This window comes from Centruroides vittatus, unplaced genomic scaffold (assembly GCF_030686945.1).
Source record: "Centruroides vittatus isolate TY-2023 unplaced genomic scaffold, ASM3068694v2 contig_975, whole genome shotgun sequence".
NCBI classification, from domain to species: Eukaryota; Metazoa; Arthropoda; class Arachnida; order Scorpiones; family Buthidae; genus Centruroides; species Centruroides vittatus.
Genome location: NW_027122648.1, coordinates 1762705 through 1830402, shown reverse-complemented (window position 1 = coordinate 1830402; position 67698 = coordinate 1762705). Strand labels below are relative to the sequence as shown.

The 67698-nt window shown below is 27.7% G+C and overlaps 2 protein-coding genes and 1 non-coding gene across 3 annotated transcripts; 2 read left to right on the top strand and 1 right to left on the bottom strand.

The window, feature by feature from the left end:
• The first annotated feature begins 14667 nt into the window (after positions 1-14667).
• On the top strand, positions 14668-32145 carry LOC136985675 (protein tolkin-like). Its single transcript, XM_067282998.1, has 19 exons — positions 14668-14896; positions 16067-16384; positions 19873-20062; positions 20139-20248; positions 20598-20718; positions 20800-20978; positions 21050-21283; positions 21352-21573; positions 24575-24697; positions 24784-24929; positions 25009-25204; positions 26618-26740; positions 26814-26974; positions 27055-27241; positions 27886-28011; positions 28972-29099; positions 29349-29562; positions 31147-31397; positions 31515-32145. Exons 2-19 carry the CDS (start codon positions 16219-16221, stop codon positions 31653-31655), a joined length of 3018 nt encoding a protein of 1005 aa, XP_067139099.1. The 5' UTR covers positions 14668-14896; positions 16067-16218; the 3' UTR covers positions 31656-32145.
• Positions 27682-27769, bottom strand: TRNAY-GUA (transfer RNA tyrosine (anticodon GUA)). The gene is given in 2 exon segments: positions 27682-27717; positions 27733-27769. It is a non-coding gene; the product is annotated as a tRNA-Tyr (tRNA).
• Positions 32146-34371: 2226 nt separating the features above from the next.
• On the top strand, positions 34372-61644 carry LOC136985673 (cadherin-86C-like). The gene is given in 25 exon segments (XM_067282997.1): positions 34372-34555; positions 53544-53614; positions 53704-53772; positions 53860-54005; positions 54086-54130; positions 54245-54337; positions 54434-54514; positions 54593-54730; positions 54799-54939; positions 55009-55087; positions 55164-55282; positions 55349-55394; positions 55397-55548; positions 55624-55782; positions 55852-56016; positions 56090-56160; positions 56246-56495; positions 56571-56819; positions 56900-56979; positions 57042-57113; positions 57212-57286; positions 57361-57403; positions 57487-57602; positions 57684-57788; positions 60006-61644. Coding segments are annotated over 24 exon segments (3756 nt in total). The 5' UTR covers positions 34372-34555; positions 53544-53562; the 3' UTR covers positions 61216-61644.
• The last annotated feature ends 6054 nt before the right edge of the window (positions 61645-67698 follow it).

Sequence of the window (67698 nt, the reverse complement as noted above, 5' to 3'; positions counted from 1 at the left end):
TCTCTGAAGATCAACTACATGAAGATCATGGAAGAACTGGTGCACTAGAATCAGGCTTCACGTCAATTATTTTCCCAGACGAGAGAGAAAGTCAGAGGTCATTGCAAAAATAATCCTTCTATCTGTCAGCAAATGTACAAGCACTTTGTGTATCAGTACAGCTGTCGCAGAATACTGCACAAAGTTAGTAGGCAATTCTATAATAAGGCTTTCCTTGAGGACTAATTTGTGCTTCCGACTACCTCTGAAGGATACATGTAGTATGTGGCAAGCAGCTGCACCCTGTATGAATATTACTTTTTTCAAACTTGCAGTTATTGGTTAGAAGCATTGCCAAAGAACAGCTTGAACAGTAATGAAAGAACATTCATACTTCTAAGCAGCCAAATAGCTAGACAGTAGCTCTCTCATTTGATATGTAACAGGTTATAAGTCTTCCTGGTACCATGGTTCTCAATCTTTTTGAAGTCTGGGAACCTTAAACTGTAACATTTTTTTCCTGCGGAACACTTACAATACAAGTGGCAAACCTTTTCCCTTTTTGAAATCAAGAGCGCAGTCGGTCTAGTATATGACATCATTGGCATTTGCTGATTACATTCCCATACAAAAATTATTTTACATTGTATTGATTTTTATCTTGCAACAATTTTTAATTATATACAGTATTTTGATTTTTTCGCAAAACAAAGTGGATTCAAGGAGTACCTGTGTTCCGTGGACCTCGGATTGAGAACCGTAGGCCCAGGATAACACACAGAGATGTATTACAGACACCAGCTGTCTTGTTATAATTTAGATATTCATACATTTCATGACAATGTGGGATATATATTTCTGTGGACAGGCGTAGATGGTGGCCACTCGAGCGTCGAGGTCTCGAGTTCTTTTGTTTAAAGTTATGACAGAAACTGCAGAAATCTAGCGTTACGGTCTGACAACTACAGGCTAGAACAAAAATAAAATGCTGAGTATGATGTTTTTATTTATTTCCAGTGGCGGACTTACAAGCAACCCATAAATTTCTACTTAAAAACTACTCTTTTATGCTATCTGACTCAGATTTTGGTCTCATTGAAAAGTACTGGTAGAATATGGTATTGTTAATGTTCAGGCAATTGCAGAACCTTGTCCATCACAACTGTTTGTGATTAATGTAATGGATCACTTCCAAGAATGGAAGACTAAGTCATAGATAGCTCACCAGTGTCCAAGTGGATAAAACCATGAACACATTTCACTTGGTGGGGGTTCATGCCTTGCCAATGGGCAGGCTACATAGAGATTTCTACATTTCTCACGTTTGTAACACCTAAATAGGTCAAGTTTCCTGTAAAAGTCTCCCGGATGGTATATCGCCCATGTGTCGCGTTGCCGTAAACAAACAAACTAACAAGGAGTACTATACCCATGTCCTCCTCCGATTTTGATAAATTTTGGCATCAAGGTAGTGTTTGATATGACACCGTAATCCAAACCATTTCATTTTATGGACCATGATGAGCGAATTATGACTAATTGAATGTGGTACTACTACTAGTGGCAGACGAGTGATACAGTAGATCGGTCATGCGGGTTCTGATCTACTTGAGAAGAGGTGCAGCGAAAGGTCTATAGCGTGTTTGTTATCCATGCCATGATATTGTATCATTCATTAATACCGACACAATTGTTATTTAGAGAGAGTACTTTAATATTAACCGTGATTAAAGTTTTAAGTACAGCCTAACGAATAGTTTTCACATTAGTTACATTATATTAAAAATGATTAATACAGTAGTCTCGTTATATCGCGCTTGTAGAGAGACAAAGAAAAAGCGTGATATAACCGAGTGCTAAAAATTCTGGGCTTATACTAACCAAATTATATATGCTATGAAATGTCTATCCTCTCTTCTATCAGCAAGTGTTTCTGATATAAAAATAAGCTTAGTTTTGCAATACTGAATTTTATTCGTATCAAAACTTCTAAAATTAGAGTAAAAAATAAAGAAATCTTTTCCTTGCACATTACGCCCTGAATTCGAAATTCCACACCATTATGTAAATTGACAGTATTGCGTCAATTCTCCCAAAGGTGCGAAATTTCGAATTCACAAACTTAAGTTAGGGGCAGTACTTAAAACCAATAAACAACTTTTAATATCAAAAGGAAACATATTTAATAATTGATCAAATTTTTTGCTTATTTAGATCTTGAATTTATTGTTTCATCTTCAGTGGTAATTTCAAGGACAGTGATAGGAATAAAATACCGTATTTCGTTACAAGAAGAAATTCAATGGCAATTGATATTTTAAAATTTAGGGACAAAAAGATAGCGCGATATAACGAGAGGCCTTAGAAACACATCAATATTTTAATGAAACTTATAAACAGTTGTATTAATACTTTAATAAAACTTAAGAAATGAAGTCTTGCCAGTAAATCAAAACTAATTTCATGCGGTGAGCTTATTAAACTCAATCATGGTAGTAGTATCTAATAGATTCTCAATAGTAATTATTTTTGATGATTTCATTAATATTGATATTCTTTAATCAGGAAAGGGGAGGCGATGCAGAAATAATAATGACTTCCAATCCCTAACTGGTAGCGGCCGGATGGCCGAGTGGTCAAAGTTAGCAGCCTGCCGCCCTGGGGGACCCGGAATCGAATCCGGATGGGTCGAAAAGTCCCCAGGAATTTTTCGGGGGTGGTCCGTCCAGATATGTCGGGCCCCGTCCCTCACCACCCGGTCGCCCCATTGTGGGCCTGGCCGAACCCATAATGGACCTACTAAAAGAGGCCCTCTTAGTGCCCACAGGGCGGAAAGAGTTTAAAAAAAAAAAAAAAGCAATTTAGGTACTTTTTGGACTTCTGCTCTATAGACAGTAAGAGGGCTTTTTATCAAGCCTCATCGTGGATTCGGCCAGGCCAATATGAAGTCCAGATGCTGAGAGATAGAACCCGACGGATCATTTCCGATAAATTCCTAAAGTTTTCGGTCAATCCTGATTCGTTCCCAGATACTCCAAAGCAGCAGGCTTATACCTTAACGGTATAATTAACCTATCGATAATCCCGCTCTCAAAAATAATAGGCTAATGTTAGATCCGAGCTGCTAGGCCACTCAGAACTATGTACTCCACAACGGCTAAATGGTCAGCACGTGGTCGCTGTTCTAAATTTTACATTTTAAACAAATTCATTGTGTTCCTCATTTGTAAAACGCAAGTATACATTAGTGTCATAAAAAAGAACATGAACATAACTGATGTATAGTTGTTTTGATGCAGCCCTGCAGTGAATATGATTTACATAAAATGTTAGAACATGATGTTAGAACATCGCGGTCAAGTAATTTCATGTTTTATCTTAGTCTAGTTATTTGAAATGAACTTTAGAAAGCAGTTCGACCTTTTCAACAAGACGGACGTAAAAAGTATAAGTTTGCATGTAACATTAGAGAGGTTGGGCCGAAGTTCAAACGTTAAATTTGTAAAGCAAGCAGAAGTAGACGTTTGACGTTTGAATTCCAAGTAAAATTCCCCTAATAATAGTACCAATTCCCCTAATTGACATTCGTAGTCAATCATGTTGTGAACGTGCGCCGCACGTTTAAAACAATAGAGGTTGAGGCGCACGTACTCAGCCCAAAACGTGGACGTCGGACGTTCGAGCATTTGGCAATTCTAGAAGATTGATAATGGCAAGATGAGTTTAAACTTCTTAATTTTTTGTGTTTGGGGTTAAAATTATGACGTAGTTTTTAAAATAATGATTATTTAAGCATTTATGAATAATATCGTAAAGAAACAGAGGATTTTAATCCCCGATTTTATCATCGCCCAATATTGGTCTAGATAAATTTACACCACAGATAATGGTTAGAATTTTGTCAATGTGTGGTAGTAAAGTCCAGTCTAATTTTTGTTTTAAAACAGCAAATAGTTTTATTCTCTGTCAACATGTACCCGGACCCTTTGATATTTCTGGTTTCCAGTGCATCGTGATCGCTTAACTGATTTTGCATTCTTACAAATGGGCATACTGAACCAACAGCTCTAGCAAAACAAGCATCTTCTATATGAAAACCTTTATCCGTCATTACTTGATCTGCATAAGGATCAAGTAAATTTAACAAATTTTATTCCTCAGATATGGCTTTGTCAGATTCTCTACCTCTGTATGCTTTACTTAAATGGGTGATAAGACCAGATGGGGCAATTCCAACTAATACTTTAACAGTCTGCTTACCGTAGTAATGAGAGTAAGTTAATATTCTGCAACTAATACACTTTGATTTTTCAACCAAACCTCCAGTGAGTCTAAAACCACACGAACTTTTCTGTATTTTTGAAAGCACAAGAGTAAGTTTTTCATTATCTCTTCTTTGGAAGGCCACACAATTGTAGCACCTAATACGTGGCTCAGATAAGCAACAATACTGAAAAATATTCTTCTATATGGAGTCATGGAAATTTGAAATAAAACTGAAACACAAGCGAAAGACAAGGCCAGTTTTAATTTCATCATAACAAGAACAATTTTGATTTTAATATACATTGTAGTAGACTTACAAGCAGTATTGTTAGACTGCAACTCACTAACACAGGCAGAGATAGTATCAGCATTTTAAAACTGTTTAAACCTGTGAGAATATTCAATTCATTGTGTGATTTTATTAAGTCAAACACAGTAAATTTTAAGGTTGAATCTAAAAGTGTGTTCACTTGAATTCCTTTTTCCATTAAAATATCACTCTCCTCTTGATTGTTGGATTTTTCACTTTGATTTAGACCGGATGTACTGGGCTGTGACAAGTCCAAAATATTAGTATCATTATTAGGTTGATATGTAGATTTTTCCTTGACAGAAGTTTTCTTATTAGCCGGTTGCAAACCTAAAAATTTATTGATTTCAATCATTATAAGATCTTGTTTTGGCATAGCGTTATTAAAGAAATGCATCTGACAAATTATAAGGCTTTTATTACTTCTGGTGACTGCTTCAGTTGAAATATGAAAATTAAGAAACAAACCTTTATTCCGTATTTCTTGTCTTCTTTGGGCACGAATGGACTTTTGTTCAGCAATGTGTTTTGAGGTGGTTGTATCAAACTTCCTTATCGGTGTTTTTTAGTTGGATACGAATTAAGTTTTAAATAATGACGAGCAGTGGCGATATTCTAAATATTTAACAAAGGGTTCGCTAACAGAAAATTTTTTCTTAATTTTTTTGCTCAAATGATGCATTAGCAACATTAGCGCAAAAACTGACCTTAAGATACCCATATAAATAAAAAAGATGCGTTCGCAAAATTAAGTCAGTTAAAATTTAACATTGTTTATGCCAGAACTATATTTTTTTATAAATAATAAAAAAGAGTGTTCAAAATGGTTTATTTTGTACTGTACATATTTTAATATTGCGCCATGACTAGCACACGTCTAACAACTAACTGGCTCCCCCCCCGGAACCGGCTCATGCACCGAGCAGTTTTCCCGGAAACTATGAACGGTCCAAGGCTCTAGTTTAGTAGTGTTACAGAGTATAATACGTATATTTTAATATATTTTTTAAAAGAAACAAAACCACTGAGAAATGTTACGTGTGTTTAACAAGGTTCGGAAAACTTTGAAAATTTTAACAACGGGTTCGGCCGAACCTGTGCGAACCCGCTGAATATCACCACTGATGACGAGCACATGGTAAACCTATGGAATCTCAGTAATTTATCTTTTGGGAATGTACTGAGTTTGAGGCACCTTTAGACTTACATCCAAATACACAGCAATGCTTATTATTCGCCATTGTAGGTTGAACACTTTCTAATTCTTACTGACCACAGACTACAGCCATAGCAGCCGCCATTATGTAGTTCGCGCTAATACCGCTAGGTGTCAGATCGATCGTTGGCACAAGCGAATAGTTTATGTAGATTTGAAATTGATAAAATAATAAGTAATTTAAAGGATGTTACAGTTTGTCGATGATTATTTTATTATTTAAGATAACACCAACTAATCCAAAGAATATACTTGGCTATACTAATTCTGTAAGTTCGCCGACCTTTAGGAGGGGGATCGTTACATCCCGCGACAGGAAGTTGAATACACTAAACGTCCTTTCTGGACATTACAATTTGTAGGAGTAACTATGGTTAATTAGTTCAAAATTATTCTTAAATTTTGTAAATTTAATAAGTTTTTCTTATTATAAACGTATTTTTGAAAATTACAATATATTTTAAAACCATATAAAATTGTTTTTAGCAGCACGATATCTAAAGATAAAAGAAACTATTAATTCCACAAATGCATCCTCAGATAAAATATATATATATATACTTTTAGAAAATACTGTTATATATAGATTTAATTGTAATTGTGATCCAGTGTACATTTTACAGGTGAAACTGGTAGACAATTAAGCAGTTTCAGCAATTCCAGCAATTTGAGATTTTTCCCGGTCTCGACTGAGGGAACTGTGTCTCCCTCAATCTTCGACAATCCTGAACAGGTTCAATCTTGTGCTCCAGTTCCAGAATGTTCCAGAGTAATGCCACTATCACAAACTGCTAGCGAGATATTCCAGAAAGTTCCAGAATATTTTGATTGGAGAAAATTGTGATAAATTCCCCCCTTATTAGAGTTAGTGAAAGGTCCCATCTAGTGGGGATGAGACTACTACTGCCACAACAGCCGCTGTAACAGCGAGAGCAAGTGCAGCACGTGAGAGCAGTCCAGATAGGACCTGAACCTGGTTCCATTTTTTTCGAACGCAGATAACTTTTCAGTAGTTTAACCAAACGCGGTAAAAATATGAAACAGCTCTCTTGCTTTATATTCCAAAAAACAGCACCCAAAAATGTCAAAATACTTTTTTGTAATTAAGCGTCAAAGAGGCAAAAGTCGACAATTTCATTTTATAATTATATCTTATTTCAGAGTTAATTATATTTTCCAAAAGTTATTTTATGCACATGCCATTATTGCACTGAGCATTATGACACCAAAATCATCAAAATCTAACGTGGAAATGTGTTTTCAAAACTCCGAAACGAAACTGCAAAAGTTATCCCAGAAGCCTGAGTTCGCTTACTGCTCGCCCAGGCAATTATTTTCCTCTTCTAATTAATGTTTTCCTTTAGCAGGAACAACAGCCATACAAAATTGCTTGAATGTATTTAATAAAAAAAATTCAAGTAAAATTTAGTACATATTTTATAATTATTATTGCTTTTATAACTTCATATTTTGATACAAATAATGCTATTTGCTGCATATACTGTCTTTTAGTGTGAACGTGTTGCATTTTCAGAAGTAACAGTTTTAGAGAAATTGGAAAATACAGTATCAGGTTACTAAAAGAGATTTCTTTTAAATATTTTATGTTGTTAGATGAAACAAAAATCCAGTATATAAATTGTTTAATATTTAACACTTATTCTAAAATTTTTGCAGCATGCATCATTAAAGTAGTTTTAATTAATCCTGTTTAAATTACAACATTAAGACATGGTCCTTAGATCAGTAATAGTCTATAGAATGTTTGTGATAAAGTTAATATTTCATAATAATTGAGAGTAATGTAACGTACTACAAATTGCATATTCTAATGAATAATTATGCTGTTTAATAATCATTTTATAAAATAAACAATAAATAAAGCTTAAGTCGGCATTTCTATTTGTTAGTATTTTCTACTGTTTAATAATTTTTTTTACAAAAAATACTTACAAATACCATTTACAAAAATTTATTAAATTCTTCTATAAAAATAATTAAATTTAGTTTATATGCATAATTTCCCTCATTTAGGAACCTTCTTGCATACACTTTTGAAGGTTTACTTCACATAATATATAAGGTTTGTGAGAATGGTTTTCTTTTTTCTTGATCTAATTTTAATTTATAAAAATGGTTGCTCTGAGCTCCCGTTTGCACTTTGTGTAATGCAAAAGTGCGTGTGAATATAGAAAACTAAATATATTCTTATTTTAACAAATATTTCCCAATTTCTTCTGTAATTTTGCATTTCAAAAGTAAATAAATTTGTTCTCGTACTGTGAACCATTATACGAACCATTGACATAGGGGTAACTGCACCTTTCCATAATACCTCACCAACCAATCAAAATTAAGCTGATCCAATTGATTTATAACATTGATTTATAACATTTAAACTGGTTTTGACATGGCTGCTTTTGTGGTTACAACAGGGGTTTGAAAAATCTGGATAATTTGGTCTTGCATTTGATTTTATTTAGATTTTCCTAGCTATTACAGTGAAAGGTGCACTTACCACGACTAGGAGATAAGTGTACCCTCCAGAGTTAGTTTTAAACACATATTTTTGCTCAACAAATAACGTTTGTAAACTTGAGACCTGTGATATTTACGACCTGTGGCTATAGGACTAAGTAAGTTATTCCAGCAATTGGGTTTTGAAATCAGATAATCTATCTCGCCCCACTGGCTGAAAGTTTCAAATTTCAGAATTGAAGGTGCACTTACATCACCAATCTTGTTATTCGTGACACAATTTAAAACCAGGGCATATACTTAACATAAAACACAATCACAATTTTTACATTTTTAGTTAGTTATGTTAAAATATTACAAATTTAAATTTGTCTATTATAATGGGTCAGTTTTAAATAACGATTTCAATGAACTGTGAACATACCAGAGATAAGCTAAAAATATCCAACTAATTAATTAGACAAATATTCACAAATGTGACAAATTGTATATACTTTTATTTTTAAAAATACTTAAATTTGTTAAAGTCAAGACGAAAAATTGATAGATATCAATTATTAATATAACTGCAAGGGCATTAATGATTAACATAATATAAATTTCTCTAGATTTCGAAACTAGATTATATAACCAATTTATTAAATATACTCTAATTTCATGCTTTAAACTACTTGCATATTTGTTCACTCGATTAATCATAATCACTTAAAAATATTGGACATAAATAATTCTTGTAATCATCTATTATTAACGTATAACATTCACTTAATTGTTCTTTCCGTTCAGAAAGAGTGAGACTCAACTAGACTCATAACTTTTTTAGGTTCTTAAAATAGATTTATTTATATTTCTAAATTTATAAATTAAGTTTATTGTGGTCCTAAGAGTGCTTAGAGATAGTCATTTAGTAAATAAATTATGAAGAACTTCTAAGAGGTAAGTTTCGTGTCTTAAGTTGTAAACTCCTAAAGACATAGTCGATCACGATCGACCTGTTAAGATGATGATAACAGATCATCTATGAGCGTGATCATTTAGAGAAGAATTTAAATATAAATATTATATTTTAGTTCAATAGTAGAAACATTCTTTTTCTTATTTATTAAATTAATTACATTATCGCTTTTTTTAGTTCTCCTTTGTCTTTTTTGGTTAACATTGTTATTTTTAAAAGTTATTCTTGAAAAAGCTAATGAAAACTGTAATTATATTCATATCTTTCTTTTATTTTGTTATTTAATATATTTATTAATATTTAATTTAAGAAAAGAAATAAATTTCTACTTTTTGAATATAAAATTATTTATTTATTTATTTATTTCCCTGAAAAATTTTTAATAAAATTTTAAAAAATACAAAATTATTTTTCTATATTTTGGAATTAAAAAAATGTTAAGGGTAATATTTATAGTATTTTAATTATAAATAAATATAAACTTTTACATAATTAAAAAATGATAATTATAAAAGTTTTACTTCATTATCATTTTCAAAAATAAATCTTAAACTATAAATAATTTTAAAGTAATAAAAGTTATATCATATTTTAATATCTTAATGAGATTTGTCATTAAGTGAGTAATCTAATCACTATCAAAATAATTACAATTAAAAATAATTATTTAGACGCTTTAGAGAATATCGCCATTAATTAATTTTTATGTTAAAGAATATAAATGAAATCATGATGATTATATGCATAAAATTTCAAGTAATATGATTCAGAAATTTTTGAATCTATTAAATTATATATCTGCAAAATTCCTTTTTATTATAATGACTAATAATTATTAAAAATAATTATATTTATGCCAGTATAGATGTGAGATAATAGGGATGTTCGTGAACGTAAGTTCATGAGAAACTGTTCAAAGAAATGTTTTCACAGTTGGCATTTAAAAAGAAGGGCGGAAAATTATTTATAAAAATTAGTTGTAAATATCATCGCTAAATGAAAAACTGGCGCTGTAGTTCTTAGAATTTTCAAAAATTGCTAGAGAAACTATTCATTACAGAGCTTATAAATATTCTTAAAATAAGTTGGCCCAAACTGGGTGAAATGATTTGATATTTAATGAGAACTGCATTATGTATTTTACCTATCGGAGAATTTCGAATTAGTTTTTCTACGTAAGTATTTCTCTACAATTAATTTGCAAAAATGTATGAATTATGATGGTTTTGGTTATTCCAGATGTGTTAAATTGGTGAACTCAGGTTTTCCTGTAATTTGTAGTAAACAATAATGTATATAGTATATGGTTCGAGTGATCTATTGCTTCGATGAAGCATGTTTATCACATGTCGTCAAAGTTTAAGTGATTGCATGACACATAAGTGATCGTCGAAAAACTCTCGAAAATTCTTTAAATTAGTCAATTTAACAAATATAAACTAATGAGAGGGGGTGCTAAATGTGTTAACAGAACAGCAGCAGACTACGTCAATGATGTCCAAACTATCATGGGCCAAATGATAGAAATAGATCTACTTTTTGTATATATGGAATATACAAAATATTTGTGACCCGTCTACCTGCGCAATTTGCCCCACTAATCGAAAAGTTTCGGTACCACTGGACTATGCCATTGGCTTGCTTACAAGTTTGTTGCTTGCTACCTATTGATGATCTGCTTCATATGAAACGGACTCTGTCATTGACTTGTTTACCTAGATGCTTGCTATCCGTAGTCCATCCCGTTTAAATCACGCTTTAGCATAAAAATAAATAAATTTTAAAAATAATAAAAGTAATAATAAATTATTTAAATTTTGAAAATTAAAAAAAAACAAGAATAATTGATCTAAATATTATTTTATATAATTTAAATTTTTCGTAAGAACATCTAATAATGATTTAATGAATAATTAAGAATCTGCGTGTATAATTATGTTAATTAAAGGCAATTATTAAATTAGAGAATTAAATTTGTTATAGTTGATGATTAATTTAAAAATGGTTTCATTGATATTTCGAAATATTTAGTCATCTTAATATATATTACCCTTTATTATCTGGTGAGTAATGTTAAAAAGAATAATTGTTGCATTAATAAATTAATGTTATTTTTTAAACATTAAGAGAAAATTTCTTAAATTGATATTTTCAGAAAGTAATTTGTTCTCATTATTTCCTATATTTTCTTATTTTCCTTAGCCTCTTTATACTTTTTACTCTTTTTTATTTAACATCATCCTCATTATCATCATAAATACTGTTTAAAAATTAAATTAATTTATAAAAATAATATAACTTGTATGATGATGTTAATAATGAGTATTTAAAAAAAAAAAATTATAGTTTGATGAGAATTTTAAGCTAAGGATATACAAAACAATAAATAAATAAACTAATTTGAATTTCCATAAAAGTAATTATTTATTAATTTATAAAATTTAATTTTTTGAATGAATTAATTATTATATACTGTAGAAGTATTATAAAAAAAACAAAAACTATTTCTAAAATTATTTTTATTTAAATTTTTTGTATTATTATTTATTAAGTGATTTAATAAAATTATTTAAAAAATTAAAATTATTTTATTAAATTATATTAATATAATTTGTTAAATTATTTATTTTTAACCAAGAATTTTAAACAATTAAACTTTAATAAAAAGTTTAATAAATTAGATCTAAAATAATTTAATGAAAAAGAATTTATATAGTTTAACATTTCTTATAAAATAATGATATGATTTTGAAATTTAAAAATAATATTTTAAAAATATAAAATAAAATAAAAGTTAGAAATAAATTTGAAAGAAAATTAAAAAGTAGAAATTTAAAATCAAATCATGCACAAATATAAAGAAAACAAAATTATAAAAGTAAATATATTGCTACGAAAAGACCTTTTGAATAAATATTTTTTATATTATTATTGTTATTATTAATGACATCCTAATTTCAAAATTCAATTACGAAATAAGCAGCATAAATTTATTAAATAATAGACCAAATTATATATTAAATTGGATAATTGCAATTAATAACAATATTATTCTCTTTTGTCTTTTCTTCTTGATCGCAGACATCAAACAATATGCAAAATAAAACGATGGAGAAATGAAATTATGACACAGAAAATCTCCTCACACAAATTTTTATCAAAAATTTCAATATCATATTCTCTTTTTCCTTATCGGAATCGTTGAAACTATTGGTTCTCTAGGAGGGGGAAAAAAGAAAAGAGAAAAAGCAGATGTTAGAAAAGTCCACTTCTCCTCTTACTTCACCATTGATAAGCCAAGAAAATGACCCTCTTCAATTCCTCCTTTCTTACCATTAATGCCTACATTTGTCTTCTACAATCATTATTATCAGCCGAGTTTTCACAATGTGAATCCCAACAAACGGTCTTAGAACTGATGACATATATACACTATCAGATATCACTATACTGCCTTTTCCAGTTATCCTTTAATGGTTATAAAATGGTCAATTGAGGATATTAATCTTGACTTCAACAAGTTATCACTTGTAATTTTTAAAATATAAACTTAAATATACTTCGGAATAGATACATTTATTACAAAGCGTGTTCATGAATCATTCAAATGTCCTATATCCGAGTAATCAATGAAGCACACCACACACACATGCACACACGACAGCATGACAAACTGGATCCTAATTTGTCGAAATGTCCCTCCTTCTGTTGATGACTCATTGCCAACCAGAACCGATCATTTACCCTTTTTCTTGTTTATTAAATTAGTTGACTTAATTTGAATAATTTATATACTTTTTTCCATTCCTCTTGAAAAATTTTCAAAATTAGTGATAAAATTTCGCAAGAGATGGCGCAATGTGAAACTGATATGTAAATAAATCAATTAATTAGTTTTGCCTTTTTGTGCAGTAAAATCGGAATTTAGTACAAACTTTAGTCAATTTTAATGGAAATACTTGCGTTTTTAATTTAAATTTTCTTAAAAATCTAAATTAAAAAAATGTAATGCACTTCCTATCCAATAACCAGAATTTAATACATATTTTAGTTATTTTAATGGCTATTTTATGTGATTAACATTAAAAACCACTTATTTAAAGAAAATTTATTGAAATTCATACATTTTCTTAATTAAAATTGCTTTTTATAAAATTTAAATTAAAAAAAAATTTATATTTTAATTTATTTCCGTACACAAAAATTGTAATTTAATGCATATTTTAGCTATTTAAATGGCAATTTCCTTCTTAATTAGCCTTTAAAAATTAAAACTTTTAACGAAATTTTAATAATGTCTGTAAATTTTTTCAAAACTTGAATTAATAAATTATTAATTTACTTAAAAAATTTCATTTTATTTGATGTTCCTTAAAACATATCAACAGTTAAAATAGTAAAAATAGCCATCTTAATGGTTTTGAATACTTCTGAATTATCTAAAAACATTTTCTAAATTCTTCTAAAGATAATGAATGAATGCTGATTAGAACTTGACTTAAAATCAATTTTTTTAAAGCTAAATTCCAATAAAATTTCATACAATAATGTCAGTCGAAATATATAATTGAATATAAAACTTTATACATTAATTATTTATTTAATTTTATTAAATTATAATAAATTATATTTGTTAGATATACAAATAATAATAATAATATGAAAATGTGTGAATAATGTTAAAAATAATTAAATAAAATATAATATAAAAACTTTTATATTTTTATTGAGAAAATTAATTTATTATTAAGTATAATTAATTTTTATTATATATATCTGGTTTGTTTCATATCAGTAAATGAATATTTATAACCGTAAATAAATGATTATAAATTTTTAAATGCTTATTTTAAATTTCGTTTTATATAAAACAAATAAATAAAAAAAGGTATTTACAAAAATATTATAAAAATTCTTTTAAATCTTAATTCAATTTAAATTGATCATTTTCAAAATTTAAATAATAAAATAAAAAATTAAAATAAAATATTTTTAAGGATTTAAATCTATTTAGACACTTTATGTGTTGGAAAGAAATAAAGAACTTTTTGTTTTTAATATTTTAATGGATTTAAAACGAAATTGAAGCCATAGACGTCGTTTGATATGTCTGAATGTGACGTCACGTTTTGACGTAAGCGTGAAGTAGCCCAGTCGAAAAATTTTGCAAAGACAAAAATATGACGTATAACTCTCGATTCTATCAAGACCTGTTATTTAGCTTGAATTTTAGACGTCAAAGAAAGAAAATTGATCTTTCAGAATAGAAAAGATAGAGCAATGGATTGAGAAGTTTGTAAACTTTTCGATTATCCTCTTCTCTGTCTGTAAAATTTTTTTCTTTATTTTTATTTTATTCTATTTACAGAATTAACTTATCACGAAATTTATTCTGTATATTATTATCGCCGACTGTAATGTTCTAATGCCTTTTTTCTTTTTCTTCTTTTTTTGTATTTGTGTGCTTTGACAAGACAGTTGTAGGTTCTTAGATTAATGCTTTTCAATCGTTCTGGAGGCAGGAGACAAAAACATGTCCACCTGTTTTGTCAGCCCGAGGAATACATTCCAAAATCACGTGATTAAATAGGCATGCGTGATACCGAGAACAGATGAGTGAGTAGAGATGCTTGAATTTGACAGCTGACTAAAAGCAATATAGAAACTAGAGAGAGAAAAGTTGCAAAGAAAGGTACAAAAAAAATTATTTTTTAAATAAATAACAATAATAATAATTTCTTAATTTTTACTATAGTAATAAATATAAAGTTTTACTTAGAATAAAATTAAATATGCTTAATTTAAGTGTCAATTTTAGTCAATGGGAAAGCAATAGAGAAGCTTCGGTTAATGTGTAGAATATATTAATTTTATTTAAATATATTTGCAAAAATTTTATGTTTTTATATTTTACTTGAAGAATTTAAAGCAAGAAATTTTTAAGTTGTAAATTTTTATTAACCCTGACCTGAATACCCTTATATAAAAATCTATCACCTGTTCTTGGAAATCATCTTAATATTATGTATCTATCACCAGATGTATTAAGAATTCGATCTTGATAAACATAAAAGTAAAAATTATCATCATCGTCTTTATCATATTTCATAAATAACGACATTTAATACATAATTCTGTAAACGATTTATTATTTTAAAATTTGAAAAAACGGTCGCGATGATGTCAAAGAAACCGAAACGTCTGATTGGCGGAATAAAATTTAAAATAGTTTAAATTGAAAGTTTAAAAAGAGGCGAAATCTTTCGGAACCATTGATCATATATTATAGGCTAATTGATCGACTCTCATTATTTAAACTAGAAAATATTTAATTTTATGAAAACCGCCGTTCCTTTAAATATAAAGTTCTTGGGGATAATCTAAATTGATAAATCACATACAAGATGAGTCACTCATTGCCAAGGTTGGGGTATCTAATTGCATTTAATGACATCGAAGATGAGTAACATTTATTGGTTACTATGTTACTTTGCATTGACCAAAAGTAATAGTTACACCAATTACGAGTAACTAACTACAGAATTGTTAAATTACGTACAGCTCATCGTTAAATAATGCTATTATTAGGATATTATGCAAAATTATTCAGTGTGCACGTTAAATATCGTTAGTTAATATAATAAAATAATATAAATTAATATTATTATCGAATATGAAAGTATATATTATTTATTTTACAGATTATATTGCAGATAGATAGCCTTAAAAGTTATCTATATCTATATATATATATATTTTTAATGCATAGATATTATTAAATAAATCTTAAAATATATACTTTTCTTATGTAAATGATTATGTAAATATTATAAAAAAATTTTTTTAATAAATTTATTCGTAGAGTACGGGATCGAATTTCGGTCTCAACTACCAGTTATTCTGGAAAGTATTCGCTTAGGCACCACATTACCGCTATCGGGATACCAAGTGTGTGTGTGTGTGCCATTTGACTGTCTAACAATATAGCAGATCGTGTGTGCGTGTGTGTGTGGGATGAGGCAGAGAGGAGGGATGCAGCTCACAATCTGCTTCACTATTTATACTTTTGCTTTATTAGAATCAGTTTTTTGTGGAAAAACTTTTACAATACAGGAGCTCTTAACTACCAAATTTTCGCGTAAAGTTTCTGATGACTTATATTTGGATCCATGTAAATCAGGTGAGGAAAAAAATATTTTTTTCTTATTAAAATTCTACATTAAATAATTAATTCGCGCCTTTAATTAATGTGTATAAAACTTGTTTATTAATTAATAAATTGTATACTTATATTTTTTATTTATTTATTTGATGATATATCACAAAATTAATAAATTATAATAATTTTACTTAAAAATATGCAAAAGTTTTTAAATTTAATCGATATTTTTCTGTTTTTTCCCCTGTTAAATCATACGTAAAGTTTTGAGATAGAGCAGCAAAAATTTATGAATGATTCTCTTAACTTTTCCTTGTTTTTTTTAAGATTCAATATATATTAATGGTTTCTTCAAATAAAAAATTAATTTTTCCAATTTTATAAATGACTATTGATTTGAATTTTTAACATGTATAAAAATAGATATAAATTGAAAAGGATTTTTTGGAGGAAAAAACTTGAAGCAAGAGAGGAAGAAGAGAGATAGAAGCAAAATGGGTGCAAAATGACATTTTTTTAAGTGTATAAAATGGGCGTTATACGCTAAAAAGTGTGGTTAAAGATATATTTAAAAATATATAAAAATAAATAGGACTGTAAGCTATTGAAAAAGCATTATTTAAACATATTGATTCAAGTCAAATTTGCTGTTGAAGCATTTCTGAAAGTGTCCACTTCTTCAGTGTGATTAATGAACAAAAGTAATGCTTTAAATTATTAGAAATACCTTATAAATTAATTAATATTATATTAAATCTTATATTTATCATCTAAAATTTATGCGTAATATCATCTTTATCTCTTCAAATTGAATTGTTTATCTTGTACATTTTACTTTTTCAATTCTTTTTAAATTAGATTTAAATGTTAAAAAATTTACAAATTCTGCAGTTTGAACTTTATATAATTAAATTAATTTATAATGTTTATTAATTTTTCCACTAAATCTTCCATTCCTATCTAATATTGAAGCATAGCATTACTCTCATTGTTTGACTTAAATTGTTTATCTTATAGATGTTAATACTACTACTTTGCTTCTTTAATTTTTTAGAATTAAAATCTGCTTTCTAGCTTAAATTTTTATAAATTTATTTTGCCACACTTTAAATTTTATCACACACAATTCTATAAGGTATTATTCTTATGAATAGGATGTTATCTATTGTTTAGAAAGGAATAGTTTAAGTCTAAATTCTTAAAATACTTCTTACTTGTTGTTAATTTATAAATTTATTTGGGAATTCTTTAAAATATATTAGATATCCTATCTTACCCTAAGTTCTTAAGTTGTTTTTAACAAAACATCAAAAAATGGGAGGATAAATGAAGGTCAGGAGTGCAAGTTAGGTGAGATATATAAGTTGCTAGGTAGTTAGAGGTCAAAAAAGGTCATAAAACTAATAATTAACTTACATCAACTATGAAAATTGATATGATAAAGTTTTTTATGTTAAATTTTTAAATATATTTTTAATGTAGAAAATTTTTTAACATTCAAGATGTTACTTTATAGGAGAACATTGATAATATGGAGCAAAGGTGTAAAGAGATGTAAATACTTTATAAAAAGAAATTTTTTAAAGATGAATAAAGTATTAATTCTTTAAAAAAAGACTGTTTTTAATCATTTAAAAAATCATTTTTTTTAGTGGCTATCCAGTCAAGGTGTCAAAATGTGGGTTGGAAACATCACTCTCTATAGGTCAAGGTTAATGGTATTTTAGGTATTCTAAGATACAGGCATACTACAGCACTTTTTAGAAGTTGGATATGATTAAATGATGCATATAAGATATTTCCCATTTAATGATGCTTCAAGTGCATTTTTTTTTTTTGAATATTATTAATTCTTTGATAGAAAAACTTCAATTATAAAGTATTATTTTATGCAATCAGGTTATTATTACGTAAGAAAATTAATGCAATCTTGTATAATAATAGTTTTAATAGTAATTAAAAGCATAAATTAATAATTTAATGTAGTAAAGAACATTAAAATTATTTAAATATATGAAAAATAATAATTTTATGGTATAAATGAGTGTAAAACTTATCGATATTTATAAAAAATACAATATTTTTTCGGTTATTTTTACGTAAAGTAATGCTTTTACTATATACGCGAGCGCAAAAATTACTGGTATTTATATAAATATTAATCATTTTGACACTAATTTATGCAAAATGTATGATTTTTTTTTTTGAATAAACGAGCCTAAAAATTAGTCTTATTTATATAAAAAAAAGTAGTCATTTTCATGCTCATCTATGCATAAAATGAATTTTTTTTGTATTTATGTGCGTAAAAAATATAAATATTAAAAAAATTACTTATTATTTAAATAATTGTAAGAATTATTGATATTTATATAAATATTAATCATTTTGACAGTAATTTATGTAAACTTAATAAAGATTTTTTTGTGTAAGCGATGTAAAAATTATTTTACTTCCACTTTTACTTTCATTTATATATGAAATAATGCGCTTTTTTACACCTACAGAAGTGCAAAATTGATTAATATTTACAAAAAATAATAATAAATTTTATATAAATTTTCGTGGCTATGAGAAAAATGTTTTTTCGAGAGGGAAAAAAATCGAGAGCTATGACAAAAATAATTTGTCTCTCTTGATTTTTATGACTCTTCTCGGTGAAATAATATTCTGAAAGAAGGATTCTGATTGGTTATCGATGCGCTTAATTCTAAGTTTTATGTATCCTGCTGTGGTTTGAAGATAAGAGTCATTACGTCATTGGATGGTGATTGATACGATCTTAAAACGATATATATCCTGTTTTTATGATCAGAACGTTTTACTAGTATCTTTGTAACTAAATCTTTTATTTTAAAGCGATTTTAATGAGTTATTTTTATTTTTTAAATTAAGAAAGAATACACCTTATATAGTTCCTCATACGTATTCGTTCCAAGAATGGTAACCGTATCAGGTCTTATGTAACCTGTTAATCTTAGAAGACTTCTTTCACTTTAAACCATGTTTTTATATGGAAGAAGGTTACATTTGGTAACGATTTATACGAAATTTATAAAGAAAAACTGTTATGTTTTATAGGAAATAATTCATTAGTTATAAATAGTTTATGGATATTTAAGAAAAATGGTAAAAATTCCAGTTAGTTGAAAGAGAAAATCATCTCTCACTCCCTGTCTTCCTTCATGTACGTATCTCACTGTTTTTTCCTCCTGACTGTAGTAATTAAGCCATGCTGAGATAAGAGTTGTGCGGTTACCTTTAACACCCTATACAAGGGGGAGGGTTAGTGCTATCGGAAATGCACAGTTCCCCTATAATTACTTGGTAAGCATAGCCGATAAATGTCTCATTAATAATATGTATTTTGTTCAACTTGGCAGTTGAGGTGGATGAATTTTAGAATATTAAAGTCAATTTTGAATGGTGAATAAATGGATTTTTTGAAAAAAAAAGTTTATTCTCATTCCCCTTTTTTTATTGTTATTATTGTTTATTATGTTACATAGAGAAATTTTATGGAGATATCGCATTGACACGAAGCGATTACTTAGCATTACCATTACGAAAAAATCATATTACATCATCCTCTTTATCATCATCATCATCATCATCATCCGATGTACAAGAAGCTAAGATGATAGAGAAAAACGTTAAGAGAAAAACAAAACGTGGAAGAAAAAGGAAATTACGACGAAGGTAAGCGATGAAATTTGTTGTGTTTCTGTTAATATAATGTTTGATTATGCTAAATTTTATTATTTCTTCATTCTAGGCATAAACATTTACATGGTAAGAGAAGAAAACCCCGTGCAGCAACAGCTAAAGCTGAAAGATTGTGGGATAATGCTATTATACCTTACGAAATCGATGCGAATTTCAGTGGTAAATTGAAAGAATATCTTAAAAATTTTGTCATGTCTACGAAAATTTATAGCTTAAATTTTATTTCTTAAATGTAATTTGCATAAATTCTCTAAATATTTAACCAAAGAAATAAACACAGTTGAAAACCGAACCTAAGCCTTTGTAAGACGTGGGTTCGTTTCCGTCTCGACTAATATGCAGTTTGTAAAGACATGGGTTTGGTTCCTAACTAAAACTGAGAATATTCTCATCAGTTTAAGTCATAATATCTTTCTTTAAAAGTCTATGGGATTGTATTAATTGGGACTTTAGTGGGACTGAAGATCACTTATAAATAAAATTAATTTTCGTGAAATAACATTTACAGGTGAACATCGTGCATTATTTAGACAAGCAATGAGACATTGGGAGAATTACACGTGTGTAAAGTTCATAGAAAGAACATCTGAACACACAAATTTCATCGTATTTACAGAAAGGCCTTGCGGGTAATTCATTAATTATAATTTTAAAAGGTAAAGGTAATATTGTTATAAACATCTAAAATAATGTATTTTTATGGCTTTTAGATGCTGTTCTTACGTTGGAAAAAGAGGCGATGGTGCTCAAGCTATCTCAATAGGAAAAAATTGCGACAAATTTGGTATTGTGGTACATGAACTTGGTCACGTTGTCGGTTTCTGGCACGAACACACGAGACCAGACAGAGACGATCACGTCAAAATCGTCACAGAAAACATTATGAAAGGTATATTATCCTTTAAATTCGAACAAAAAAATCATTAGTAGTGTACTAAAAGGTATTCATTTCTCAAACAGGACAGACATATAACTTCGACAAACTAACAGGAGATGATGTGAATTCGCTAGATTTACCATACGATTACGATAGTATCATGCATTATGCACGTAACACGTTCTCGAAAAGTACTTATTTAGATACAATCTTACCACAAGGTGATCCTACAATAAGCAAATTACCAGAAATTGGGCAAAGAGTTCGACTTAGCAAAGGTGACATCGCACAAACCAATAAACTTTACAACTGTCCAGGTCTGTAACTTAAATACATTTATACTTCTAGTGATAAATTTCAATTAAAAATTAATGTGTTTTTATAGTTTGCGGTCGAACGATACAAGAACCTAGTGGTACCATTTCTTCATCCGATTATCCATTTCACCAATTCTCTGAAGAACAGCTGTGCGAGTGGAGGATTTCTGGTACTCACGGTGAAAGAATTGCTGTAGATATCACAGAATTAGATATACATGATTCTGATGACTGCGAAACGGATTATTTAGAAATTAAAGATGGCTACATGCAAAAATCACAAATTTTAGGTATGTTCCTATCTTAATTTGTGGATTAATTAGGTGCGGTTTGGGTCGAATTTCGGATCAATTTTGCATTATCTGAGAGTCATCAGAAGTTTTCTAATCGATTAATAAACGATTAAAACAGAAGAATGAATGATGCTTTTATCAGAAAATCACTGTTTATGACACTTTCATCTAATTTTTCTTAACTTTAACTGAATTTAGGTCAAGGCTAATGGTTTGTTTCAAATCAGCATGTGTTAATCTAAAATAAATTTTATGCAAGAGTTTAGTTTGTCAGGGTTACTGTAAAAGTCATCTTATTTTATATTTAATTATATTTATATATTTAAAAATATAGCGATATATTTTATAAAAATAAACTTTTAAATGAATTTTCTGTTATAACTAATATATATATATATATATTATGGTGGAAACAACTATCATTACAAAAGTCAGAACCTATATTTTTTCACTTTTTTGCACTCCTACAGTTTCGAATGTTATAAAATGCTCTTGCTGATGGTTAAACCCTATAGGATATACTTGTATAGTGGGCGTAGTGTTATTAACAAAGGGGAGATGATGATAATGACATCTTACCCCCAGTAATTTCGGGGAACCTATTATTTTCATTAACAATCGGAGGTCAAAGTTAAGTAGTCGAAGTGAGGTCGAAGGTGAGGACTATTCTTCTCACAAAATTCTCAGTATTTTAATGGTTATTAAACCGATGATCGTCGATAAGTAGGGTTTTGATAGGGAAAAAACTACGATTTATCACTCAAACTGTCCAAATTCTTCCATTTAGAAAAGCCCCTTCAGCGATTTTTGAATATTCTTTTTTAACAAAAACAGCGGCTCTAATACACTCTTAAGTAGGCCTATAGGCCCTATTCTTGTTGAAATATTTATGATAGTATATTATTTTAGAATTTTATTTTATGCACGGAATAAGCACGTATATTTATAAAAGATGCTCGTATAATTGTGAGATAGTGTGATATTTCATGAATATATTGAGATCTTTTGAATTGTGCTGCTGTATTCGTGAACGATGGCAGTATATTCATAAATTATGCTACTATGTTTCTGAGGGATTTTAAAGTATTTATTATGCTGGTATTATATACAAGAGAAGTTATTATATCCACGACAGATGTCTCTATTTTTCTGAAAACTGCTACTGTATTCACAGATGCCACTGAATTTATCAGGCTGCTATATGCATCAGGAATATTTGAACTCTCGTGAAGTATCACGTTCATGTTGTTATTATATACAAGAGAGATGCTTATACTTTTACCAGGGGTACTATTCGTGAGAGATTCGCAGCGTAAGTTAATATATTTAAGAAGAATAACAACATAAGAATGCTAGTAAATATGTCAGGGATACCGCATACAAGATAATTAGACATTCATAAAGGTTGCTTTAATGTTCACCAGATGGTATAGTTTAGTATATTTAAGAAAAGATACTGGCATATCATAGATATTAGCATATATACTGGATTGATGCTAGTGAAGTACTTTGATATATCGTACTACGTATAATGTGGTATAGAATTGCGTAGAGGAGTAATGAACTTTTTTAGAGATGCGTGCCAAAGCAAGGTGAAATAACATCTACCAAACAATTGCGTGCCAACTCGAAAAATTTTGTCACAAGTTCATACCGTTAACACTCATCGCAATTTACTTTTACTTTAGATAAAAGCCGACGTCCTCTTTACAGGACGTTGGCTCGAAAAAGAACAAAAAAATTTACTTTAAAATCTAATTTAAAACATAGTCAAGTAAATTAATTACACCTCTTTTTAATTTTATAGAATTTTAATCATACGTTGAATCAAGCAAGTTTTTAGCACTTCTTTTTTAATAAATTTATTGGAAATTTTAAAAATTGTATTCTTATTTTGATACTGTTTTATTGTTAAAATATGGTAATAAACTTTTAAAAAATAAGATTTAATTAATAAACTTTTTATTTCAAAAGCTCGAATGTGCTTAAGTTTTTGGATATATATATTTTTTTCAATAATTATTTATGTAGATTTAATCATAAAAATTAAATCTTTTTATAATTTTTTACAAGGGGGACACTTTATTAACTTTTTTATTAATTTTCTTTTAAACTTGCAACATTATTTTATATAAAAACTAAAAATCAAGAGAATTACGTTTTAATCAAACAACACCAAAAAATTTTTAGAATTAATATTATTTGATAAATTAATTTAAAAACGCAGGAACTTTTTTTAAACTTTGATATGTGACACTATTTTATTAATTATTTTTTAGTTTAAAAAAATGTAAAACAAATTTAATATAGCATTAAAATGCATAAAATATTTAAATTATATTAATTTTTAGGCTCGTTTTGCTTAATTAATCTAAAATCTAAAAAATAGAAAAAAATTTTTTTGGAATTTTTTTGAAGAAAGCGTTTTCAACCTTTAAGAGAGACCATCAATTAATAAAAAAGTAAAAAAAAACGACCCATTTCTATAAAAATTCACGCAACATTCTACAACCTCTTAAATTATATTTTTATATTGAAAATTACGAGGCAATTGTTTTAAATCTACATCAAAAAATCCTATAAACGTCAAAAGAATTTTTTAAAGGAAAGTTATCGATTTCCCCCTTTAAATTTACAAAAAAAAAGAATTATTATATTAATATTCGCTCTTGTATAATATATTTTAATAGCCCATTTTTATATCTAAGTGCGGGTTATTAACAAATTAATTGTTGCTATAACTATTACAAAAAAGGGGAAAAAATCCACTTTTTTCGAGATAACTTCTAAAAATGCTCGTTGCAAATAAAGAACTTATCTTGTTATGGGTTAGTCTATGGTGTTTTTTTTCAATGGCCATAACTTCTTACACTACTGGATCGATCGTTTTAAATCATTTTTATTACCGGATCGATTTAAATTTTATTATTATTGTTATTTTACTATTTTTTTCTTCCTTAAAAAATTTGCATATCTTTCTTACTATATTTTGTTTCAGGTCGTTTCTGTGGAAGCGGTAAAGTGCCAGAAAAAATTATCACTTCCGGACATAGAATGATTATCACCTACAAAGTAACTACAAATCAATTGAATCATAAAGGATTCAAAGCGAAATTTGAAGGTATGATATGTTACAATAATAAATCATTATATGAATTTTTAAAAATGAAAATATAGCCTATATATATATATTTCTTTGAATGAAAGCGTTATGCGGTGGTGAAGTGGTACGTGAAGAAGGTGTTTTGCAAAGTCCGAATTACCCTGAAGATTATCATCCTGGTAAAGAATGTATTTGGAAGATTACTGTCCCTCCTAATTATCAAGTTTCTCTTCGTTTTCAATCGTTTCAGGTGAATTAATTTGCATATTTTGCATTCTACTTTGAATTTCATTTAATAGTTAATTGTATGCAATTTTTTTCCCTTGTAGATCGAGAATCACGACAATTGTGTTTATGATTATTTAGAAATTAGAGATGGACACGATTCGAGTAGTTCCTTATTAGGGAAATTTTGTGGGCATAAAACACCGGATGAAATTCGTTCCACTTCTAACAAATTGTATGTGAAATTTGTATCCGACACTTCGGTGCAGAAACCGGGATTTTCTGCTGTTTTTGTAAAAGGTAACTAAATTTTTTATTTTATTTATTAGTTAATTAATCTGCATGATGTGCAATGGAATGATAATGGGCACGTTTTAAGTAACTCGAGGTTCTAGTAGCGATAGCATTCGAAAAACGAGGCTTACGGTAACTGTAATCAGAAAATTTAGGATTATGATAGAAATAAGTTCGAAAAAATCAGTGTTACAATAAGAATGGGATCAAAAATGTACGTTTTCTTATGTAGAATTTGTATTTAAAAACGTAACTGATGATATATCGAGCGTCATCAGTTAGGAATGATCCGAAACGTCATCAATTACAAGCGTGAAACATGGCGGTGCATCGGAAAAACAAGCAGGATTTAACAGTAGCGATGTTAAATAAAGTCGACCTTGACAGAAAAATTTAAATGCAGTTAATTTAAATAGATTAACAAGGTGAAAAAAAGGATACGGCTTAATAATTTGTTAGTGGCAACAGTTGTTGACAATTAACTGGGCAACATATAATCAGTTGCGTCATTCACAAACTTAATCTGTTCGGAAGGGTTGAAAATTAACGTCAAAACACGAAACATCCCGAAACCAATGCGGTTTTGCGCATGGTTTACGAAACGACTTTAAAAAAGACACGAAAAATGCATTAAAGTGCAATGTCGATCGTAAAAAATTCTGTAAATTTTTTTACAGAAATTTCAGAAAATTAGGAAAATTTTTGTAGGTTTCTTTTAGTATACCGTTTTTTCGATAAAATAGCCCTGTGACTTCTGCTACTTTTTGTTATACTACTTGCTGTTTTTGATAGATTATACTGTTTTCTAATTTCTGATAGATTTGACTTCTTTTATGAAGCTAAGCGATGTTTACTTTTACAATTTAATTGTATTATAAAACAGGCTAAACTAAGTTATACTGTTAACTATTTGAATAAATATCAAACGTACTGGTTTAGAATATACTAACATTGATAAGGTGATAAGATAGGTTCTTTATGAAAATAAAGATAGATTATACTTGGTTTCTTTTTATGGGGATGGATTACTGTCTTCTGTTTTTGATATTGGCAAGTCATAATTTGGATGTATTAGTTTCTAGGCATTATTTACACTTCAATCTTTCGATAGGGGTAAATATACTAATTTTTATATTAATAAGCTATATTTTCTACTGTTTTTAGTAGGATAAGCAAGTACTTTCTACTGATTTTAATACAGTGGGAACGTGCTTTCTTTAGTTTTTTTATTAGGGTAGGCAATACTATTAGTTTTTCTTCAATAAGTATTGTTTCCTAATTACATTTTGTATACGAGTATTGTTTGTTTATTATTAAGTTTTACTGCTTAACAGAATATTACACTGTTTACTGTTTTCAGCTCGATAATTATTTAAAAATTTCATTAATTTACCCTACCCTTCGTGGCACTTTTTATAGAGTATGACGAATGCAAAGGAACCGATCACGGATGCGAACAACAGTGCGTTAACACAGTGGGAGGTTACAGGTGTAACTGCGACATCGGTTTCGAGTTACACTCCGACGGAAAGACTTGCGAAGGTATTTTTAAAAGATCATGACGTAACCGAATTTTTCGAACACAAAAATTGATGGCAATTTTCTTTTCTTTTAGATGCATGTGGAGGGGTCATCGCTGCCGTTAATGGTACTATAATCAGCCCTTCCTTCCCAGAACTGTACCCACCGAATAAGAATTGTGTCTGGGAGATAATAGCACCGCCTCAATACAGAATAACCATGAATTTCACCCATTTTGATCTGGAAGGAAATAATGTACTTTTGAATCCTTAATCGCCATGTTTTAAATTTACTGTTAAGACTTTTTTTTTAATTTTTTTTATGATGGCCTCTAGCACGACTGCGAATACGATAGCGTGGACGTAAGAAGCAAACTTGGTGACATCGAAGTGAGGAAACACGGGGTGTTCTGCGGTGCCCATCTACCACCTGTCATTACTTCGGACGGTAATAGCTTGAGAGTCGAATTTAACTCTGATAATTCGGTTCAAAAAAGTGGTTTCGCTGCCGTATTTTTTACAGGTAATCTACTTTTATGCGTTATTTTTATAAAACCATTATGACGTACGAAAATCTAGCCGTGAAAATAATCTTTGGAGTTTAGTGTTAAATTTACTCGACAGATGGCAGCATTTTTGATATATTTAAACTTTTGAAATGTATTGAATAAAAAAAACACACAATCGAAGTTTTACTAAATTAATATCTTATAAAGAACAAACTAATTAATTATTATTTCATCCGTATAATTAAAAAAATTATGTAGAGTATTTTTAAAGAAAAAAAAGTGTTGATAATTTAGTTAACATTTTTTATACCAGATGGCGACTTTTATTTAGTCGTTATTGAATCTTACAAATATATTTTTTAAAGAATAAAGTTTTTACAGTTGAATATATGTAACCAAAATTAATAATTAAAAATATTGTTTAAAAATAATAAAAAAGGGTGAAAAAAAATCCTCCGTCGAGGCGGATTTGAACCACCGACCTATGGATAACTACAATTTACATCTACAGTCCACCGCTCTACCAGCTGAGCTATCGACGGAACAGTTTCAATACGTGAAAGTCGCTATATAACCTTTATGAAGCATATTCTAGATTTATGGATATAATTAAATTGATTATTTAAGTAACTTAACATTATTAACTAATTTTTAACAGATAAGGACGAATGTGCTAACGATAATGGTGGTTGCCAACATATTTGCAAAAATACCATCGGTAGTTATTACTGCGCGTGTCATAACGGATACGTTTTGCACGAAAATAAACATCAGTGTAAAGAAGGTATTAAATTATAATTTAAATGTTCTACTATAATAAGAGAAAAATATTATTATTATTATTAATTAAGAATTTTTGATATAAGTTTTAAACTGTTTACATTCTTTTTTATTTAAATTTGTAAATAAAGTTTTTGTAAAAATATATAATTGATACTTTATTCGTCAGATGGCGGATGCGTCGAGCAGTTTGACGGTTTGAAATTACAGTATTCAAATTCTGAATTTATTTATCTATCGAAATTTATAATTCCATAAATTAAAAACAATTAAAATGTAAAAGAATCATTTTAAAATACATACAGGATGGCCCAAAAGTCACTTAATTTTATATTTTCAAGAAATTCGGCAAAAGTGTGTCGGTATAATTTTTTTTATTGAACAAGACGAATTTCTCATTTTGAGCAATCTTCGCAAGAATTTTGTACATAATAAAATACCTCGATAAGACAGCAATTTAGTCTTTACAATGGCTAACCGAGTTTTACGTTTTAATGACTGGACGGCCGAGAAGGTTAAGGCAAAGTCTATCACGCTGATAACTCATGTTCCATGATCTAAGTTGGACGAGAACCACTAAAAATTTTTCATGGCATCGTTCCTGGTTATGAATCCCTTTCTGGACAAACGCATAACGGGCATGAAGAAAGCCCTCTTAGTTCCCACAGGGCGAAGGGAACAAAACATTAATTAAATGACTTTTGAGCCGGCTTCTAGACTTACGTATATATAGCGTATATAGGACAAATATCAAAACACATCAGTAAATCTACATTTATTATAAAAAACTGAATATTTTAGATTCAAAATAAACAGGAAATGAACCTATACAATAATTTACATTCAAAACTGTCTTTCAATACAGTACTTTAACCTCTGTTAGCAATTTTCCCCCTTCCCTAAATTTATGGCATGATATATGTTATGTTTTACATGAATAATAATTGAAGTAATATTCTCTTAGGGAGCTGCATCCATCATATATCTTCTCCCGTGGGAGATATAGTTAGCCCAAATTTTCCAGATTTCTATCCAAGTAAGAAAGATTGCGCTTGGCTTTTTACAACGACACCCGGACATAGAATCAAATTAGTAAGCATTTTTAATTATAACATTTAAGAAATTCTTTAAAAAGTTAGTTTAAAAATTTTAAATACGTCTCATTAATTTATTGCTTATGTTTTTAGGGGTCGAGTTCAATACTATTTTTTTTTTTTTTTCTTAATGATCTTTTGGGAATTTTTGATATTTTTCATTTATTTCTTTCATAAATTTTATTACTTTATAACGTATTTTGTTGTTGTTGTCGCTAGAAACAGAATTTCTAATTTATATTTTAAGGTATTTAATGAATTCGAACTGGAGCCACACCAGGAATGTGCTTATGATCACATAGCTGTATACGATGGTGATACAAGTGATAATCACATTTTGGGAAGATTTTGCGGCAGTAAAGTACCACATCCTTTAATTGCTTCTGGAAACAGAATGTACTTAGTATTTAAATCAGATTCATCTGTTCAAAGGAAGGGATTCAAAGCTAGACATTCTACAGGTATTCATTTGTATATAGTTTTCTGCACGTTTCGTATTTAAATCCTTTAAGAAATGTTTAGTTTTTATTGAATTTAAACGTTATAATTTGATTTAAAATGTTTCAATAGCTCTCTTTATACTTTATAAACACAAAGTAATTTTATTGTAAATTATTGCATAAATTTTCATCTTGCGAGATTTTTACATTACGTAAAGTTACATATTGTGATTATAATTTCATTTTACAATAAAATAAAGCTTAATTTATAATGGATGAAATAATCTACCACTTAATTATCAATTATTATCAATAGATTCATTATATAATAATTTAATTATAAATTCTTGGATCCTGAAGATTCATCAGCTTTAGAAATTGATTTAACTTTTATTGAATTCATGTCGAATTCTATTTAAAGCAAGTATATAATTAATTAATGAATGGACGAATTATTTATGAATTTTAATAAATACAAATATTAATTTTTAAAATGGCTCATTAATGAGGGATTACATGAATCTAATTTAATTCTTTAAATATATGATAGTAAAGTAGTAAATAATGTATGATATTACCATTAGACTAATTTAAACTTGTGATATTTATAGTTTACAGTATTTAAAATTATAAAATTTACAATTTTTTGGAATTTAAAACTGATAATACTTATAATTATTTTTATTATAATGATATATAATTGAAATATACAGTCGGTTTCAGATAGTGAGATTTGACTAAATAGCTCTGATTGCACCTGATATAAAGGGACCCTCAAAATTGAGACTTATATTATTTTTTAACCATTTTTTTAATAAAAGATATTTGTTTATTCATATATTTTTCATCATTTACAACGAGAAAAATTTAATAATAATTTAATAGAAAACAATATAATGTTTCAGACTGGTAGGATCTCTATATGCCATTGCCTGAGCTAAATGGTCCTTCTGGCATTTCCCTTGTCTATATGTACTGTACCTGATTGTATATAATTATTACAAATTATTACGACTCTACATTAGAAAAATTCAGATATTGTACTTCTAAATGCAATTATTTATATTTAGAATTACTTTTTCAATTCCAAATCCCAACAATTTGTGGCTGACCTTAATCTGGCCCCTCTCAAGCGCCCTCCCTATATACAATTGTCGGGAATTGAAATTGTAATATTTTCAATTATAATAATTAGAGCTGGTTATATTTATACTTTTATTTATAACAATAAAAATAAAATATATTTTTATTGAAATTAAAACAAGCACGATTGACTTAAGTAGCCTTAGCGTGCATTTTATAGCATTTCAAGGTATGATTTAATTGGAACAACATAAAATCCCAGTTTCAAAAAAATAAAATGAAGTAATTTATATAAATTTAAACCATTTGCAAAGAGTTAGAATGGCAATTACTAGAAATTCTAAGTAATAAAAGCTAAAAATAATAATAGAGTTTTTCAAATAATTCTTTATTTAAAACAGTAATCCTGCTATTAATATATTAATTTGGTTTTATAAAAATACTATAAATGTTTTATTTTTATATCTGTTAAATAAAATACAATTTAATTTTATGTTTTTTAATACTATAATTATTTTTTAGCATGTGGCGGACGATTAATACCACATTCCACATTAGAACATTTGTATTCGCATGCCAAATATGGTGATCAAAATTATGAAAATAAAGAGGATTGCGATTGGATAATCAGTGCAAAAGACAATCAACGCATCCAGTTAAGATTTTTAACGTTTGAACTAGAACACGAACAGGACTGCAGTTACGATTACGTTGATATCTTCAATGGTTACGACGATTCTAGTCCTCATCTCGGTCGCTTCTGCGGTAACAAGGTGAGAAGTACTTGTTGCTTCTGGAGATATAATAGTTTTCTCGTGAAATACTTGTTGCTCTTCGGAGATATAATCGATATTTTACGAGAAATTTATGAAGTTTTCGCTTTTTCGCAGGTTCCTCCTGAAATCCTTTCCTCCTCGGATTCGCTTTTAGTACGGTTCAGATCCGACGATACCATTAACAATAAAGGATTTTCAGCAGCGTATATCGCTATAGACGGAGATGAAGTTTATCCAAAATTAGAGAAACATTGACAAGAATTACGTAATAATCTCTTTTTATAGATTTCGTCTTCCTTTATTCAAGAAATCGCACAAAAACAAAAATTTGAGCAATAAGATCTTTCATACTTTGAAAATAAAGCGGTTGGATTATTATAAAAAACGCATGTATGTATACAAAAAATACTGTATACTATATTTGCATACGCATACTGTATATGTATGTATTATATATACGGCATATATAGTTAAAGTATCCAATAGAATGTTTGTGTTGTGATGTATATAGTAAGATATTAATGGTGTTTTTGTGAATATCAATGTAGTTATTTAAAAATTATTGATACGGTTATTATCAAAAATTATTTAAAAACTATATATAGAATTTATTTTGGGAAGTTTTAATGGGTAAATATTTGATTTTTTATTTTTAACTATATTATTTTTTAACTTTATCGAAGATATATATATATATTATATGTATTTATCAAAATAAATATGTGATTCATTTTTTCTTTATAAATTCAGATTTATTATTATTATTATTCCTATATTGAAAGAGATTTCCGCATTCTTTTAATCAATTTTTATTCTAGAATTTGCAGGAAGCGTGTTAACTATATATGATAGATACTAGGAAATGTCCAAAGAATTAAAATATCGACCAGATGTTAGTTATGATATTATGCAAAGGGCAATCACCTCATATGTTAAGTTAGGGATATAAAATCGATTTTAATAGTTGAAAAGTGTATTAAAAATGTGATGAATCTAGTTTTAGAATTAACTTTCTATTATATTAAAGTTTGCCGGAAGATTCCACATTCTATAAAATATGCTTCAAAAATCTTCAGGATTGTTCCAGGAGTGTTGGGACGATCTGGATTCTATAAAATATATTACAAAAAATCTTTGGAGATGTTTCCAGCTCTAAAACGTTCTCAAAATAAATGTTAGGAGATTGCAGATTACTAAAATTATGCCCAAAACAAATATTGAAAGGATTCAGATTTTCTAAAATGGTCCCAAAAAGTGTTGGGGGGTTCTAGAATACATTTAAATATACAATAAGTCTTAAACTTTTAAAATATACTTTCCAATAAGACGTGAAGGATTCAAAATTTTAAAAAAAGTTTTTATATATATTGAAGACTGTTCTAAATTTTATAGCATATTCATAACATAGAAGAGAGTTTACAGGATCTCTAAAAATAAACTTTAAAATGTCAAAACCTCTGAATATTCAAAAGTTTTCTTTAAAAAATGAATATATTAAAATATATTTAAGAGATCTGAGAAAGTTTTTAGATTTTTCTCGATTCTATTAAAAAAATTAATTAAAAAAATTATATTATATACAATAAAATAATGTAGGCATTTCTATATTCGTAATAATTTAACCTAATTTATCTTATCTATAAATGTATTTAGAATAGAAGACGAACTGTTTTTTTATTTGGCTTGAAACCAACGGGGAAATTACTAAATGGAAAAATTAGATTTTCTAGAGCTACTATGGAATATAATTATTGTTAAGTGGTATCTCCAGAAGTATATTCTCAAGAGTATACCTTAGATTAAATCGAACATTTATCATTTATAAAAAAAAGGGTGCTTCAAAGAAATGAGGACGACATGAAGAATTGCACGTTGGGATGAGCTGGTTTTGTCTTCTCATTCTAATTGACATTAACCTACTTTTCGTATTACTAATTATAATTATATGTATATGTAATATACATTTTTAACTTTTATTTATTAATCTCAATTAATTTTATGTATTAGAAATCATAAAATTGCTTTTTGCGTGTGAATTCTAACGCGTGATGTAAAGCAAACTTCTCCTTATGTCATTGTGCTATGCAGTGAAGCATCACTTTTCAATTAGTTAAATTGTTTAAGTTGGGATAAATAATCAAAACGGTGATTTAAATACCTTATTATAGTGTTTTTAAAATCATTATAAATTGTTAAAACTTTTTAATTACACTAAAATATTACGAAATTATCTATAAAATGAGTTCAAGACCCCTAGAACCGCGATCTACTGGTTGAAAAAATTCGTATAAAAATTGTTGCGTTTTTAAGTTTCAGTAAATTAATAATTTAATTATTCGTTTGTAATAAGTAAAGCTTTTTACTGATCTTATTGAATTTTTTTATGCCAAAATTGCTCATCCATCTTCGGTTTTCAGAATTATAAAAAAATCGATATCATAGTATATCAACCCTTTTCAATAGAATCGCTCTTAACGATTGATTATTCAAAATATGGATGATTCATACGGTTTTCATTTAACAATTTACATTGTTTTAACAAAACGTAATTAAAATTTCACAGTAAATTATCAGAAAAACTTACTTTAAAAATCACTACAAAATCTTTAATTAATCATAAAAAACACTTAACAGGAAATGACATCGTAGAAAACAAATGAATCAATTGTGTCACGTGAGGGTGTGTGTCGTATGCATCTCCATGGTAACTGTTGTTATCAGCATTGAACAAATTTGTTGAAGAAAAATTTGTTTTTAAAGTGATTTTTAATTAACAAATATTCAATTTTTGAATTTATATATCGTAAGCACCTCTTAATCCTTAGTATACATTAAAAAAATTAGTTTTAGAGGAAACTATACATTTATTAATGACTTTTTTAAGAAAACATTAAACATATTACTTTCTATAACGGTTAAATCTTAATTTTCTCGAAAAAGTTTCCGTATTGAAACAAGAAATGGGCTTTTCCATTAAGGTAATCTCCTGCTACAGTTACAGATGCGCATGCGTATTATAGTGATATTTTATAGATTCCATGAATAACATGTAATTCCAATGCGGTTTAACTAACACACAACATCTGATCTGTTTAAGGATAAGGTTCTAAAAGATTCTGTTTATGTTCTCCAGTTCTCAAGAGCACAGTTGAAAGGTAAGTCAATTTTTAAATGGAAATTTCTAACCTCGCACACTGTCGTTTACTAAAAATTTCATAACGAGAATTTATAATATCCTACATTTCCGTACATTGTCCTTCACTGTAGATTTCAAGTGGTCATTTTTAATTTATTACATTTTCAAAAATTGTCTTTTACTTAAAGTTTTAAACGGGAATTTGTAATTTGTTACGTCATCGTACATTGTCAGTTACTAAAATTTTTAATTAAAAATTTGCAATTTACTGTATTTTCGTAAATTTTCTTTAATTACAAATTTCAGATGGAAATTTGTAGTTTATACAGCAATTTCATGTATTGTCTCTTACTTAAAACTGTAAAATTAGAAAATTATAATTTACTATATTTTCTTACATTGTTCTTTACAAAAATTTTAAAAAGAAATTTGTAATTTACTACCTTTTTACATATGATCTTTGACTTCTTACCAAAATATCAAACGGAAAAGTACATAAATATCTTTCAAATAATATAAATTATTTACAGTACTATAAATTAGTTAATGTATATCGTGTTTATACATATAATTTTATATTTAATTATTATTATATTTCTAAAAACAACAAATATTTTACACTATAAAATATATTAAATACATAATAATAATAATAATAATAATAATAATAAATGACCAGAGTCTGGTATCGACTTGTAGTTCGTTGGCCTCGTGCGAGGTTGAATTATGATAATAGTGTAATTGGAACGTTTGGTTTCGAACACTTGGCTGCTTTTACTAGTCATTATCTATACGAAAATCAATGATACCTTTTTAATTTTTCAAAATATCTTCAAATATTTATTTATTTATCTGTTTCTTCATTGAAAACATGTGACTACTACTGTTGAATATGTTGAAATATATAATATATGCTCCATACATTGCAGATACTATTGTAATTTTATTTAAAATATAACGTTATAAGTAAGATATTCATAGTAATAAAATGTTTAATACTAGTTAATTTGAAATGTATTAACATAATTATGGAAAGTACAGTACATACAGCAATATATCTGTAATATTGTATATATTATTAGAGATAAATTGCAGCAAAAATAATATTATTACTGTAATAAATTACGTTAAATTTCGATTTTAAATCGAGTTCGAAGTAACTATAGGTTTAGTGTCGTAAACTAAGGTTATGTTCACGGAAGTAAACTTTAAAATATTTAAAATCGGCCCAAAATGCCTAAAAATGGTACATAAACATGGCATTTCATATTTCCATAATATAAAATTCGTTTAGTCGTAAAAGCGAGCGATTGTAAAGCGGAAATTTATTGCAATACAAAGTTCAGAGCATGCTGTATCACAAAATTTACAATTGCAAGCTTAATGAGTCTGTGTAATAATAAAATTTGACGCAATATTTTTTTCTAGGTTAACGTTTTATCAGAATATCTGATTTATGTATAAAAAGCGTGATAATTCTTACTAAATAAGTCGTATTGATGCTGGTTTTGGTATATATGAACGAGAAAATCCACACCTGTTACGAAAGAACGAGGGCATTTCGTGAACGGTATTTAGACACGAATTCGATCTACGAATTGTAATATTAATCTATAATTATACTAGTTTAATGGGTTAAAAGAATTCAGTATAAGTTTACTTAACTTGGTTAACTGTTTTAATGTAAAAGTAACTAGTAAATTACATAAAATGAGAACTAGTAAATTAACTAAGTAATCAGTTATGTAAGTTAGGTCGATATCTGTGAACGTAATCTCATTTTATAATACTGAAGTCTACAGAACATTAAAGTTCGCTTAACGATGGATTTCTGAAATCAATTAAAAAGTAGAATAGTAGAATAGAAAGTACTTTTTTTTTAAATAGGTTTTTAAAAAAGTAAAATATATTATTAACTTTCAAAACATAAATTAAAAATCCTCAAAATATCTATTCTGTACCATATAATTTATAGTACTTTTCAGGTTTTTTTGCTGTTTATTAAAAATGGAATTATAATTATTAATGTATAACCTTTTTAGAAACTTTCCTATTACTTTTTATAGTTATTTTTATAAATATAATCTACAAAAAAATAATACATAAGCAATAAATTTGAAGCTCTTTTCGAAAATAAGTAGAGAGGTATCATTGATCTCTGCACGCATAATCATTAATAAAAGCATAATTATTCTAAAATAAACCTTTTATATATTCGTCCTGATTAAATAAAAATATAAAAATAATTCACAAATATTTTCAGAATGAAGATCATGAATTAAATCACTGATCAATAAACACGAATGTTTATTGAGGAATGATTTATACAGGTGTGGCCCAAAGAACAGATAACCGTATTATTTGCATGCAATTCATCAATTTTTGCATGTTTATAAATAATGAATTATAAAATTAAGACATAAATTAGTCTTTACAATGGCTAACTAATTTTTTGGCCATCTTACCTATGCAATTCATTATTTGCTTAACTGATATGATTATTTACGTAAATAGCCAACTGATTTGTAATTATATATTATAGGCTTCATATAATTGTATTTCTAGTGATTATAGTTATTATAAATTTGATAGAACGTAACCAGTTTAGCGTGTTACCTGTTACGCTAGAAAAATTGTCCATCTCTAAGAACTACTTTTTTAATTATTAACGAATATCAATATTTATGATTATTTCCTGTTTAGTTTTATGTAATAAAGTATTCATTTTCCTCATTAAATATTCATTTTACATTTGATTCCAAACAACAATTTTTATTTCCTTGAACAATTATGTTATTGGTTATTGTTAATCGATTCATATTTTCATTGGAAACATTTTTCTATATAATTTTTATTTATATTCATACGTTTTATAGATTTCATTTTAGTATTTTTTATAATACATAAAGTGTTTTTCTATAATATTTCTATTTAATTAATATTAAAATTGTTTTATTGCATAATTAATACACCGAAGTGGTAAATTAAGAATACAAATATCAGTAAGAACGATACAATTTATGTCTGTTTTTGCATAAAACGAGATGTAAACGTAATTCATTTTATGTATTAAATGTTGAAGGATATCGAAAAGATAAACTTTATGGAATAAAAGAGATAGTTTTAGCATTATTTTCAAGACTTATCTCCGTATAATTGACCGTTTTATCATCGAAAGTAGTAATTTCAAGCTTCCTCATTTATAAATTTACTTAAAGTAATAGCTCGTTAATGGTCAAATGCAGTAAACCCTGTCTAAAATGGATTCTCTACAAAACAGAAAACTGCCTGAACAGAAAATAAATCTCGGTACGGAGAGATTTACAACGTAAAATACTATTAGAAATCAGTAACTTATCTAACGCGAAAACGGATGACTTTTTGAATACAGTCATGAAAACCAAGACCAGATATTAAAAGAATTAGAGGCAGGAGGCCCCGATTAACTATATACGAACTTCCAATTTAAACTAGAAGTCACAATATTTCAATTCAAAAATTTTCCCCAAAAGGTGTTAGATGACCGGCACGACTCTATTGTTAAAGGAAAAGTATGATGTACAGGGGCAAGCCACTACTAATTTGAGGTGGATAGCATATATTTTAATTTAAATAAATTAAAAATATGATTAAAAATTGCAGCCCGACATTGTGACGATGTGGATACAAAGTATTATTATATTAGTGATTTTTCCTCTGTGCATCTCGAACACATTTTGTTGTTTTAACGTCTTTGAAACAAAACACAGTGGAGAAGCAGTTCTAAATGTTTTGGAGTTGTAACATTTTTTTTAAAACTGTTTTTCCCTATACTGATAAAAAACGTAACACTGTATAAAACGGAAAATATCCGAGCGATACCAATCACGTTTTGTTTTAGTCAGGTTTTATTGTATTAAACTTTTCTAAATTTTATTAAAATAGAAAAATTGTTTAAACAATTTTTTATCCTCTATTATCTGTGCTTATTTTTTATGGAGAGAAAATCTGTTCTGTGTCTCATTAGATATCACAGATGTTGATATTTTCTATTCAATTTCTACAATTTTAAGATTCTGAAATGTTTTTCTTAAATGATAAAATTTTGAAACTAAGAATAAATATAAAAATAAATTTGCATTAATTCTAAATCAAGAGAAAAAATACTTATTATTGATGTGTAGAAATTGAGAAGTAATTTACAATACTTTTAAATGACCAAAATTGTAAGAAGTTTAAAAATTTAAGATTTTTTCAAGATTCTATCTCGAATAAATCGTTATAATATTTTATTTTTGTCTTTAAAGTTTTTACTGGTTTAATTAATATCCTTAATATAATAATATAATTAATATCCTCAATACATTAAAACGAAATTCTTGGCAAAAAATTAAATAAAATCTCTAAAATGTAGACAAAATTCCAGAGAACATAAATAGTATATTTAAAATCCAAAATATTATTGTTATTTATTTCAATTTCAACCAATTATCGTAGAGATAATCTTATATTTCAGCCAATCGCCGTTAAAATCTTTTTACTTTAAAATTTTTCTTAAATATAGTAAGGCCAAAAAGTATTTTGCTACATGGGTGTAACGTATTCTGGGAACACTATTGGTGGTCCTTACTTCTACGAAAATAATGTGAACCAACACACATACCGGAACATGCTGGATATTGCCGTGCTGGATTTCTTAGATGACTTTCCTCTGAGTGAACGATAGGAACTTTGATTCCAGATGGATGGTGATTCCAGAAGGATGGTGCGATAGCATACACTGCCTTATCCGTTCGGGAGGGACTTAATTAATGTAATGTTTCCAAGACGAGGGATTGGTCGCGGTGGCCAGTCTTCGTCACCTTTACGTACGCCGGCTTAACCGCTGGGGATTTCTTTCCGTGGGGTGACGTGGAGCAACAAGTCTTCCAGATACCACCCGCCTCCGTCAACGGATTTAAACACAGATTTGGTGCCGTTCTTCACGACATTCTACGTACGACTCTTGCAGCAGTGAAGTTCTGTGTCGCGTACGATATTATATTTGATTGTGCAGATATTTTGAACTTGAGCGTCGATAGGTACAGCGGCGTACAACACTACATACTTACACTAGTCGTAACCTGATCGTCACACAGACTGCAAGTCATTAAAGTCATTAACAGTCTCTCTCATCTGTAATAAGCAATATGTTCTCTTTCCCAATTTGGCAAGCGACTTTTTGGTCATACTATATATCGCAACGAACTTTTTATAAAATTATTTTTTAGTTAAATTTTAGTCTTAGTTTTCATTTTAATTATTGTTCAATGTAAATATATATAGTTAATATATAGTTAGACATTTTAAAATATTTGTTCTTTCTATAAAATAATACTTTTAATTACTTTAACCAATTTTTCCGCTCACCAGTGGCTGAGTGGATTAAACTACTGAACAGTGGAAGTTGGTTGTGGGTTCGTGTCTCGCCAACGTGGAGTTTACAGGTTTTCTTCACGTTTGTAACACTTAAATAGGGGCAAGTTTCTCACAAAAGTCCTCCCGGGAATCATCCCCTAGCAGATCTGTCACGTTGTTGTAACCAAATAAACCAAGCCAAAACTCAATGTTTTCGTCAATTTTAGATTAATTCGATCCGATAAATAATAACAAAGACTGGGTGTGTGATTCATACCAGTAGGCCTATATTTTAGCAAAACTTCAACTGAATATTTTATTTTTGCAACAAGTAAATGAATAATTTTTTAAAAATATAACTTATAACCTATAATTAAAAAGTATATTTGGACGATTTTAATTGATACATAAATTTGATATTGTTTCGATTAAAATTTTAAAATTAAACGAACAATTATTTATTGTGACATTTTCACACATAATAATTGTTGTAATTGCTGCAATTTTTAATCATATTTTTAATTTATTTAATTTTAAAATATATGCTCTCCACCTCAAATTAGTAGTGACTGTACAGCATATTTTAGAAAATTATTAGTTTTATTCGTATGATTAAACCATATATTTGTACCTAAATTGCAAATTTTTATTATAGAAATTTTATAATTTGACGTGTCCACATTTAATATTTTTTAATCATTGTTATATTATAGTTAAAAATACATTTTATCAACATTTTATAACTACAACATTAGTTTAATAAAAAGAAAATTTACTTTATAATAATCTAGAATAAAGACTCTAAGTTAAGATGAGGATTGAAGTTAAAACAAATTGTTGAAAATTATCTTTAATACTTTTTTCTTTAATTACTGTTGATGATAATTTGGGAGATTTTTTAAAATGTATATTGAAAATTAAGTGTAATTATTCTGTTATAATTATTCTGTTTTGGCAGATAAAGAGCAGATACTTTTAAAAGTTACTATACTTTAATTTTATTAAATCATAAAATTATATGAATAAGTAAGTGACAAAATCGTTAGATCGTCGTTTAAAACAGTTCGATATCGACTGCATAGTCACAAGGTAAATTATTCAGTTTATACGAGTTCATATACCATGTGACTATGCTATATCATATGAGTATGATGTAAACGTTGCAGAACTTAACAGTTCTACACGTGCTGAATGTTTACATCACATGATTAGATTGAAAGTTTTACATCATATACCTCACCAAAGTTTATACCATATGCCACATGGGAGAATCATTTTATTAAGTCACAGAAAAACAGCATTAAGCAATGCTGTTCTTTTGTGACATAATAAAATGATTCTGCCATGATTCTGCTGAATAATTCTACTAAATTATAACGAATTTAAAATCGAAATAATTAATTTTTTACAATTTTTAAACTATAAAATTTAATTTACTTAAACTTTTTAAATGAAATCATTATTAACACATCTCGCAGGAACAGTGGAATAGTGTGTTTACAATGACTGCCCATCCATCATCCCATAAATGGTCTATAATCTAGAGTTATTTTATTAATCAATCTACTTACAAGTAACTTCTCATCTAATTTTTTTACTAAAAATAATTAAAAAATTATAAAAAATTCTTAATAAAGTTGGATTGATGATAATGAAATTTATATTTGATTTATATTAATAATTAAATAATATAATGAGCAGGGAAATATCTACAATAAAGTATTTACTTTATATAATTATTTATAGTAAGAATCATGTAAAATGTATAAAAAACATGTAAATATATTGGGTACATCTCTTATCTATTTTAAATAACGTTAAATATATAAATTAAGCACGTTAGATATCTATTAAATGAATTTTATATAGGCTCAAAACATGAAAATATATATTTTAAACATATTTTTAAAATTTATTTAAAAATGTTTTTAACATTCTTTTGAAAAACTGAAATAAAATAACTATTGGATGACCTCGTTAACTTGTTAAAAGCGTGAAAAGTGTTCTATGAAAGAACTTCTAATCATGTGAAAAGCATGAGAATTCTTTCATACCTTAATCACATTCGTAAGATAATAATTGAAATGACAATTCGATTTTTCTAATTCATTTGGATAACGAAAATAGAAAAAAAAACAGAAAAATGATAATTGAAATGAGTTCAACAATCTTTCATTCCATTTTTTTTTTCCTTCAGAGAATTTTATAGCTGTTCACTAATAAAGTACATTTCTAAATGGAAAATGAATTGGAACAGTCGAAGTTGTCACTTCAATTATCACATTTTCTACTTGATCAATAGAAAAATGCTCTATTACAGATATGAAAATATATTTGTTTTATTATCAAAATTAATTTGTTTTTTTTAATAATATTATTTTCACTCTCTGTAAATAATTATATTTATTTTTTATGATTATATTAGGATGTAAAATTTAATTTATAGAATTATATTTTTAGATTATATAATTAATACTGTGGTTTGGGGTGCATGTATCCCCGAGAGTATAATACAGCTGTTATGGGAGTGTAAGATTATTTAATCGCCCTGATACAATGTTAACACTGGTTCGGATCAGTGGCGTGCCGTCATTGGAAGCAATGGAAGCGCTGATTCTACCTTTCAATGACCTTCCCTTGTATTTTATAAAATATAAATTTTCATATTTTAACGTACTTTGCATTAATTAAAATTAATATTTTATTATAACTGCATTATGTATCTTTTTAAAAATTTCTATACTACATGTGAAAAAAACGATAAGATTGCTATTGTATATTCGAATAATTCGGTGGCGGAAGGAGTGTCGAAACCGGGTCAGTTTCCAATCAGCCAGATTATATACGCATTGGCACATGCAGTTTACAGAGCACCAACCTCACCCGGTTTAGCTGGTAGAAGCAACACACGCATAAAGCATCTAATTTTATATCCCGGACCGGTTGTGGGCTGTTAGCAGCCTGCCTGCTAGATATTCGGCCGCCCTCGCCCGATTATGTGAATCATGAGTTGACTAGATCAATGGCGGGCCAGCTACGGCTCGCGAAAAGTTTCTATCCGGCCCGCGAGATCTTTAATAGATTATTAAATTTAATAGTTATTTTTCCAATTCTTTGTAATTTTCGAAAACGACAAGAGAAATAAATGTAGTAATTAACGTTTTATTTATTTATTTCATATTTGCAGACTAAAAAAATTACAAGTCACAAGAAGGCATCAATTGACTACTACGGCCCACGGAAGAAACGTAAAATTTATTCTGGCCCATGTTATAAAAAAGGTTGCCCACCCTAGACTACATTTATAACTTAACCCAACCGATAGGAATTTACTGGCATGTTTTCATGATAGTTCTGTATAGTCGACAGGAGTTTAAAAAAATCCATTAAAATATTTGATATATTTATTCGGGGTTTATTCTGCTCTCCCATCTTATATTACTTACGGATTTCAATGTTAAACTGGTGATATTACGATTTAATATGTCCCATCTGTAAGGGGATGCAGAAAAAAGGTGTACAATTCTAGTACAGTGTTAAAAAATTAACTGTTACTTTGGCAGCATCATTTACAACTAAATTTAATGAATAAGACGTACAATGGTACAAAAAAAGCTCTAGAATTTATTTTCCTTAAATTTACGATTTATGTATCGGTTGTCATAAAAATTTCTTTCCACTTCTTTCCCAAGACTACAGATATTCGAGTACAAAGTAACCGGTTTCGACTTATTTCTACTTCAGAAGTAGTTAAATAATTAAGCGATTAGGGAAATAGAAACATAAATAAAACCCTGATGAAAGAGCCGAAGTTTTACTTAAACAGAAGCTTAAATGAACCAATCTCTTGCCGAGTATAGGGAGGTCTGATCTCTTCATAATATTAGATGTAATAAAGACAGAAATTTTTCCAGTTCAATGAGAGTGACCGAAAAGTTGTAAATTTTGGAAATTTCCGTGAACACTTGGTCCTAAAACGAATTAGTTAGAAAACGAACGATGGACAATCTGTTAAGTTTAACATATTTAGATTTTTACAGCTATGGTGAGAAATGTTTAAAATCTACAACAACCCTGTCGCGTCCTTTGACATATACTAGTGATTCGACAAAAGAAGCATTTGACATTGACCGGTATCGGCACTTTCGGGATTTGGAATGCACACACCTACTTAGACTGTCTCTGATTCCATTCATTAGCCACCCGTAGGGAGCTATTTCACTAAGTGGATTGTTTTAAGATTTAAAAAGTAAAGAATATTTTGTTATTTTTATGTACGTTTTTTCACAAAGTTATATTTAATTGAAAGTTTCTTTAAAAGTATATTCATACAATTGAAGAATTTTTTGTACTAGGTATGTATATTCATCACACATTTTGTTTTACCAAGTAAGTTTTTCTGATAATTTTAATTTTAGCCCTTATATCGTGGCTAGTAATTCAAAAATTTATTTTAAAAAGTTTTGGCTTAAGACCATATAATGAAAAAGAAAACATTATTAAAAGAGAAAGACCAATGCCTAAATTAAATGTAAATGCGTCGACAAAAAATTTCGACATTTTGACGATAAAATTTATGACGAATGGCAACTTTTTTGTAAAATTGAAGCAATTTGGAAATCAAAGCGAAATAGAATTTAACATTGGTAGACAATATAAAATAAATATTGAAAATTATAACGAGATAATTACGATTAATAGGTATATAACATCTATTAATTTAGATATGTTTTTTCTCAAAGCAAGAATTGACATGTAGAGAGCACAGGGAATTTATTGAATCTAATAAGAAAGTTCAATATAATTATCTGACGTACTTCACAAATAACAGAGGTAATCTATTAAAAATACATTTAAAGAAGTATACGGTTTTTACTGGCTTATCGACACGAATACGAACGGGCCCTGACGCGCAATTAATTGATTGCCCCTGTAAGTCGGCTTCTTACAGAAACACAGCTTCCCTATCATCAAATGTCACGGCACGCCACTGGTTCGGATGTAACTTGTTATGCCGGGTTTGTAGTGGCAGATAGTTCTCTATCACATGCAAGCAGTCACCACCAAATTGTAGAATTCTGAAAAATTACTGTCTACTGCTCTGCGGCAGTGACTGTGCATCTTCTCCATATATATTGTAGTGTTAACATGTTTTTAATTCCATAAGCAATCTCTAAAATTTTGGAGATTTGTCTTGGTGGAAGACTCTCTTGATCGCTAAAACTGTATCTGAAGTTAGGCTAAAATATACGTGAGAAAATAGAATAATCCCTTAAGTAAAAAGTTTAACGAATTTTTTCTTGGAAATGCAAGAACTCGTTAAAAATGTAGGCAGTTTTTTTTAACCTTTGTCTAATATTGGCATTTCAACTTGATAACTTTTTTCGGCATCTTTACTTCTTTATCAAATGTAGAATTATTGGGCTTTTCGCACTTTCAGTAATACACGTAAGAAGTGTTGTGGCACTACTCAGCATTTCGGTTGAAAACCACTGACTTTAGGATCACTGAATTAATGAATAAAATCGCATTAACGTATCGAATTTTTGGGAATTTTTTAGTAGTAAATTTAAAATATATTTTTTAAAATAGGTTATTAAAATTTTGCATATCACTTGTACCTTTTAATTATGTTTAAAATGAAACTATGTTTAAAATGTTTAATTTAACTTACGTATTTATAAATGTTTCGTGTGTTTGTTATATTTATGATCTTTATAACAAATACATATATTCAACAAGAAGAGTGGAGTGAGGAAAATAAAGATGTAATATTTCTTCATCTATCAATCATTGATGTAGGTTATATAGAATATTTGAAAGTAAGTTATAGGCCTACCTATAGGCCTATTGATTTCTATAAGTCATAATGTTACAGTTTCTTTTTTGTTAAACTATGTATATATATAACAATAACTCGTATTTTATAAATAAGAGATTTCAGAAGATATCAAAAATGGCATCTACCCTCACTTGTTTGTATAAGTGTACCTGCATTGAGTTAATTTCAGTACTGTTAAGAGTGTATAGTGCTGTGAATTAAGATGATTGATTTATAAATGCAAGATACCAATTTAACTATATGAGCATCCTTCATTATGTCCATTAAGGACAGAATTGACACGCAAAACATAATGATAATATTAATGAGGAATGCATAAAGAATCGATCGAATTCAAACTCGGTTTCCTCATGTAGTAGATTAACATCTCAGCATGACAATATTAAGTCCATTGAACTAAGAAATTATAGATTTATCTGCATCATTATTTCATTAAATATGCACTTTCATACAGTATCAACGGTGTGACGTACCGTTGATACCGTATGAAAATGCAGTATTGAAATGGAGCTGTTTCTTTGAACGGTGTGACTCCCCGTTCAAAGGGCAGCTCATGAGTCATATGAGGGATCTCGAACGTTAATGGTGAGAATCATGCAACATATAGGCTATATTATCATTCGAATATTCTAAGAGTAAAGCTTACATAACATCACTATGCCTTTACAAAAATGATAAAAAAAATATTTCAGTAGAAAGGTCACGTTGTATCAACGTCTATGAAGTAAGTACGAGTAATAATAATCCGAGTGACAGAATGTAGCATTGTCGTGATACATTAACATTGCTGTATTATGTGGCGTTACCACAACATTGGTTCATGCCAATGCTGCTCTTTAATTGCAACTCGTGAAATGTGTTTAGTTGTTTATCCCTGCTGTAAACAAATTACTAACTATGAATTTGAAAATATTTGCTTGCAAAAGTAAAGTGTTTCATATCATACTAACATTGTATTTTTTAACAAAGCAGAAGAATTACAATTAATAATTTGGAGTTAAACTTATACTTGCATATTGCAAGAATTATGAACAGGATGCTTACAACATGCAAATACAATATTACAGTTTAAATTATATATTTTTCGAGGGTGGTCTGTCCCGGGTATGTCGAGCTCCGTTCTCACTATCCGGCTGCCCTGTTGTAGGTATGGTCCTCATTAAAAAAGTCCATAGAGCAAAAATAATTTTAAAAAATATTCTAGAACCTTTGCTGTATTGAAAAATTAATTTGACAGATGGGATTATAATTGTGTTACCATCACAGACAGTATTCTAATAGTTTACTAATTTTAGAAAATATATATTCATTAATATTTAAATTATACAAATTATGTAAAAGTTAAAGCTATTCTTCGCGCGAAAATAGCATTAAAAATCTTGACATGATTTTAATTTAGTGCCATGTTTTTGATGGCACCAAACATATTTACAAGGCGTGAAATGAAAGAACAAGGAGAGACTTTTAAATAGTTTAAATTAAAAATTTAAAGAAGTTATTTTAAAAAATTAAAGCGAGAGATTAAAAAATAATAAAATAGTTATCTTTTACAGAAAAATATATAAAATTTTGTTCAATTATTTGAATTACAATTAGTAATATAGTTTTAAAATTCTTACTAACTTTTAAAATTATTATTTGATTTTTAAAATATTTTTAAGTAGTTCCTGATGTATATCATTACTGCAAAAGGGTAGAAATTTCAAATCAATTATATTTATGAAAAGTCAACTATCTCAATAATTTATCATTTAAAACGATTAGAAAGATGTATAATTTAATCATATCTGTAAAAATAATTAAACAAGAATTGGGAATTTTATTTTATAACATCAACAATTACATCAGTTGGGAAAGATGTCTATCAGACGGATAATTAATTCTACAATAAATCTATAAATTTATTATTGAGAGATAGCTTAAATAAAGAGTAATCTTAAATGTTAATACTATTTTTGTTTTTTTATTAGTTTTTTTCTAGTAAAACTTATTCTAAGGAAGAGTAACAATGCTTAATTTCAATGAAACAACATTAAGAAAATGAAAAAAAAAACTTCCAAGATTTGAAAAACACACAATAAAAAAAATGGTTAGGAAAATGTGAAAATTAAAAATATTTTACTTAAATTATTTTATTTCTTATTAACTTATTATTAACTTTATTTGTTTAAGGGATAAACCCCTTAAATAAATAAAGCGTCCAGCAGTAGCCGAGTGGATAAAACTACTAAATACGTGCAGTTTTCCCAGCTTTCAAGTGTTTAACACTAAATAGGTGCCAATTTTCCAAAAAAAGGAATCCTTCCGAGAAGCATTCCTTTTGGCATATGGTTCACATGTTGCGTTTTCGTATCCCATTAAACCCTAAACAAATAAAACAATACTTTTATAAATATAAAACACAAACTTCGTTTTATTAAACAAAAAGTTTCAGTTTTTTCGGCAATTTCGTGTCAATTAGCAATATACAGCATATGTAAAATTTTTTCATACATAAAACTAATTTAATAAAAGGATAAAGAGCATACAAATCGAAAATTTTATTTCGACATGTTGACGCGAGTCTACACTGTAGATTTTTATGTGTATAGCATATAAATGAATACCTAAAATAGCAAGAAAACCTTGAAAGAGCATGTTGTAACGTAATTAAATTAAATTTTCAATTTTTTAAAACACGAATTAATTAGAAAATTAAGCTGTTATAACGTTATTAAGGTGCATCACAGTTATAATGGTATAGATGTATACAATATATAAATATATTAAAATATAGAAGTCTTGTTAGTGGAATTCATTCATAGTCACGATTTACAAAGAAAAAACGTTTTGTTTTTAAACTTTTGCACGATAGAATGGTCAATGGCATCTTTTCTTTAACATAAACAAGGATACTCGTTAATGTTTAATGATACACGAAGACGGAAGTAACATGTCGACAAATTCATAATTATTTCATCAAATGAAAATAATTGTAAAAGTTGTAATGATATAATTCACACTTTGTTATATAATATGACTCCTATAATTAATTTTTTGCACATTAATATCGATTATATTCCTTTATATACACGTATAAATGCTAAAGATGCAGTTGAATGCATTCATCCCAGATACGCATCGCATGAAATTCTTCAATTTTCTTATGCTAAATTACTTATAAGATTCTCCTTAAAATTAATTTATATTAAATTTAAAACAATTTTTCAAATATAATAATTTATTTAATATTTTTTAAAGTGTTTTTCTTTCAAAAAAATTATATATTTGCTAACACGAAACACGCAACATTTCGTGAAAACTTGATAAAAATATTGAAAATTTTAAATATATAAAAAGATAAAAAATGTAATTTTCTTAGAAATTTTTAGAATATCACGAATTAACGCTGTTTTTTATTATGTGCTATGACATTTTATTAAATGTTATCACTCTATAATTAATCACTATAAATATTAAAATATGATATTTATCCATTCAGTAGCATATGTATAAATATGATAACAATACATTTATCATTGAGAATTTATGGTTGTTGTTCACATAATTCTTTGAATTTCCATTGGAGGAGTTAATGCTATTAAACTATCCTTATTTTTATATTAATTGAATGTTTATTTTGTACAAAAAGTATATAAAATTTGGAAGTTTTTATTGAGTAAATTACTCATTTATCATCTGTATCATCCAAGAATTCTTCACCAAATGTCATTATTTGTAATGATAAGTGACTCTGCTTATAATTCCAAGGCTATCAAGTTCTCATATATCATGATATAAACCCACTTACTGAAAAAACATACCTTATATATATATAACCGAAGAATGCAAATGCTAAACCATATTTAACTGTTCTATATTTTTCGTAAATTTTAATGAAGATAACTTATATTTGGGTGTGGTACTTTAACGCGTATTTTTGAGTGATGTTTGACTATCAAACAAAGAATAAAATACAGGATAAAAATATTAAAAATTTACATTGAATTTTATAAATTTGCGTGATTAAATTTAATCTTTTTCGTATTTTTCTTTACGGTTTTCCCCGCAAGATTCGAAGAAACATATCATTCAATTACTTCGTTTTTGACAGGATTCTATGATGAAACAATGTATTTATATAATTTAATTTTAATTTTGAATTAAAAAGAGACTAAATTTAATTAGTAAACATTGTAAATTAAAAATATTTAATAAAATAACTTAGGATTTAATCTGTCAAAACAATTATGAAGCAGTTAATTTGGTTGTTCTGATGCAACATTAATTAAATTATGTATAAATATATTTTATAATTAAAATAATTAAAAATTTATTAATTTAATTCAAAATTTAAACGATGATTTAATACTTTTTAATAATAAAATATTCAAAATTTTAAGAGATAATTTATAATTTTTAACATTAAAGTTGTATCGTGATTAAACATATTTCATTGTAAGAATTTTCTATGAATGAAGAAAAGTTATGAATAATTTATTAGAAAATAAATATTAAAAAAATTTAATTTATATTTCATTCAAAATTTTTTAAAATTGAAATGGTTATTTTTTGTTTATTGTTTAATAAATGTTTTTAATGTAAATTTCCAGCAATTTTCCAATTTTTTTTGTAGTGTTTGTCTCTTTAATAATTTGAAATTTTGAATAATTTATTGAAAATTTTTTCAGATTTATTCAGAAATTTTAGAAAATAAACATTAAAAATCAAGTTAAATTTCTCCTTTTATAGATATATAAATCAGAAATTGGATTTTATAAAAAAAAAATTGCTCTTAATTTATGTTATTAACGATCCTGTTGAATAGTTTCAATGAAGTATTTAAAAATTCTATAAAATCCTTTTAAAATATTGAATATATATTTCTTTTTTTAGAATTAGGATTTAATATTATAAAAGTTTGTTTTTCTTTTTATCTTGTTTTTTTAATTAAAATTCCGTTTTAAATCTAAAGTTTTCTCACGTTTCTATATCGATTAAACTCAATAAATATAAGTCCATTAATTCGAGTAAAAATTAGAAATTATGAAGAGTAAAAGCTTCAAATAACTGAAAATTCACAAAAAAAATTTTAAATTTATAATTGTTAATTCCTTCAATAATATTTTCGAACTCGTTTCCCTGGATTCAAACTCCTTAAAAATGAGATTTTAAAGAATTTGAATCCAAAAAAAACTTTAAAAAGATTCGTAGAAAACAGCTTAAATAAATTTCTAAGATACAATATTTAAATAAATTATAAATTAAAATCTTTAGAAAGATTTTAGTTAATTTAAGGATCTCCTAAACTATTTAAAGTGTTTAAAGATTTCTTGAGAGCTTATAAATACATTAAATTTTCCTGGAATTTTTAGATTTGAAGATCAGAAAACCTTTTCAAAAATAATAGCATCAAGTCATTATTTTCGAAAATACTGTACTTTAAAAATTAATGTCGCATATCTTCAATAAACCCAGTACTTTATTTGGCATGCAATGTTTCGTTCTTACTAACGAAAATCTATTCAGACCAACTTGCTAATTCCTTCTAATAACTTGATCAATATGTATATAGGATAAGAGCATGAATTCGATTAACTTAGAATCATTTATTTAATAGTGCTAAATTTTAATTCTCTTATCTCGAATCAGTAAGATAAATGATATATTTGTTTAAATTTCATTGATTTAAGCAAATTATCTGGAATAATTTATTACGTTTTCTTCCAAAATGAATAATCAAAGGTTTTTCTTGAGTTAATGTAATCGAAGAACTGTAAATCAAAAAGATTAAAAGTGAAATTTTGTTATTTTAAAAGCATTTAAATGGCACAGATTCCATTACAATATTTTGGCTAATCGGAACTTTTAACATGTTCAGAATATTGAACGTTATATTCAGGGTAGCCCTCAGTTAACCATTGTGTAGAATAAATTACTGTCTTATTGTTCGAAATGAGTTCTTTCTCGTTCGATGTATATATTATAAAGTTCCGAATACACTTCCATAAATTGCCGACTTTCTTGCAAAAATTCTGAATTTCATGCAAAATGCTCGACTTTTCAGCCATTCTATATATCGAATACTTACAAAATTTATGAAATATTTCACTATTTTAGTAGTAATTAATTTAACAAGTGCATTACTTTGCAATCTGAGGTTTAAAAATGCCTTCATTTCTTCGTTTTCTTTAATTTCTAGAATGAATAAAGTACTGTAGTTTTTTTTTAAAATACAGAATAAATATTCTATTATTTTTATCAATTTAAATAAATAAATCATATTTTTTGGGCATTAAATTATTTATAGAAGTAAAACAAAAAATAAAAACAGGAAGATTCATGCACTTAACTTTTTAAATATTAAATTTTTTATTCTGGAATAAAAAATGAAAATTTAAATATGTTGATAAATATATTTATAGTTGAAACTATACCTCGATAATATTTCAATAAAAAATTGTTAACAAAACATTCAATAATATCAATTTTTATGGATTAGCCTAATGGGAGGTGATAACCTACTGCCTGGAGGATTCGGGTTAGAACCCAGTCCAACAAACATTCACCATTTATCATGGGCAATATGGTATATTTATCATTGTACAGATTCGTTTCCCATTTTCCACCCATATTGAGGGCACAGCTTAGAGTTTTGCCAGTAGTAACACCAACATTTTGAGGATATCGCGTGGTACAGTACAAACTCATTAAGTGAAACTATTTACTATTTACTGGAGGTTTTATACTGTATTATTCTTAATTTTCTTATATTTTAATGCGTTAAATCAATTAGTTTTAATGGAAAATTTTATTTTGTTTAGAAATTTTAAAATTTTTTCTATATAATAAAATTTACTAATTTATGTTTAATATTTATGTACGTTATTATAATAAAGTTAGTCATATTGATTAAGCAAAGCTCGCTTATATAGGTTGATGATGATCAATTGATACTCATACGATACACAGATACTGAACGATCGTTAAGTGTGCATCGATCGTGTACAAGATATTTAAATTTTAAAAATAAGGGAAAAAATATTTATTTTAATTACGAAATCTCTTATTCTTGTAAACATTTAAGAAAATTCAGCATACATCTTTCGTGTTTGGATGCTTCTAATTAAAGAACAACTTTAAAAAAAATTATAATTTCTTTCCCGTATTTCCTTAATTTTGCATTTAAAACGACTAAATAAAAAAAATTAAGAATTAAATTAAATTAATTTAAGAAAATAATTAAAGAAAAATAATTTTTCCTGAATTTTTTCGTGTCATTTAGTAAATAGAAATTTATTTTTATTTCTGAAATTAAATTAATTTTTAACATGTTAATACAGCTTAAAATGCTTTTATTACTTTGAAAATGATGAAAAAACACGATTTTCCTTTTCTCAGTTTATTGCTTTAGCTTTATGCTTTTAAATTTTATTTACTTCTCGGAAAAATTCCACTTTTAAAATAATGTTATTGATTGAAATTAAATCTGAAAAGTGTTATGATAATACTTGGAAAGTAACAATTTAATAGATAATATAGGTCAATTTTTATCCCTTTTATACTAGGAAAGTGACTTATATGCTTAGACATACTGATATATTGATCTGATACTGTTTTTATTTCATATTAACCATTGAACAGATGTTATTTTCCATTTTATTTTTTAACTTTCCATATATTTTACCTACATTTTTAACTCAATTTTAATACTTTCAATATTTAGAACTAAGTATGTTGGATTAAAATTATGTTTTGAACACAATTAATTAATTTAATTATTACAAAAGCTAAAAATTTAACTTTACAGAATGTGAAATTGTATAGAAATGAAGATTTTATCAGTTATCATCTTCATCGTTATACAAAAAAGTGTTCAAGGTAATGTTATAAATTACGCTTTATAAATGATAAATTTTATATCTCTTGTAAAAGTTATGAGGTTTTCAAATGTTAAATTAAATATTTAGGTGTAATACCGACATTTTTCGAATCAAATAACATGAGGGTTTTGCTTTTACCAAGAGATACTAAAACAGGTAAGAAGCGTGTCCTAATGTATTAAAAGTGTATTCAATTTATTAAAAATATTTTTATTTCGGTTAATTTTCTTTATTTATAAACAGGTAGTGCAATTTATAGGCTGAAAGGTTCGGATCCTGATGCCGATATTCTTACTTTTGGAGTCCTAGATTCAGTAGGAAAGCAATTGGTACAAATGAAATCCGTGTCAGCAACTGAAGCTGATGTTATCCTTATATCAAAACCAACGGTTAGATGACTTTAATATTAATATATTACAAAAATAAAATATTAAAATTTATAAATTTATAAAATAATTTCTATATTTAGGAAAAAAATTATAATATCAGCATTTTTGTTACTGATGGACAAGATGTGAGCACGACTTTTCTTAAATTATTTATTACCTTGTAAATTATATAAAATAGCTAAAACCGTTAGAATTTTTGATTATTTTTAATGAAAAATATAATTTTTATTATATTTTAGACAACTGTTCGTCCTTCAAACATCACTATAACAGATGTTGTAGGGTTATCTTCACCCTTTGTCGATTACGAACCATTAATTTCCGTGCCAGAGGTGATGTATATATTTATGAATAATATAATAATTATATAACATTGTCATCTATTTCATTAATTATTTATTCGAATTAATTATATTTATAACCCTTAGGGTACAAATAATAAGGTAATTGGTAGCATATCTGTGAAAGAAAAAGATACATCTCAATTACCTGTGACATTTGGATTGAGGGTAAATTAATTACCATCAGATTAACGATAATAAAAAATGAATTATGCTAAATATATTTCATATATTTTTATAAATTAGGAAGACAATAAAGAACCGGAACACTTTTTTCTACGTCCAGTTTTTGGTCCAAGAGGAGTAAGTAAAGCTGAGTTAGAGGTTGTTCGTATTCTTGATTACGAAGGTCAAAACGTTTTCAAATTAACAGTAATTGCTCAGGTAAATTCTTAAATAAATTGTTTATAATTTAATTTTTGTGCAATTTTTAATTATTCTATCTATTTTAGAATGCTTGGACGAACGAAACAGTTGATACAAGAAATGTATTTACCTTGGATATCGTTGTAATGGTATCAGATACTCAAGATACTCCTCCAATTTTTAAGAACTTACCTCCAGTTGTAGCCATCTCTGAAAACGTTAAAACGGTAATTTTTACATTTAAAAAAAATATTTATTAATTAGAATTTGAAATATTAATATGTAAATATTTTTAGGGGGATCAAATTTTCAAAATTACAGCAGAAGATGGTGATTTTGGCAAGTCGCGTAATGTAACTTATAGTATTGTTCCAGGTGAGAATTTTTTAAAGCTATTTTTTAAATTTATGATATATTTATAGCGTTATAAATTGATGATAACTATCTGCAGGAAGTTCTTCTACTTATTTCTCTGTCAATCAATTAACTGGAGCTATAATTTTATCCAGACCAATGCAGGAGTTACGCCAATTATATGCTTCAGTTTGCCCTCTTATACTTGAAGTTAAGGTGAGTTATATATGAAAGTATTAAAGAATTAATGTAAAATCATTACCACGATTTAACTAAATTTAGGCTAGTGAAGTAGTATCCGGACCACAATCGGCACTTACTTCATCAACTGCAGAGTTGCTCTTGTGCTTTTAAATACAGAAAACCACAGTCCAAGATTTATGAGTACGAAATATGTTGGCAATATTGAGGAGAATAGTCCTCCATTAACAGCTGTAAAATGGGAAGGTGCCACAGTTGCAAAAGTTGTAGATGAAGATAGGGTATGATGGAAAATTCGCAAGTATAATTGTTTCTGATTATCATTAACAATACCTAATTAAGTTTCATATTTTTAGGGTAAAAATGGAACTTTCCAAATATACTTGGAGGGTGATGGAGGGATATTCGAAGTACAGCCTTCAACCGGAATCAATGACGTTACTTTCGCTCTTCTAGTGAAAAATCCTACAGGACTCGATTACGAACTTAATGAAAAAGAATATTTAGATTTTACTGTAAGTAGACACTAATATTTATATTTTAATTATTAGGATTTAAAATAGGCTTTATTTTTTAATGTTTAGATTGTAGCAAGAGAAACAGAATCAACAATTCCTTTATCATCAACAGCAGATATCCGTATCAAAATCATTGATACTAACGATAACATACCGCAGTTTAAAGAAGAAAAGTACGAAGCAACTATACCTGAAGATGCTGTACCCGGTACAACTGTAGTTAAAATTGAGGTGAGTAAAAAGGAATTAATTTTAATTAAATAATTTTATAATTAAAATTAAAATTAGTTATTTGTGATATTAGGCAACAGACAAAGATTCGGGTGAATTTGGAGAGATAAGATACACATCTATCAACGGTCCTATAGCTAGAAAGTATGACACTTTACATGCTTCATTAGTATATAATTCTATTATTACAATTTATAACTTAGTCATTAAACTATGTTTATTATTTTAGCTTAAATTTAGATCCACAAACTGGAATAATTACTCTTGTATCAGCGAAAGGATTGGATCGTGAAAGAGTTCCTGAATATACTTTAACAGTAGAAGCTAGAGATGATAGAGGACGAGGAAATAAAAATGTCGTAGAATTATTATTAAAATTGGCAGATTCTAACGATAATGCGCCCATGTTTCTTCAACCACGCTATAATGCAGTACTTAATCCCGACATGAAAAGTTTTACTGAAAGATTGATAGTTTCGGTAGGTGATATTTTTTTTTAAATTTCGAAGAAGCGTAAACTGGAATTAAACAAACTAGAATAATTTTTCATAAAGGCAGAAGATGCCGATAGTCCTGGTCCTAATTCTAACATCCGCTATGAGATTGTCAACGGTAACTATCAGGGGAAATTTTCAATTGATGAAAAAACTGGAGAAATTCGATTGAAAGAAAAACTCACCCCAAGCAATGGCCAACAAGATCCTTCTGAGAGAGTGTTGCCTGTAATAACTTTAGTTGTTAGAGCTCATGATCAAGGTGTTCCCGTTAGATCGAGCACCGTAGCGGTTCAAGTGCATAATCAGGTAATTTTATAAAATAAATATAATACAATCTATATTTTGCCTTCAATGTAAAGTTTATATGTAACTTTTTTTATAATCAGGAGTATCTAAACAGAACGATAACATTCATCTTACCAGAACACGAAGAGGTATATAAGGACAGAAAAAGTGAATTAGAAAGGTAAATAAACCGATAAAATATCCATTTTTTTAACATTAATAATCGTAACGACCTCATGTTAGAGGTCTTTCATCTTTGACAGGAGCGCACGTCAATATCCATTCCATTAAACCGTATAATACAAGTAGAGAAAGGTATACTAAAAAAACTTAATTATGATCTATTTTAATTATCTGCCATGATTAATAGCATCTCTTTTATTAATATCATAAAATGGCTATTCTTTCTTTAGATCTTTAATAAAAACATGGGTTGCTTATCCATTAAGTTCAACAATCGATTTAACAGGATTACAGTTTATGGTTAGGTAAGCTGAACGATATGTTTAATTAATATATTAATTAATAATTAACTTTTATGTAATTTAATTTTTGCTTTTAGCGACATTTTTGGAAGACAATATCTCTTTTCTGATGGTCCTACAGTGAGTAACGTTTTAATAATTTATCCAGTTAAATGAGTTGGAATTTATTAAAAATTATAAGTTTTTAAAAAATATATTTTCAGGTCGAAACGGTTAGAAAAGCACAATTTGATACAGTATTTTGGTTACTGATAGTTCTGGTGATCATTTTGATTTTAGCGTTGTTTGCCTTGTGCTGTTATTGTTGCATGTTCAGAAGGTAAATAAGATTACGAAATTGAAGAAAAATATTATTTTTGATTAAGAAATTTAAAAAATATATTTTTAAAATTTGACATAGAAAAAAAGAAGGTTCAAGATCAGGTTCAGCAGGTAAAGTTGCTCCTGCAGAAACTATAATGGGTTATCAAGAAAATGGAACATCAGATAACCAAGATGGTAACAGGCCAGTATTTGTAAAACGATTAACTGCACCTTTTATAATTTCTTCTACTTCTTTACATCTGTCAAAATTCGTTTCCATTTATTCTATCACCTTGAAATCATTATAACATCTTAAAATAATTCATAGACGTTAAAAATTATCATTTTGATGATTATTCAAACGTGGTAATTTAAATTTCAACATATATCTGGAATTAATTTTATCTTATATTCTTAACATTAAATTACTTTCTATACAGAAATTACTAGAACTATTTTAATTATATTCATATTCATTTCAATATCATCAAGTTCTTAAGTTTTTACTAATTCTTGAGTTTTCATTGTTGCACATTGAGTTCATTTTTTTCTGCAAAAGTTTTAATTATTGTATAGATAATTTAATAAAATTATTTAAAAATAGTATTATTATCCAAATAAGCTTAAGTATTCATTAATCATTTCTCTAATTCATGTCTGTAATTAAAGACTGTAAGTGATTGAAATTTTAAAGTTTTTAAAATTAATATCATTTGTTTAAAAGTTTTAGATATTCGTTACACTACTTTTATACTTTCTGAAACATTAGAAATAGATATTTGACTTCATTTTTAATTCTTCATCATTGTCCTCTTGCTATTCAATCTTTATTCCAGCTGAAGAAATTCTTTTCTATTCCTTTTAATACTTTCAAATCTGAAGACAGGAGCAAAGTGAAATTCTTCCACTTTGCTCCGGTTTTATTTATGTCTTTCGTCTGCTCTTCATCTTCTTTAATCTTATTTACACCTTTCTTCTCTTGTTTTTTATCATCAATTTTATTGTGCATTTTCTTTTAGTTGTTCTCTCTATATTTTCCTAGATTTTTTTCTTTGACTACGTAGTTTCTTCTCCAAAAGTTCTTTGTTAAGCTACTCCATTCTTTAAGTAATTATCCTGAGTTTTCTTTATACTTTCAGTTTTTCAATTTTTCTGTTATGGCTTCATTTCTAATTTAGGAAGTTGTATTCTGAAGAAATTTATATTTTATTTTTTATTTAAATTTATAAATTTATGTTAAAAATTATGCTTTAATCAGTTAATAACACAATTATAAAAATAATACCCTCGAAGCAAATGAAATTACTTTTAAATTATATCTAAAATTCACTCTAAATGATTACGATTATATACAAATTAGTTCAATAGAAATAACTTTTTATTGTTATTTAATTTAAATCTATTATGCAATAAGGTTTTTTTGGGGAAAATAAATTACAAGTATAAATAGAAAAATATGAATAATTCTTTTAATACACGAAATTTATGCACACAGTAACGAAAGCAGAACCGTTACTTCCATTAGAATTACTCATCTTATTTTTAGATAAACTCTTTATGATTAAATATATAGATTCTTCCTTAATTATTTTTGTTTTTTAATAAAATAATGGACGATATTAAAATTTTTATGCTAAATCAAATGTATTTTAATTGGGTTAAAATATAAATAAAAAGCTGATAGGATGCAAAATGGATGCCCCAAACTTGCAGATTTCAGATTTTAAAATTCTTCCTCTAATAATCCATTACGTAGCACTTTTTAAAATTTCTTTCTAATTGACACAGTATGATTTCAGATAGAGACTGATAACTGTGATAAGTTTTCAAGTTACTTTGCTATTGAATAGCAGCCAAAAACTTGAGATATACTCTATATTATATTAATGGCAACTTAATGGATCACCCAATAAAATGAACCTTCTACGTCTTTAATGTACTACATACATTTTTATAAAAATAAGTAGTTGAAATTTTAATGAAGAAGTTGAAGTAAATTCAGACTTTCTTCTTTATAAAGGAAAAATATTAGGTCATATTCCACTCAATATAAAACTGAATTTATGAATTTTTAATCTGCTTATCTTGATATGAAAATTTAAAGATTTATCACGTTTAATCTTTAAATGTTTAACAAAGAAAGGGCATTGATGATAATGTAAACAATGCAAAATTGATTACCCATATCAGGTTATGTGTTATACAGTTCAGTTTCTTAGAAAATATCATTGTAAATTATTGATTTACCTGTTTATCTGGAACACATGTACCACTATATTTAATGATTCACGCAGCCATTTTTATATTTCTTATTACGTCATTCAACTGTTGTATTAATTTAATAGAATTATAAAAGAATTTAATAATTAAACAGACATTGCAAAACATTTTCTTGATAATTTTAAAATTTTCTTTTTAGATCTGGCATCGCGATGAGATTGGGTTGGAAAAGAGGCTATCCCCGATTTTGGAGGCGACCTATGTCAGCCATTGAAAGAGGAGAAAAACGCAATCGATCAGAAATAAATCTACTTGATCCAAGAAGGAATGGTCACTTGTATACTCCTGAGAGTAGAAGAAGGGAAGAGGAATACTTGAGGACCTTGGAGGAGCATCTGGCACGAGAGGGAAGAATGGAAAGGATATATCGACAAGGTCGTCCTATATCTCCTAATAATGAAATTCTATTCGATCAACCGCCTCCTGAAGACCTTTCTGGAAGGCAACTGGGAAAGTATGTTATATTTCGTAAGGATGTAGATCCCAGAAATAGAGATACTGACGGTAGATTGATAAGAATGGATAATTATCCATTAGATTCCTCGGATCGCACCGAACTGAGTCCAGACCATAGGAACGAAGCAGCAAAAAGAACAGAAATTCTATACATCAGAAGTCCACCTAGAGAAGATATAGATCAAAGATACTATACTGACTTCGTGGATGGAGAAAGAGTAAGAGGTACAGGATTACATCGTAGTGTTAGTGAGACTGCAATTCATGGTACTTCAAGAACATCGAGAATTTCGAGATATTCAGATTATAGGGATCACGATAGATTAAAATTTTCTAGATATCATCGAAGAGATAGTGACGTATATCTAGATGGAGATGTTCCTCCTCGCGATGGAAGACCAGAACCATATCAACCACCTTCAATGTCTTGGAACCGCCGCATTGCGGATGCGGATAGTAGGCAACAAGAAGAATATATATATAATTCCGAAAACAAATCGAGAAATCATGTTGATACATCCTACGAAAGGGATGAATACATTCAATCGGATGTTAGACAAACACAAGTAAAACGGACTAAAGCTCAATCTGGAGAAAAAACTATACCACGAACTGCAACTATCAGAAAAGCCGCCAAATCGGGTGAAGCAAGCCAAGAAGTTAAACAGGAAACCAGAAAAAACGAGATATCTTCACAAAATACCAGAGCAGTACCTGGTGCCAGTAGCTGGGGTCAAGAAGACGATTCTGATTCAGGAATCGGACGTGATCCCGGTGGTTTGAAATTAAAAAAGAACAATCTGTTAGAAAAGAAAAGTTTATTTACAATCGCTTATGATGGAATGCAAACACAAAGATTAAAATCCGAAGATGGTGGCATTCCAACACCGTGAACATCGAAAAATTAAAGGAAAAAGTTACTTCCAAAATAATTTTTATGAATTTCTTTGTAATCGTGTACATATTTTAATGATATCCATCTATTCTCTGCCAGATATTTCTAACGCAGTATGGAAAAGAGAAAAGGAAAGATTAATATTACTTGATAATTTCTGGTTAAAATGCATCGATTTTCCATCATTTAGAGAAAAGAAGGCTGCCACATCAATGCAATTTCCTACTTAAATATAATTTGCTACAACGAATGATGATAATTTATTTCGCCATCTAAAAAAAAAAGAAAAACATATTTTATAACATCTATATTCGAAAATCTGTGATATAAACATAAAAAATATCCTAAAATTCTCCGTCCATCAGAATTTTAAAACATTCTTAAAAATTCCTATATTTATTTTCACGTAAAGACAATTTAAATTGAAAATGTTCATGACTTAAGATCAAGAATTTCGCTTTCTTAGGCAAATGTGTGTCTATGTTGGAATTCATGCAATGCTTATTACTTCACTAAAAAAAAAAGTGATTATTATGGAAGAAAAACATTAAAGATATTTTTAACTTTTATAATATTTAATAAAAATAATTATTATTTAAAAAAATTTTTAAATACCATTTGAGTATTTCTTAATGACAAATTCTCAATGGAATTTCAAGTTATAAAAATATTTTATAGTAATTTCGATTTTGTTTTCAATATGGCCTATTTATATTTCTGTCAAGTTTGTTTATACAGTAGCATGCCATTTTAAAATTTCATGTCACGATGCTTTTGTTAATGGATAAGACAGATTTTTTTTTCTTCTTAATTGAAAACAATAAACCATTAAAAATTTTACCTTGAACAACTGACTGTAACATATTAAACTTGTTCTTTTAAATTGTGCATTTTTTTTAAGTTATCAAGAATATTTAGTCTATCTTTACTTACTTTCAATAGTTTTAAAATGTTTTATGCAACAGCAACTCCTTTAACCGGGCTATGGAAAGAGATGTGCTTGGATAATCGAAAATCATGAATAATAAAATTCCATATACATTAACTATGTTTTCATTATTTGACGACACAAGGTTATAATTTACGTGTCTAGAGAAGAAAATTCAGAACTGAAACTGGAGAGTGATGACGTATATGCATACTCTTCTATAGAACTACAATAGCCATTTCCATGATGATAACATTTTCAATCTTTTATCATTAAATTATTTAATATTCATTTGTATATAAACTACAACTTGTTTTTTAACAACTTTGCATGCCAAGACTCAGGTTGATCAAACTCCTGGTTAATGGGGTTTCTTCATTTGTTATAACTTTTGCATAATAATCACTTTTTGCAATTACCATGGATTAATTACTGTATAAAATATTGTAATATTGTAAGTTCTGTATATTTGAAATTCAAAAATAATACAAAATGAATTATTTTAAATGTCAAAAAATTAATTACTAAACAGAATAAAACCATCAAATTAATATTTATTATTAAAAAAAAATTGACTCCTCTTAAAATAATGAGATAAATAAGATCTTTTTTGTATTCATACAAATTTCAAGAATGATATTTATAAAATTTAATTTTAATTAAAACTTTCATTAATTTAAATTAAAGAAAGTTCCGTCCAATTGTAAAAATCTAGTGCCAATTTATGCTTATAATGAAATAATTTTTGTATCATAAAACTGTGCTTTCTTGTTTCACATAAGTTTGAATAAATTTGATGTTTTCAAAGTATCTCGGTGAAGATTCATTTTTTAAGTTTAAAATTTAGTTTATTATTTCTTGATTTTTAATTGACTCTTTTTGAGGAATGCATTTTGCTAGTTATTTATAAACAAAAATCTCTTATATTGATGAATAAGAATCAGAAATTCGTAAAAATAAAAATTGTGTTCATGCTTATAAATAATTCCACTTGCAATACTTAAATATTGCTTTATACTTGACTTTTTTTGTACATTTATTTTGTTACAATTTGATCCATGAGTACACATTTTACTATTTGCAATAGTAATTTTTTTTAAACTTATGAAATTTTTGACTTTTTATGATTAATATTTAAATTTTTTAATAAAAAAATTCTTATTATTATCAGGAATGTGGGTGTGAAATAACGTTATCTGTCCATTAAGACAGATAACGTTATTTCACACCCTCTGTTATCATTCCTGTTGAAAATTCTATTGTTAAAACTCTTGAAAATATTTCGGTAAATCTACTAAAACGTTCTAATTTTATAATATTTTAATAGCTTATAATATAAAAAATTAATTCGTTTATTCTTTTTCAATTATCTATTAAAAAAATATAACGTTAACGAGCGATTATTTATTGTGAGATCGTCACAATGCCGGACTAGAATTTTTAATCGTGTTTTTAATTTATTAATAAAATTTGATTAATATATTTTATTCAAATTTGAAAAAATTGTAGACCTATAAATTCCCACTGTCATTCGTAAGTCTACCTTTCCTTAATCTCGAGAATGGAGTTAGATAGACGAAATCCGAGACCAGATATGGAGAGCTTAGGGAAAGGCGATTAACAATACATAAATTTCCAATGCAAACCGAAAGTCATGTTATTTCAATTAAAGTTTTCCCCTGAAAGCTGTTAATAGGTGATCGGCACGACTCTATTGCTAATAGGAAAAATTGATGTACTGTACAGGAGCAAGACACTATTAATTTAAAGTGGAGAGCATATATTTTAAATTAAATAAATTTAAAAAATATGATTAAAAACTGCGGCCTGGCATTGTGACGATGTCACAATAAATAATTGCTCCTATTTAAATAAAACACTAAATTATATATTAATTGGTACAATTTTATATGTAATATTTTTAAAAATACATAAATAATTGGAAACAAAATTAAAAATATTGTCTAAAAATTAATTCGATTTTCATGTAAAATCGTCTTTGAGTGAGTGAAAGTTCAGTTTTAATGTAAAATTTATACACTAAAACAATGTACACTCAATAACAATTTTGCAACCATAATTATCTGATTACTGCAAACATGGCATACGGCTAGTTCTCAGACAGATACGTAAATATTACAGCTGTAGTCTGATTGCATGCTAGGTAATGTCACCAGAGTGCCTTAAAATCGCTATTCCAATATTCTATTAAAAAAACTTACAGGGGCTTATTGTATTCAGTTTTCATATACTGTACCTGTTGTTTAGAGATCTTCGAACGCCAAGCATGCATGTATAATGCAATCAAAGGCATTACGCACAGCTAGCGGAGTTTGAGAAAGGTTGCGCCATGGGCTATGTAAAGAAGGATGGCTATTTAGGAGAATTAACCGTCATATGGACTTCTGCCCTTACTATGAGCAGGTTTAGGATTAAATCAGGCTCTGGATGTCCCAGAGAGATCACCAGGAGAGATGTTCGCCTGATCGCGAGACATGCACAAACAGCTACAGTAGCGTCTTTGTCCACCATCCAGAGGCAGGTTTTGCTACAGAACCCTATCCCTTACCATGCCAATTGACAGGCGACCAGCAAAGGTAAATTTTCATGCACGGTAACGCCACGAGATCTATAGCGTGCGAAGGACCACTACTCAGCGCTTCAGTCCCACCTTTACTGTTGAGCAGTGCACTTATTGTAACAACACTATCTTCATCCTGTCATGCTAGTCTGAGAAGCCATCGCGTATAATAGTCGTCATCTCTAGTAGAGGTAGGAAACAAGAGACATTGACGGACAGTGGTTCTTTCAAGGGTTCTTGCGTATTTATGTATCACTTTTCATGACAGGACTGCAAACAGCCATTTTCCAGCAAGATAATGCTTGGCCGCACAAGACTAGGTTTTCTCAGGAATGTCTCACTCTCTTTGCTACAGCTTACTTTGTCTCCAGATTTGTCGCCCTTTGAGCATATGTCTTTTAACCTAGATGGAACTCCAATTTTGGCTATCTACGAATGTGAAGGACTGGCAGTTGTAATATTTATGGGCAAACTTGTCTCTAGATAGTATAAGGTACTGTACAAACGTACAGTACCTCTATGGCCAAACATATCGTTGCATGTATCCAGAAACAGGTAGTAGAAGGTACTAAAAGTTAGTTTAAAATGAATCATTGTTCCAGAGGAAATTGTCCCTTTTCTATGATATTGTAATCACTACCTTCGTCATTACATTCACACTAATAAAATTGTATTCTACGCCAAAGAATTTTTCTTCTGCGTAACTTTTATTAATGAGCGTATAGTTTTTACATTAAAATTGCATTTTTAATCTCTGTAAAGATTGAGTTGTTTGTTACTAGTTTTTATATTTCGCTTACAACTTTCGATCTCAATCAAGAGGTCGAGATATAATGCAATTAAGTTGTAAAACATGTTGTAATTTACGCATTGAAAATTGATTTACGTTTAAAATCTTTATAATTAAAAGTTTTTCATTTATTTCTCCATAATTAATTTTTATTCTGTACTTTATTCAAACTTTTTAAATGAAAATATTCCAAGAACTCATTCCTGAGCATTTGGATAAAAATAATTGAAATAAAAAATAAAATTTACATAATATATTTATAATATCTTCAGATATATAAAATAATAAATTATTTTTTCTAGTTATTTAAATATTTATCTTATTCCAAACATCCTCAAAATGGCCTCGAATAAAGTTAAAAATAAATTCTACAAATTACAAAAATATTATAATGAAGTGTTTACTTTAAATAAATATGTTTGTTGCTGTTCATATGAATAAATTTATAAGGAATAGCTTTAAAAATATATTTTTTAAATGAATGTGAAAACAGTTAATGATTCACATAAAAATTGCAGGTTGTGACTATTGACCACCTGTCTTGCAACTTCCTTTGTGATTCTTTCATATACGTTATCAAAGAAAACTGGTCATGAAGAACATTTTATGAGATTAGGAAGTCAAAGGTCGTGTTTGCTTCTCACATCTAAATCGCTACCTTTTCTTTATTCTTTACAGGAAAAATATTTCATATCCTACTTCTAAATAAACAAATAAAACAATAAATTTTGTTCTGAAAAGAAGAAAACAGTGCAATTCATTTTTTTAAATAAAATAACCTGTAGATATGAATTGTTTTATGAATTAAAAATGGCAAAAATAAAATATTTTGTTGTAATTTGCTTCAGTAAAACATAATTTTATCAGATGGTAAAGACAACTTCCAATGTTTATATAATTACAATATTACAGAAATAACTGGTGTTTCTAGAAAATTTTAATTTATTAGTCATATTAATGAAAAAAATAATAGATCTGTTATATAATTCTGTGAAGAAAATAAAAGTTTGCCTACCAAGTAAGATTAGCTACCAAGCATATGTGCCTCTTTTAAACTCTGAGAAATCAAAAGAGGCTTCCATTATATTAAAAAGTATAAAATAACCATTTAAAAATTGCATTATATTTTTGAAATAATATAATTTGACATAAAAATAATGACTTTTCCTTAATACATAAGAAACGGAATGAATTATTTGTAACAGATGAGGCTAAATTGTTCTGTTGCTTCTGTGATAAATCCTGAATAATTAATATTATATATAATAATATCACTATTTTAAATTGTAAAAAAAATCTACTTTTTTAAAATATTTGATTCATAAATATAAATTTACATTTATTTATAAATTTTCAATATCTACTGATTCATTAATGTATTTAAAATGATGTTAATTCTGATGTATATTTGTTCTTAAACAATTATTTGATCTCAGTTTTTAAATCAATTTTTATCAAAATGGCAAAAATTTATTTTGAAATGAAGATAATAAAATATAATTTATTAATCTTATCATAATCATCAGCTGCAATTATCTGCTATAGGACTCTTCAGTGTTCCCTTTCTTTTGTCAATCTTCTGCTTCTGTCCATTGTTTCCAGCTTTTCTTTCCAGGTCATCTTACTATATTCTTCCTGTTCTTCCTCTCATTTTCTTCCTTCTCTTGGCATCCAGTCAATTATACAATTTATTATAAATAATAAATTGTAAAAAAATTTAAATTTGTCTAAATTTCTCATTATTTAGTTATTGCATATTTATTCTAATACACAATTCTTCTTTTAAAGTTATAAATAATTTTATATTAAGAAAACATTTCCCATTTTAATTTATTTTACTAAACGTCGTTATATTTAAATTTTATTCGCTTTAATTTTAAATTTTTTAAGGTGTAAATCAGGCAAGTTAACCACAAATTATGATCTGAATTAATTAAATTAATCACCATTAAAAGTAAGAATTAACCAAGTTAAACTATTTTAACATGAGGATTAAACATTTTATTAAAATATAAAACATAATAACTCAATTAAATGTATAAATTTATATCTTAAGTTTAAAGATTTGATGTTTTTTGGAAAATTAATATGTATTATTGCTGTTAGTGTATTTATATCAAAATTAAATTATATTTATTTCATAAAAATGTATTTAATTTTAGTAGAAATGAACCATTTGGTT

Excerpts from the sequence above, each read along its gene's own strand:
- LOC136985675 (XM_067282998.1), top strand. The coding sequence starts at position 16,219 with ATGAGGCAGAGAGGAGGGATGCAGCTCACAATCTGCTTCACTATTTAT. Across the intron at positions 16,385-19,872 it reads TTTGGATCCATGTAAATCAG|AGAAATTTTATGGAGATATC; the intron begins GTGAGGAAAAAA and ends TATGTTACATAG. Across the intron at positions 29,563-31,146 it reads CAAAGCTAGACATTCTACAG|CATGTGGCGGACGATTAATA; the intron begins GTATTCATTTGT and ends ATTATTTTTTAG.